The 72,089-nt window shown below is 44.4% G+C and overlaps 2 protein-coding genes and 1 non-coding gene across 5 annotated transcripts; 2 read left to right on the top strand and 1 right to left on the bottom strand.

Moving 5' to 3' along the window:
* Positions 1-35,274: 35,274 nt before the first annotated feature.
* On the top strand, positions 35,275-38,488 carry LOC125542557 (mitochondrial substrate carrier family protein B-like). 2 transcript variants are annotated; one of them, XM_048705637.1, is made up of 7 exons: positions 35,275-35,633; positions 36,345-36,514; positions 36,608-36,745; positions 37,431-37,532; positions 37,600-37,670; positions 37,766-37,833; positions 37,939-38,488. In XM_048705637.1, the coding sequence occupies exons 2-7, from the start codon at positions 36,347-36,349 to the stop codon at positions 38,184-38,186; spliced, it is 795 nt and encodes a 264-aa protein (XP_048561594.1). In that variant the 5' UTR covers positions 35,275-35,633; positions 36,345-36,346; the 3' UTR covers positions 38,187-38,488. The 2 variants fall into 2 exon arrangements, with proteins under 2 accessions (XP_048561594.1, XP_048561593.1); XM_048705636.1 differs by having other exon boundaries at positions 35,300-35,633; positions 36,338-36,514.
* A 1,445-nt stretch (positions 38,489-39,933) lies between these two features.
* On the top strand, positions 39,934-40,036 carry LOC125549808. Its single transcript, XR_007301520.1, has one exon. It is a non-coding gene; the product is annotated as a U6 spliceosomal RNA (small nuclear RNA).
* A 4,113-nt stretch (positions 40,037-44,149) lies between these two features.
* Positions 44,150-49,227, bottom strand: LOC125542556 (myosin-17-like). 2 transcript variants are annotated; one of them, XM_048705634.1, is made up of 20 exons: positions 48,969-49,227; positions 48,603-48,871; positions 48,331-48,514; positions 47,993-48,234; positions 47,793-47,912; positions 47,490-47,711; positions 47,208-47,347; positions 46,986-47,103; positions 46,831-46,908; positions 46,691-46,747; positions 46,432-46,593; positions 46,199-46,342; positions 45,901-46,104; positions 45,680-45,817; positions 45,524-45,594; positions 45,320-45,419; positions 45,127-45,240; positions 44,943-45,023; positions 44,750-44,844; positions 44,150-44,629 (listed from the first exon to the last, which is right to left on the bottom strand). In XM_048705634.1, exons 3-20 carry the CDS (start codon positions 48,431-48,433, stop codon positions 44,518-44,520), a joined length of 2,301 nt encoding a protein of 766 aa, XP_048561591.1. In that variant the 5' UTR covers positions 48,434-48,514; positions 48,603-48,871; positions 48,969-49,227; the 3' UTR covers positions 44,150-44,517. The 2 variants fall into 2 exon arrangements, with proteins under 2 accessions (XP_048561591.1, XP_048561592.1); XM_048705635.1 differs by having other exon boundaries at positions 48,603-48,754; positions 48,969-49,226.
* Between the last annotated feature and the right edge of the window lie 22,862 nt (positions 49,228-72,089).

Here is a 72,089-nt window from a genome sequence, read left to right as displayed (position 1 = left end):
TGACTAGCTCGTTGATCAACAGATAGTCATGGTTTCCTGGCTATAGACATGGGGATGTCATTGATAAAGGGATCACATCATTAGGAGAATGATGTGATGGACAAGACCCAATCCTAAGCTTAGCTCAAAGATCGTGTAGTTCGTTTGCTGTAGCTTTTCTGAATGTCAAGTATCATTTCCTTAGACCATGAGATTGTGCAACTCCCGGATACCGTAGGAGTGCTTTGGGTGTGCCAAACATCACAACATAACTGGGTGACTATAAAGGTACATTACAGGTGTCTCCGAAAGTGTTTGTTGGGTTGGCACGAATCGAGACTGGGATTTGTCACTCCGTATGACGGAGAGGTATCTCTGGGCCCACTCGGTAATGCATCATCATAATGAGGTCAAAGTGATCAAGTGGTTGATCACGGGATCATGCATTACGGTACAATTAAAGTGACTTGCCGGTAACAAGACTGAACAAGGTATTGGGATACCGACGATCGAGTCTCGGGCAAGTAACGTACCGATTGACAAAGGGAATTGTATACGGGGTTGCTTGAATCCTCGACATCGTGGTTCATCCGATGAGATCATCGAGGAGCATGTGGGAGCCAACATGGGTATCCAGATCCAGCAGTTGGTTATTGGCCGAAGAGCCGTCTCGGTCATGTCTACATGTCTCCCGAACCCGTAGGGTCTACACACTTAAGGTTCGGTGATGCTAGGGTTGTAGAGATATGAGTATGCAGTAATCCGAAAGTTGTTCGGAGTCCCGGATGAGATCCTGGACGTCACGAGGAGTTCTGGAACGGTCCGGAGGTGAAGAATTATATATAGGAAGTGTAGTTTCGGCCATCGGGAAAGATTCAGGGTCACCGGTATTGTACCGGGACCACCGGATGGGTCCCGGGGGTCCACCGGGTGGGGCCACCCATCCCGAAGGGCCCCATGGGCCGAAGTGGGGAGGGGAACCAGCCCATAGTGGGCTGGTGCGCCCCCCCCCCCCTTGGGCCCCCTGCGCCTAGGGTTGGAAACCCTAGGGTGGGGGGCGCCTCCACTTGCCTTGGGGGGCACTCCACCCCCTTGGCCGCCGCCCCCCTTGGGAGATCCCATCTCCAGGTCCGGTGCCCCCCCAAGGGGGCCTATATAAAGGGGGGAGGGCAGCCGTACCTCAAGTCTTGGCGCCTCCCTCTCCCCTGCTACACCTCTCCCTCTCGCAGAAGCTCGACGAAGCCCTGCTGCGATCATTGCTGCATCCACCACCACGCCGTCGTGCTGCTGGATCTTCATCAACCTCTCCTTCCCCCTTGCTGGATCAAGAAGGAGGAGACATCATCCGCTCCATACATGTGTTGAACGCGGAGGTGCCGTCCGTTCGGCACTTGGTCATCGGTGATTTGGATCATGGCGAGTATGACTCCATCATCCCCGTTCTCTTGAACGCTTCCGCTCGCGATCTACAAGGGTATGTAGATGCACTCTTCTCTCGTTGCTAGTTGACTCCATAGATTGATCTTGGTGAAACGTAGTAATTTTTTTTGTTTTCTGCAACGTTCCCCAACAGTGGTATCAGAGCTAGGTCTATGCGTAGTTCTCTTTGCACAAGTAGAACACAATTTGTTGTGGGCGTAGATGTTGTCAACTTTCTTGCCTCTACTAGTCTTATTTTGCTTCAGCGGTATTGTGGGATGAAGTGGCCCAGACCGACCTTACACGTACGCATACGTGAGACAGGTTCCACCGACTGACATGCACTAGTTGCATAAGGTGGCTAGCGGGTGTCTGTCTCTCCCACTTTAGTTGGAGCAGATTCGACGAAAAGGATCCTTATGAAGGGTAAATAGAAGTTGACAAATCACGTTGTGGCTTTTACGTAGGTAAGAAAACGTTCTTGCTAGAACCCTATTGCAGCCACGTAAAACTTGCAACAACAATTAGAGGACGTCTAACTTGTTTTTGCAGCAAGTGTCATGTGATGTGATATGGCCAAAGTTGTGATGAATGATATATGTGTGATGTATGAGATCATGTTCTTGTAATAGGAATCACGACTTGCATGTCGATGAGTATGACAGTCGGCAAGGGCCATAGGAGTTGTCTTTATTTTTGTATGACCTGCGTGTCATTGAGAAACACCATGTAAATTACTTTACTTTATTGCTAAACGTGTTAGCCATAGTAGTAGAAGTAATAGTTGGCGAGCAACTTCATGGAGACATGATGATGGAGATCATGATGATGGAGATCATGGTGTCATGCCGGTGACAAGATGATCATGGAGCCCCAAGATGGAGATCAAAGGAGCTATATGATATTGGCCATATCATGTCACTATTATTTGATTGCATGTGATGTTTATCATGTTTTTTCATCTTGTTTACTTAGAACGACGGTAGTAAATAAGACGATCCCTCATAATAATTTCAAGAAAGTGTTCCCCCTAACTATGCGCCGTTGCGACAGTTCGTTGTTTCGAAGCACCACATGATGATCGGGTGTGATAGATTCCAACGTTCACATACAATGGGTGTAAGATAGATTTACACATGCAAACACTTAGGTTGACTTGACGAGCCTAGCATGTACAGACATGGCCTCAGAACACAGAAGACCGAAAGGTCGAACATGAGTCGTATAGAAGATACAATCAACATGAAGATGTTCACCGATGTTGACTAGTCCATCTCACGTGATGATCGGACATGGCCTAGTTAACTCGGATCATGTTATACTTAGATGACTGGAGGGATGTCTATCTGAGTGGGAGTTCATTGAATAATTTGATTAGATGAACTAATTATCATGAACTTAGTTCTAAAATCTTTACAATATGTCTTGTAGATCAAATGGCCAACGTTGTCCTCAACTTCAACGCGTTCCTAGAGAAAACCAAGCTGAAAGACGATGGCAGCAACTATACGGACTGGGTCCGGAACCTGAGGATCATCCTCATAGCTGCCAAGAAAGATTATGTCCTAGAAGCACCGCTAGGTGACGCACCCGTCCCACAGAACCAAGACGTTATGAACGCTTGGCAGACACGTGCTGATGATTACTCCCTCGTTCAGTGCGGCATGCTTTACAGCTTAGAACCGGGGCTCCAAAAGCGTTTTGAGCGACACGGAGCATATGAGATGTTCGAAGAGCTGAAAATGGTTTTCCAAGCTCATGCCCGGGTCGAGAGATATGAAGTCTCCGACAAGTTCTTCAGCTTGTAAGATGGAGGAAAATAGTTCTGTCAGTGAGCACATACTCAAAATGTCTGGGTTGCATAACCGCTTGACTCAGCTGGAGTTAATCTCCCGGATGACGCGGTCATTGACAGAATCCTTCAGTCGCTTCCACCGAGCTACAAGAGCTTTGTGATGAACTTCAATATGCAGGGGATGGAAAAGACCATTCCTGAGGTATATTCAATGCTGAAATCAGCAGAGGTAGAATCAAAAAGGAACATCAAGTCACAAAGAAGGGACAGGGTAAAAGAACTCAAGAAGGACGGCAAGGGAGTTGCCACGCCCGGTAAGCAAGCTGCCGGGAAGAAGCCAAAGAATGGACCCAAGCCCGAGACTGAGTGCTTTTATTGCAAGGGAAGTGGTCACTGGAAGCGGAACTGCCCCAAATACTTAGCGGACAAGAAGGCCGGCATCACAAAAGGTATATGTGATATACATGTAATTGATGTGTACCTTACCAGTACTCGTAGTAGCTCCTGGGTATTTGATACCGGTGCGGTTTCTCACATTTGTAACTCAAAGCAGGAGCTGCGGAATAAGCGGAGACTGGCGAAGGACGAGGTGACGATGCGCGTCGGGAATGGTTCCAAGGTCGATGTGATCGCCGTCGGCACGCTACCTCTACATTTACCTACGGGATTAGTTTTAAACCTCAATAATTGTTATTTAGTGCCAGCTTTGAGCATGAACATTGTATCAGGATCTCGTTTAATTCGAGATGGCTACTCATTTAAATCCGAGAATAATGGTTGTTCTATTTATATGAGAGATATGTTTTATGGTCATGCTCCGATGGTGAATGGTTTATTCTTAATGAATCTCGAGCGTAATGCTACACATATTCATAGTGTGAATAACAAAAGATGTAAGGTTGATAATGATAGTCCCACATACTTGTGGCACTGTCGCCTTGGTCACATAGGTGTCAAATGCATGAAGAAGCTCCATCCAGATTGACTTTTAGAGTCTCTTGATTACGAATCATTTGACACGTGCGAACCATGCCTCATGGGTAAAATGACCAAGACTCCGTTCTCAGGAACAATGGAGCGAGCAACCAACTTATTGGAAATCATACATACTGATGTGTGCGGTCCAATGAGTGTTGAGGCTCGCGGTGGCTATCGTTATGTTCTCACCCTCACTGATGACTTGAGTAGATATGGGTATGTCTATTTAATGAAACACAAGTCTGAGACCTTTGAAAAGTTCAAGGAATTTCAGAGTGAGGTTGAGAATCAACGTGACAGGAAAATCAAGCTCTTGCGATCAGATCATGGGGGAGAATACTTGAGTCACGAATTTGGCACACACTTAAGAAAATGTGGAATAGTTTCACAACTCACGCCGCCTGGAACACCTCAGCGTAATGGTGTGTCCGAACGCCGTAATCGCACTCTATTAGATATGGTGCGATCTATGATGTCTCTTACCGATTTACCGCTATCATTTTGGGGCTATGCTTTAGAGACTGCCGCATTCACTTTAAATAGGGCTCCGTCGAAATCCGTTGAGAGGACACCGTATGAATTATGGTTTGGGAAGAAACCTAAGCTGTCGTTTCTAAAAGTTTGGGGATGCGACGCTTATGTCAAGAAACTTCAACCTGAAAAGCTCGAACCCAAGTCGGAAAAATGCGTCTTCATAGGATACCCTAAAGAAACTGTTGGGTATACCTTCTACCTCAGATCCGAAGGCAAAATCTTTGTTGCCAAGAATGGGTCCTTTCTAGAGAAGGAGTTTCTCTCGAAAGAAATAAGTGGGAGGAAGGTAGAACTTGATGAAGTATTACCTCTTGAACCGGTAAGTGGCGCAGCTCAAGAAAATGTTCCTGAGGTGCCTGCACCGACTAGAGAGGAAGTTGATGATGATGATCATGAAACTTCAGATCAAGTTGCTACTGAACTTCATAGGTCCACAAGGACACGTTCCACACCAGAGTGGTACGGTAACCCTGTCTTGGAAATCATGTTGTTAGACAACGGTGAACCTTCGAACTATGAAGAAGCAATGGCGGTCCCAGATTCCGACAAATGGCTGGAAGCCATGAAATCTGAGATAGGATCCATGTATGAAAACGAAGTATGGACTTTGACTGACTTGCCTGTTGATCGGCGAGCCATAGAAAATAAATGGATCTTTAAGAAGAAGACAGACGCGGATGGTAATGTGACCATCTATAAAGCTCGGCTTGTCGCTAAGGGTTATCGACAAGTTCAAGGGGTTGACTACGATGAGACTTTCTCACCCGTAGCGAAGCTGAAGTCCATCCGAATCATGTTAGCAATTGCCGCATTCTATGATTATGAGATATGGCAAATGGACGTCAAAACGGCATTCCTTAATGGTTTCCTTAAGGAAGAATTCTATATGATGCAGCCAGAAGGTTTTGTCGATCCTAAGAATGCTGACAAGGTGTGCAAGCTCCAACGCTCGATTTATGGGCTGGTGCAAGCATCTCGGAGTTGGAACATTCGCTTTGATGAGATGATCAAAGCGTTTGGGTGTATGCAGACTTATGGAGAAGCCTGCGTTTACAAGAAAGTGAGTGGGAGCTCTGTAGCATTTCTCATATTATATGTAGATGACATACTTTTGATGGGAAATGATATAGAACTTTTGGACAGCATTACGGCCTACTTGAATAAGAGTTTTTCAATGAAGGACCTTGGAGAAGCTGCTTATATATTAGGCATCAAGATCTATAGAGATAGATTAAGGCGCCTCATAGGTCTTTCACAAAGCACATACCTTGATAAGATATTGAAGAAGTTCAATATGGATCAATCTAAGAAGGGGTTCTTGCCTGTGTTGCAAGGTGTGAAATTGAGCTCAACTCAATGTCCGACCATGGCAGAAGATATAGAAGAGATGAGTGTCATCCCCTATGCCTCAGCCATAGGGTCTATTATGTATGCCATGCTGTGTACCAGACCTGATGTAAACCTTGCCATAAGTTTGGTGGGAAGGTACCAAAGCAATCCCAGCAAGGAACACTGGACAGCGGTCAAGAATATCCTGAAGTACCTAAAAAGGACTAAGGACATGTTTCTCGTTTATGGAGGTGACGAAGAGCTCGTCGTAAAGGGTTACGTCGACGCTAGCTTCGACACAGATCTGGATGACTCTAAGTCACAAACCGGATACGTGTATATGTTGAATGGTGGAGCAGTAAGCTGGTGCAGCTGCAAGCAGAGCGTCGTGGCGGGATCTACATGTGAAGCGGAGTACATGGCAGCCTTGGAGGCAGCGCATGAAGCAATTTGGGTGAAGGAGTTCATCACCGACCTAGGAGTCATACCCAATGCGTCGGGGTCGATCAAACTCTTCTGTGACAACACTGGAGCTATTGCACTTGCCAAGGAGCCCAGGTTTCACAAGAAGACCAGGCACATCAAGCGTCGCTTCAACTCTATTCGTGAAAATGTTCAAGATGGAGACATAGATATTTGTAAAGTACATACGGATCTGAATGTCGTAGATCCGTTGACTAAACCTCTTCCTAGAGCAAAACATGATCAACACCAGAATTCCATGGGTGTTCGATTCATCACAATGTAACTAGATGATTGACTCTAGTGCAAGTGGGAGACTATTGGAAATATGCCCTAGAGGCAATAATAAAATGATTATTATATTTCCTTGTTCATGATAATTTTCTATTATTCATGCTATAATTGTATTATCCAGAAATTGTAATACATGTGTGAATACATAGACCACAATGTGTCCCTAGTGAGCCTCTAGTTGACTAGCTCGTTGATCAACAGATAGTCATGGTTTCCTGGCTATAGACATGGGGATGTCATTGATAACGAGATCACATCATTAGGAGAATGATGTGATGGACAAGACCCAATCCTAAGCTTAGCTCAAAGATCGTGTAGTTCGTTTGTTGTAGCTTTTCTGAATGTCAAGTATCATTTCCTTATACCATGAGATTGTGCAACTCTCGGATACCGTAGGAGTGCTTTGGGTGTGCCAAACGTCACAACGTAACTGGGTGACTATAAAGGTACATTACAGGTGTCTCCGAAAGTGTCTGTTGGGTTGGCACGAATCGAGACTGGGATTTGTCACTCCGTATGACGGAGAGGTATCTCTGGGCCCACTCGGTAATGCATCATCATAATGAGCTCAAAGTGATCAAGTGGTTGATCACGGGATCATGCATTACGGTACGAGTAAAGTGACTTGCCGGTAACGAGACTGAACAAGGTATTGGGATACCGACGATCGAGTCTCGGGCAAGTAACGTACCGATTGACAAAGGGAATTGTATACGGGGTTGCTTGAATCCTCAACATCGTGGTTCATCCGATGAGATCATCGAGGAGCATGTGGGAGCCAACATGGGTATCCAGATCCCGCTGTTGGTTATTGGCCGGAGAGCCGTCTCGGTCATGTCTACGTGTCTCCCGAACCCGTAGGGTCTACACACTTAAGGTTCGGTGATGCTAGGGTTGTAGAGATATGAGTATGCAGTAATCCGAAAGTTGTTCGGAGTCCTGGATGAGATCCTGGACGTCACGAGGAGTTCTGGAATGGTCCGGAGGTGAAGAATTATATATAGGAAGTGTAGTTTCGGCCATCGGGAAAGATTCGGGGTCACCGGTATTGTACCGGGACCACCGGATGGGTCCCGGGGGTCCACCGGGTGGGGCCACCCATCCCGAAGGGCCCCATGGGCCGAAGTGGGGAGGGGAACCAGCCCATAGTGGGCTGGTGCGCCCCCCCCCTTGGGCCCCCCTGCGCCTAGGGTTGGAAACCCTAGGGTGGGGGGCGCCTCCACTTGCCTTGGGGGGCACTCCACCCCCTTGGCCGCCCCCCCCCCTTGGGAGATCCCATCTCCAGGGCCGGCGCCCCCCCCAGGGGGCCTATATAAGGGGGGAGGGAGGGCAGCCGTACCTCAAGTCTTGGCGCCTCCCTCTCCCCTGCTACACCTCTCCCTCTCGCAGAAGCTCGGTGAAGCCCTGCTGCGATCATTGCTGCATCCACCACCACGCCGTCGTGCTGCTGGATCTTCATCAACCTCTCCTTCCCCCTTGCTGGATCAAGAAGGAGGAGACGTCATCCGCTCCGTAAGTGTGTTGAACGCGGAGGTGCCGTCCGTTTGGCACTTGGTCATCGGTGATTTGGATCACGGTGAGTACGACTCCATCATCCCCGTTCTCTTGAACGCTTCCACTCGCGATCTACAAGGGTATGTAGATGCACTCTTCTCTCGTTGCTAGTTGACTCCATAGATTGATCTTGGTGAAACGTAGGAAATTTTTTTGTTTTCTGCAACGTTCCCCAACAGGTAGGAGTAGGACTCCTCCGGCGCGCCTCCTCCTAGGGCCGGCCGCACCCCCCCTTGCTCCTTTATATACAGGGGCAGGGGGCACCTCTAGACACACAAGTTGATCTTCAAGATCGTTCTCTTAGACGTGTGCGGTGTCCCCCTCCACCATAGTCATCGATAATATTGTAGTGGTGCTTAGGCGAAGCCCTGTGACAGTAGAACATCAAGATCGTCACCACGCCGTCGTGCTGACGGAACTCTTCCCCGACACTTTGCTGGATCGGAGTCCGGGGATCGTCATCGAGCTGAACATGTGCTAGAACTCGAAGGTGCCGTAGTTTCGGTGCTTGATCGGTCGGGCCGTGAAGACATACGAATACATCAACCGCGTTGTCATAACGCTTACGCTGTCGGTCTACGAGGGTACTGTTGGGGAACGTAGCAGAAATTCAAAATTTTCCTACGTGTCACCAAGATCTATCTATGGAGAGACCAGCAACGAGGGGAAGGAGAGTGCATCTACATACCCTTGTAGATCGCTAAGCGGAAGCGTTCAAGTGAACGGGGTTGATGGAGTCGTACTCGTCGTGATCCAAATCACCGATGATCCTAGTGCCGAACGGACGGCACCTCCGCGTTCAACACACGTACAGCCCGGTGACGTCTCCCATGCCTTGATCCAGCAAGGAGAGAGGGAGAGGTTGAGGAAGACTCCATCCAGCAGCAGCACAACGGCGTGGTGGTGATGGAGGAGCGTGGCAATCCTGCAGGGCTTCGCCAAGCACCACGGGAGAGGAGAAGGACTTGGGAGAAGGGGAGGGCTGCACCAGAGCATTGGTATGGCCGCCCTCCCACCCCCCACATATATATAGGGGCAAGGGAGAGGGGGGGAGGCGCAGTCTTGGCCCTTCCTCCAAGGAAGGGTGCGGCTAGGAGGAGTCCCTCCTCCCCAAGGCACCTCGGAGGTGCCTTCCCCCTTTAGGACTCTTCCTTTCCTTATCCTTTGGCGCATGGGCCTCTTGGGGCTGGTGCCCTTGGCCCATATAGGCCAAGGTGCACACCCCTACAGCCCATGTGGCCCCCCGGGGCAGGTGGCCCCACCCGGTGGACCCTCGGGACCCTTCCGGTGGTCCCGGTACAATACCAGTGACCCCGAAACTTGTCCGGTGACCAAAACAGGACTTCCCATATATAAATCTTTACCTCCGGACCATTCCGGAACTCCTCGTGACGTCCGGGATCTCATCCGGGACTCCGAACAACATTCGGTAACCACATACAAGCTTCCTTTATAACCCTAGCGTCATCGAACCTTAAGTGTGTAGACCCTACGGGTTCGGGAGACATGCAGACATGACCGAGACATTCTCCGGTCAATAACCAACAGCGGGATCTGGATACCCATGTTTGCTCCCACATGTTCCACGATGATCTCATCGGATGAACCACGATGTCAAGGACTTAATCAATCCCGTATACAATTCCCTTTGTCTATTGGTACGATACTTGCCCGAGATTCGATCGTCGGTATCCCGATACCTTGTTCAATCTCGTTACCGGCAAGTCTCTTTACTCGTTCCGTAACACATCATCCCGTGATCAACTCCTTGATCACATTGTGCACATTATGATGATGTCCTACCAAGTGGGCCCAGAGATACCTCTCCGTCACACGGAGTGACAAATCCCAGTCTCGATTCATGCCAACCCAACAGACACTTTCGGAGATACCCGTAGTGCACCTTTATAGTCACCCAGTTACGTTGTGACGTTTGGCACACCCAAAGTATTCCTACGGTATCCGGGAGTTGCACAATCTCATGGTCTAAGGAAATGATACTTGACATTAGAAAAGCTTTAGCATACGAACTACATGATCTAGTGCTAGGCTTAGGATTGGGTCTTGTCCATCACATCATTCTCCTAATGATGTGATACCGTTATCAATGACATCCAATGTCCATGGTCAGGAAACCGTAACCATCTATTGATCAACGAGCTAGTCAACTAGAGGCTTACTAGGGACATGGTGTTGTCTATGTATCCACACATGTATCTGAGTTTCCTATCAATACAATTATAGCATGGATAATAAACGATTATCATGAACAAGGAAATATAATAATAATCAATTTATTATTGCCTCTAGGGCATATTTCCAACAGGTACGTAGACAACACTCTCCCCTCTCATTGCTATGCATCACCATGATCTTGCGTGTGCGTAGGAAATTTTTTGAAATTACTGCGTTCCCCAACAAAACTACCATTCAGGATGAACAACAGCATCACGATAAGAGGTAGGCTCAATTACAACCAAAAGGCCATATCGGCTAGGAGAATAGTGGTCAGGAGGAGGGCAAGGTCGAGCCCGAAGACCATAAGTCGGCTGGGAGGAGGAAGATGGTGCACCAGAAGTAGATGGCACGTCAGTACATACACCCATAACACGTCGACGACGGGTATAATGAAAAGGAAAAGTGGTATGAGAGGGAACCATCGGAGGTGATGGAGATGGAGAAGACATCGGTGATGAAGGTGGAGTGTCATGCAATAAGGAAGGAGAAGATACGATAGGAGTAGGTGGTATCGGATCTGCAATAGTGGGACGAGAAGGAGGAGTAGGAATGTGAGGCAAAGAGCGAGGTGTATCAGTAAACGTGAGAAAAGCAATATCCTCTATTGAAAAGGTCGAAGAGGATGGTCACGGGTAGAATGGACAAGAATCATCAAAAGTCACATCCCTAGAAATACGCATCCGTCGACCGACAGGATCCCAACACCGATAACCTTTATGTTCATCACTATAGCCCACAAAAACACACTCGATAGACTGAGCGCTTAGTTTGGTGTGTTCTCGGGGGGGGGCAAGGAGAACATAACAAACACAACCAAACATCCGAAGAGCAGAATAATCAGGAGAATGGTCAGAAAGACGCTCTAGAGGAATACCTCCCTGTAGAGCAGATGAGGCTTGAATGTTTATGAGATATGTGGCAGTGGAGACAGCCTCAGCCCAGAAATGAGGCGGAAGAGAGGCGGCAATCATCATCGCACGAGCTGTCTCAAGAAGGTGACGATGCTTGCGCTCAGCCACGCCATTCTGAGCGTGAGCACCGGGACAAGAGAACTGAGCAAGAGTACCCTGCTCAGCAAGAAAACCACACAACATTTTGGAGATATACTCGCCAGTAGAATCAGCACGAAACACGCGAATAGGTGTAGAGAACTAAGTGTGGACCATGGCGGCAAAACACTTATAAATAGAGAGAACCTCGCTACGAGAAGACATGAAGTAAAGCCAAGTGTAGTGAGAGAAATCATCTATAAAATAATATAGTAGAAATGGCCCCCTTTGGAAGAGAAGGGAGCCGGACCCCCCACATCTGAATGTACTAAATCAAAATGGCGTTGAGACACTGACTCGCTAGTAGGATAAGGTAACTGAACTTGTTTACCAAGCCTACAACCCTGACATTGTAAGGAGACATCTCCTGAGACAGGCCCCAGAAGACCACGACAAACTAAAGACGATAGTCGAGAACCACAAAGGTGACCAAGTCGATGATGCCACTGCTGGAAGGAGCTGGTAACTGAAGCGACGAAGGCAGATGGACTGGCGAGTGTGGTGGTGGAGGAAGGAACATTAAGCCAGTCCAACTCCCAAAGCCCCTAAGAATCATGGCGGCGCGGGCCAGCCCCAACCAGAGCCTTCATGTGGCGATCCTGGATAGTGCAAGAATCAACGTCAAGAATGACGCAACAACCAGAATCAGTAAGCTGACCCGCAGAAAATAGGTTCATAGTAAGGCGAGGCACATGAGAAACATCTGGAACATAAAAGGAAGAAGTGGCAAGAGTGCCTCGACTCGCAACAGGAAGAGGAGTACCATCAGTTATAAGAACATTAATAGGAAAATCGAGAGATCTACGAGAGGGCAAGATAGAAGAATCGGAGGACATATGAAATGAAGCTCCAGAATCCAGAACCCATGGGGATGTACCTGACTGTGTAGACAGTGGTCGCTCAGCACTAGAAGCACCAGTCACAGAGCCTGCGGTACCCGTCGAAGAACCTAAAGAAGCAAGTAGACGCTTGAGCTTCATAATATCTTGCTCAGTCAAGGAGACAGTAGACGGCGCCGAGGAAGAAGCACGAGTCCCAGAAGAAGAATTGCGCTCCCTATTACGCATATCATGCTTCTTCTTGAAGCAGTTAGACTCGGGGTGACCATCCCTGTTGCAGTAGTCACAATGAGTACGAGGACGAGAGCGGCCTTCACGAGAGCAGGCCTCACTACCCGGAGGAGTGGGCAGTAGCGGGGGAGCACTGGAGCGAGAAGACACTTGAGGAGTAGCAGCTCGAGCAGCAAGCACAGAGGGAACCTGAAGCAAACCAGCACCACGGAGGCGAGTCTCCTCAGCACGAAGCTCAGAAAGCACCTCAGAAATAGGAACACGACCACGAGCAAACAACTGAGCACGTCGAGGCTCAAACTCCCCACGGAGCCGTGACAAGAACTCATAGACGCGCTGAAACTCCAAGACTGACCTCACAGTCTGGCAACACGGGCAAGTGCCACAAACAGTAGTGCGAAGGGAGTCAAGTTGGCGCCAGATAGCAGAACTCGGAGTGTAGAACTCATCAATAGTGGAGTCTCCCTGCTGAAGAGCATGCTCCTGACGGACCACAGACAAGTAGAGAGCATCTCCAGAGGGCTGATAGCGCTGACGAAGATGAGTCCACATCTCAAAGACAGTACCGAGGCCTATAAACTCAGAAGCAAACTGAGGAAAAACACTGGAAGTGAGAACATTTGCAGCACGAGCATCATCATCACACCACTGAGTGTAAGAAGCCAGATCATCACGATAAATAGAAAGAGCATTTGAATAATCCAAGACCTCCTGGTCATAAGCGGCATCTGCATCATCAGCAGCAACCCTGGCTGCAACCCTATCAGCATCAGAAGCATCTGTGTCAATAGCTGGTAGCGTCGGTGGTGGGGTAGGAGCCACAGGAGGCACTGGGCGCGGAGGACATGGGACCTCACCGGAAAGAACACCCCAGAGACGAATGCCACGCATGTGAATGCACATAAAGGCAACGATCTCAGCATAGTTAGCCCCACCGAATATCATCGGGCAGCGTGGGATGGCAACATAGCCAGATGACGCCAAAGACTTGGTGCTCCTTTTCTGTCTTGAGAATAGTAAAGGTAACCCAAGACTCAACTGGCCAAGATGAGAGCGGCGAGAACTAGCAGCAGATCGAGACAACCAGAGAAATCAGCCCAAAATAGTGGAAACCGACGTGCAACCAGTGGGCCAAAATGAAGCAGCAGCAGTCAGCCAGAGGCCCAGTTCCACTCATCCTCGTAAGAGCACCCAAACCCGAGGGTCGGTGCCCCTCGTCTTCTCACGAACCAGCCACAGAACGCGCGATGGCGGCGGCCGGCTGAGACAACCGGCGAAGAGATCGCGGGGTCGTGGCCGAGAGGAAGCAACGGCCGGCTGAGACATCGCGGGACCGTCGCGGGGCCGTGGCTGAGAGGAAGCGGAGGCCGGCTGAGACGTCACGGGGCCGTGGCCGGGAGGAAGCGGCGGCCGGCTGAGACGTCGCGGGGCGGCTGCCGTCGGAGAAATCCGTAGCCGCGGGTGCCACGTGAGGCCAAACCAGGCCAGGAGCCGGCGGCTGGCAGCGGGGTGTGCAGAGGACACCCAAGCAGGCCAGGGCCAGCCAAGACGAGGCGGGCGAGCCACCGCCCGATCTGGAGGCGGCCGGCGGCGGGAATCAGGTTAGTGGCGGCCGACGGATCGAATGGGATTAGGATCGGGGCGTTCTTAGTGGAGAAAATCAGGACGGCTCGATCTAGGCAGGGGAGTTATGGCGGCATGGGCATGTGCACAGGGGATTAGGAGCAGCAATCGGCTGGACAGAGACGAACAACGACGGGAATTTTGGATCGGGGAGAGCACGAGTACGCGTGCGAAAAAAAACCCTAAAGCTCTAATATCATGTTGGAAATATGCAGCTTATATTATTAGGAGGCCAATTCCAACATATATACACATACATGAGAATGCCAAAAGGCTTCAAGAGGATGCCAAGAGACTAGAATGTAAAAGGCCAAAAGACATCACTTAATATAACTCTAACAGTGCCCACATTGTCCCTACCAAATATTGGAAATAGTTAGCTTGCCAAAAAAAATTGCCACCTACTTCCTCACCCTCATTTGGCCAACTATCTGGCAAAAATATGTGAGTGGAAGGGGTGGACACCCATTGACAACTAAATTTTTGACAGCAAACCAAACAATGACCAATATTTCGATAGGCAGCCATTTGTTATGGCAGGGCTAGTATGGGAAGCAAACCAATCGGACCCATGTTTTAGCTCGATATTTCACGGCAAATTACTTTATTATTTCAGGGAGAATTCACATATTTTTGTCCGCCAAGAGGATTTATTTCTGATATTAACCTCACACTTAGAAATGAGAAGCTTCAACGTATTTACAATCTTGCATACATGTTGCAATTCTCTTGGTCTTGATATTTTGGGACGCAAAGCTCATAGCGGGTAGAGTCCCCACAGATATCGCCCGGTGCCGTTATCATAAGTATTGCTCACAGGCACTATGTTATTGGACGACCAGGCAAGCTGATAATTAATAATCTATCCATGAAACATCCAGGTTTGTGCATTGCAACTACAATAATTTGGTGAAATGTTGCTCCCAAGAAGGCATACATGACATGCATGCACTTAACCGCCTTGACTCAACTTGAAACAAGCTAATGTCATATTATTTTAACAGAGGAGCCACTTTAGTTTAGTGCAAATTGGCCTGTTTGTTCTTTTCTTAGTCCAAAGGTCGGCGCGACCCCATTTATCCCGCCATTGGAGGCCGCGTAAGAAACACTTATCCTGTGACCACTTGCTATGCTTTCTTCAGGCTTAACGTCCAGGTTCAGGTCATTCATGTAAAATATGGCCTGGAACAGCTCAATTACTGCTGATCATGGTGCTAGTTATTGTACTAGGACCAGAAGTTCTAAAGTCTGGGCAGTTTCCTGCAAACCACAAATGTGAAAACCGCGGCACCGCTACCTTCACAGCTCTCGCAATGGCAGGCATCAAGTGTTGGCGCTGTCCATCTACGGAAACCGCATGGAAATTTAGTTTGCAATTCAAAATCCCCCTTGCAGCCTTGAACCAGAAACACACTTCCTGAACGCTGTGATTAATTCGTTGGTCACCTTAGTTTAGTGCAAATTGGCTTGGCCCCAAACATGCAGCTCTTTTAATTAGTCCAAAGGTCGGCGCAACCCGCTTTTAACCGGCATTGGAGGCTATATAAGAAACACTTGTCCTCTCTAATTGATATATCTCCAGGATTCACGTCCAAGTTCAGGCCGCTTCAGTTGGAATTTTTGTGCTAGTTGCTGTAGTTCGACTAGTAGTTGTAAAGTTTGGCCAGTTGTTGCAAAGCCCAAGTATGAAACCTGCAAAATCAAGGGCCCTATACAGCTATGCTAACCTCTAAAATGGGGAGTATCTCACTAGAAAAAACAAATTGTAATAATGGAGTAGATGCAACTGGCAGAAGCAAAGCACAGCCATGTAAGGTCATGTTCGCCTTCTGGAGTGCGCCGCTTTGCTCGCCGTGTGGTCGTTGCGAGTCCACATCTGCTGCCGGCTGCCTCGGTGAGGCTGGTGGGAAGCTGCATGGGATTTTGGCGGCACCAATGACCCTATATCCAAAGAGAGCCTTACTCAGTGGTTAGGCATACGGTTGTGCAACCTAACGATTCGAGTTTAATTTCTAGAATTGACAGGTGATGCACAGTGGTTTTTCCCCGTTTATTGAGGATCAAGCTTGGCCCCTGGTTGGTGCAGAGGCCGGGAAGTGAAAATCTCTCCCATTTTTTGAGTTTTGGCCTGACGAGGACGTGTCGCGCCCTCCTCCCAAGTCACCCCCGTGCGGCGGCTGGGAGGCCCCCAGATCCCGTCGCCCCCCGACTCCTCCTCTCGCCCTCCTCCTCCCTCGCCGCCGCCCGAGGGCGCGACTAGGCAAAGCCTTGCCGTCGCCGGCGGCGGCGGGGACTACGTGCCCTCCTGCTCATGAGGAGCTGGCGCGGGTCGGCGCCTCCGGGCCGGAGCGTGACGTGTGGCCGGACGTCACGACGGGGGCTGGCGGCGTTCCGCGATCCCATTCCCCATGGCAAGCGACTTCAAGATCTGGGGCCCCACGGTCGTCAGGGACGGCGGCGGCATGACCAGATCGACGGTGGCGCGGCCGGATCTGGGCCCAGGCGTGAGCTTGGTCTCAGGGTCACGGTCGGCGCGAGATGGCGAGTGCGACACATTGGCTGCTGGACGGACCTGCGAGATTTCATCTTTGTCTAGTCCTTGACAACCAGGGCAACTCCGAGGGAAACCCTAGATCTCCATGGGATCGAACGATGGCGGTGCTTTTGCGCCGTAGTCCCTCTTCAGGGCATCGTTTTGGAATTTGCTATGGTCGAAGGAACCAGCGAGGCCGACGGCGTACACCCGATGGTTGCAGTTGCCGTCATCAGGCTCGGGATGCTCCGGGGGAAACCCTAGATCTGGGTCTCCCGGATCGAATGATGATGGCATTCTTAGTAGCGCTTTCCCTTATGGGGGCATTGTTTTGGAGCAAGTGATGGCTGGAGGTGACAAGAGGAGCAGTGCTTCATCACACACATTGATGGTGTTAGATCTCGATGGCATGGTGCTCTGGAGATTAGGCGTATGATGTGCGATGATGGACTTGCGCAGGAGGTCGACGCTGTCTGGCATCATGGTGGCGTCGGCGGCAGCTAGACCGGACAAGGTTCATGATGCAGTACAGCTTCAAAAATGGATTGATGGCAGGTGGCTGCGACGGCCTCCTACCCGGCAGGCGTCCTGGTTGAGGAGCACGCCAGACTGGTGGGTGCCCATACCCGGCAGGCATCCTGGTTGGGACCTCAGGTCTTAGATGTTAGGTTTGGTTGTGAGGTCTGTTTGGTACTAGGCTCAGACTATCAGCATCCCTTCATCAGTTGGATAGGAGTAGCAACACTCTTGTTACCTAGACGGTAACTTCTGTCTTACTATTGTATGACTTTGTAAGATCTTGTGTGAATAATTAATAAAATGATTGCATGCATCGTCCAGATACAGAGGCCGGAAATCCTCCTCTATTTCTAAAAAAAATGTGGTTCCTTTGGATGGTGGCGTTCACATCACACTCTATCTCCAGAGGCGTACCTTCCCATCCTGGAGATATGACTCGTGTTCGGCTTTCTTAAGGCTAGGGGGTATAGACGTGCCGAGTCGGATACTGGAGGCTGCAACACAGGTGACTTCAGTTAAGAGCATCTCCAACCGACGCCCTATATTAGTGTTACGTTCAAAAAATCGCAAGTTTAGCGTGCGCGGAGTCAAAAATAACACTCCAGCAAACGTTGCATAATAGAGCACACTGTAAAAAGTGTTCAACGTGCCAGAAGAAACTGGACTGAAAGCTGTATATTTGAGGCGTGAGCTCCGGCGCGCTGAACTTCCCACGCGCGCTGAAAAGTGTCTCGTGCGCCCTTGGCCTCCGTCGGCCTCCTCGCGTGCGCCAGCCACTAGCCTTCTCGCGTGTGCCCGCCACCAGCCTCCTCGCGTGCGCATGCCAGCCCGCCAGCCGGCCACGGGCGGCGGGTGCGGCCACGGCCACAGGCGGTGGGTGCGGCCACGGCCACGGGCGGCGGCGGGCAGGGGAGGAGCGCGGGCGGCGCCACGGCAGGGTGAGCAGGGGACAAGCAGGCCACAACGGCGCGAGCAGGGGAGGAGCGCGGCCACGGCGGGGCGGGCGCTGGCGCAGCCACGGCGGGGCGGGCTCTGGCGCGGCCATGGGGGCGGGCTCGGGCGCGGCCACGGCGGAGCGAGCGCTGGCGCGGCCATGGCGGGGCGGGCTCGGGCGCGGCCACGGCGGTGCGGGCGTTGGCGCGGGCGCGGCCATGGCAGGGCGGGCTCGGGCGTGGCCACGGCGGGGCGGGCGCTGGCGTGGCCAGCTCGGGCGCGGCCACGGCTGGGCGGGCGCGGGCGCGGCCACGGCGGGGCGGGCACGGGCGCGGCCACAGCGGGGCGGGCACGAGCGTGGCCATGACAGGGCGGGCTTGGGTGTGGCCACGGCGGGGCGAGCAGGTGAGGAGCGCGGCCACAGCCACGGCCACGGGCGGCGGGACGCAGGCGCGGCCACGGCTACGACGGTGAGCAGGCCACGGCCACGGCGGCGAGCAGGCCACGGGCCATGATCATGGCGGCGAGCATGCCACGGGCGGCGAGTTGGGCACGAGCGCGTGTGGTTAATTTTGGGCGTCTGTTGGAGATGTAGTGGGGCAGTATATTTTTGGGCGTCTGCTGAAGATGCTCGGTCATCCGGCGCGCTAAAACGCTATTTTGGCGCTGTAAAATTTTTTTAGCGCGCGGCTTCGTAGAGCGTCTGTTGGAGATGCTCTAAGGAGTGCTCGTCGACGACACCTAATACCAAGATCTTGAGCTGTGTGGTGAAAATCCTAGTTTTGACCTTAGGTAGTTGTACCTAGTAATGTGGTGTTTACACGCAGTTTTTTTTTTAGAGGAAGGCCTTCATGATTGCTTTATTAACTTATAATAAACTTACATCGTTTGCTAAAGCATTCAGAATGAAAAAGGGGGGAGTATCCGACCACACCATCGGTGGATTACCCCTCCTATAGCTAGCTAGCTCATGAGCAACCATGTTCGACTCTCTACTACAATGTTCGATAATGACCTTCTCGAAATCTGCAAGTAAATTACGACAGTCCTCAAGAATTGGCGCTGCCACCAAAGCATACCCTTCATTTAGCCTCAATGCATCCACGACGATCAAGCTATCAGATTGAATCACAATGCTGTCACACCCAAGGCCGCGTATGAACATAATTCCCTGGCGCATAGCCTCGGCCTCAGCTGCCACTGCATTCGCAACATGAACCATTTGAGTTGCTGCAGCTGCTATAAAGCCACCATTATGGTCTCTCACCACCATTCCGCAGGATCCCAAGTAATCACCTTCCATAAACGAGGCATCTACGTTCAGTACCTGCATACCTGACAGTGGCTTCTTCCAAGCATTCTGACGAGGCAATGGATTCGGTTTCCCCGCCCCTCGGACGAAATTCAGAGATAAGGCCTGGATTGCCATAGCCGTGCGGACTGGGCTCTGAACTTGTTCACCTCTTGCCAGCTCCCTTCGCTGCCACCAAAGGTACCAGCTGGTAGAAGCTATTACTTCGGGTATATCAATTACCTCCATATACCTTCGTTGAAACCTGTCATCGCATAAGAGAGACTCCAATATTGTCGCACCTGATCTGTCAATTTGGATCACCTCATCTATCACAGTTTTCAGGCCCAACTCAGACCATATCGATCTAGCCCGGGGGCAAGTGAAGAGCGCATGTTTTATGTCCTCCGCCCCTTGCTGGCAAATTGGGCACTGCCCACTTGTAGGTATATGTCTGTTAGCAAGTGTACACTTAAAGGGAATGGTGTTGTGCAGGCAACGCCAAACGAAGATTTTAACTTTCCCTGGCAGCTTTAACTTCCACAGCCTCTTCCAAACCGGATGATCAGGTGTGCTCGACTGTCTAGCCTCACCACCAACTTTCATACCATATTGATCTTCCCATTCTCTGTAATAGCCAGAACGAACGCTGTATATTCCATTTTTTGTGAAATGCCATGCTACAGCGTCATCCAAGACATGATGGGATAGGGGAATCTGTAATATACGATCTGCATCTATTCTCCATAAGTTGTCCCTGATAATCTGCTCGTCCCAATCACCTGATATAGGGTCTATTAGGTCACTCACATGTGTTAATAGGCAATTACCTCGTCGTGTCAATACCTTCCTTGTTGGGCTGTTTGGTATCCAACTATCCTCCCAGATATCAATCTTTGTGCCGTCCCCAACTCTCCAAATGCTTCCTTTCTTAAACTTTTGTATGCCTGCAAATATGCTCTGCCATACAAAAGAAGAACCCTTCTTTAACGTGCAGTTTAGGATATCGCCCGTGGGATAGTATCGAGCACGCAACACTCGTGCACAGAGCGAGTCATAGTTCTCAATCAACCTCCAGAATTGTTTTGCTAGAAGTGCAAGGTTGAAAGCATGGATATCTCTGAACCCCAATCCCCCTTTTTCTTTCGGGACACACATCTTCCACCAAGCGACCCAATGCATTTTGCGCTGATCGTCCTCATCACCCCACCAGTAATGCGACATTGCATCAGTGATCCCTTTGCAAATTTTCTTCGGGAATTTGAAAACACTCATCGCATACGTAGGGATGGCTTGGGCCACCGCTTTAATTAACGCCTCCTTGCCTCCAAAGGATAGGGTACGCTCCTTCCATCCATTTATAAGTTTCTGGATTCTCTCAATCAGGTGCAGAAAGCAATCAGTTCGGTCCACACCTATCATAGACGGCAGCCCCAGATATTTATCCGATAGTGCTTCAGTCATAATATCTAGGACTTGACATATCTCAGCTTTGACATCTACATCTGTATTGGGACTGAAAAAGATTGAGGATTTAGCCACACTGACCATTTGACCTGAAGCTGAACAATAATCATCCAAAATACTCCTGAGTGAATGTGCATTTGCAGAATCAGCTCTCATCAAGATTAATGAGTCGTCCGTGAAAAGCAAGTGTGAAATTTTAGGGGAGTCTCTACAGACCTGGACCCCCACTAGCCTGCCTTGTTCTTCTTCATGCTCAATTAACGCTGACAAGCCTTCTGCGCATAGCAAAAAGAGGTAGGGGGATATGGGATCCCCCTGCCTGAGTCCTCTGGACGGTTTGAAAGGAGCAGTTTCGTTCGAATTAAATCTCACCGTGTACTCAACAGAAGTCACACATGCCATGATCAGGTCAATCCACCTTTCTGCAAATCCAAGTTTTCCCAGAATAGCTTTCAGAAACACCCATTCTACTCGATCATAGGCCTTGTGCATATCTAATTTGACAGCGCACGTGCCATTTTTCCCTTGCTTCCTCTTCTTCATTGTGTGGGTGCATTCATACGCCACAATAACATTGTCAGTGATGATCCTCCCTGGCACAAATGCACTCTGTGTCTCGCTGATAATGTCAGGTAAGAAAACTTTTAATCTTGCAGCCAAGAGTTTAGATATCACCTTATATACCACATTGCAGAGGCTTATGGGCCTGTATTGCGAGATCTTCTCTGCATTCTCCACTTTGGGTATGAGCACAATAGTAGTTGAGTTCCAACCTTCCGGTATAACTCCACTATTCACTGCGTTTAAAACTTCAGCCACTAATTCATCTCCTAACAGAGGCCAGAACTTCTTATAAAATATTGCATGCAATCCATCTGGACCGGGCGCTTTAAGATCGCCGATACTAAACAGTGCCTTTTTCACCTCCTCGGCCGTATACGGTGCAAGCAATGCTACATTCATATAATCCGAAACTCTAGTTTTAACTTTATTCAAAACATCCATGTTTGGGTGTACAACTTCAGAAGTAAACAGGGACTGGAAATAATCAGAGATTAGGTTTCCCATGGATATTACATCTTCCTTCCACACACCATCATCTCCAAGAAGTTTCCGGATCTGGTTCCTCCTTCTTCTGGCCGTCGCGAAGTTGTTAAAGAAACTTGTGTTTCGATCTCCATACTTCAGCCAATTGGTACGACTCCGCTGCACCCAATATATTTCCTCCTTCTCTAGAGTTTCTTCAATGAGGATAAGAATCTCTCGTTGCCGATCTGCCGCCTCGTCAGTAAGGGGCCCCGACCGCAAACTTTCAAGCTCCGCCTTAAGTTTCTTCAGACGGCGTTGCGGCGCACGCAGCACCGTCCGGTCCCATGAGTGCAGCTCCTTGTGTACTGCTGCTGTTCGCGCCGCGAACGAGTCCTGCTCACTCGTGTTTTCCCACGCATCCGTGACCCGCTGCGCAACATCATTTTCCTGCAACCACGGGTTCCATCAGTAGAGTGTTGGACATCATTACTATCCCCTTCCAAGTCCAGGACCAAAGGGCGATGGTCAGATTTAGAGTGTTCAGCATTGGTGATATTTGCATTCGGGAATAGTGCATGGAAATCTCCATTACATATACCTCTATCCAATCTTTCTCTCAGTCTCCTCCTTCTCCATGTAAACATTTCGCCCTTAAATCCCATGTCATCTAGCTGGCAATCCACCAGCGCGTCTCTGAAATTCTACATCATTTGGGTTGGTCTTGGAGCCCCGCCTTCTTTCTCATGGGAATATAGGATTTCATTAAAATCACCAATGACCACCCATGCGCCATTCATCTGCGGCCTTAGAGATCTCAGGTACTCCCAAGATAGGTGTTTATCCTCCCACTTGGGCTCACCATAGAACCCAGTCAATCTCCACATAGCTTCTCCAGGGCCATCTATAGCCACATCAATGTAGTTTTTCTGTACACTCAGGGCTTGTAGCACAACCGGGCTGCGCCAAGTTAACAACAGCCCCCCACTAGCACCGTCACTTTCATAAACTTCCATTTTATCCATCCGCAGTTTCCTCATTAGTTTTGCTGCCTTTGCTTTATTCAGATGTGTCTCAGACAGGAAGATCACATCCGGGCCCCATTGCTTCTGAATGTCCAGAAGCGCTCGAACTGCCGTGGGGCTGGCCATCCCACGGCAGTTCCAACAGAGTGTTTTCATTGTACCCGGCGATCCCCTTCGCGAGGGGTCGCCGATCCCATTTCAGTATCCTTATTTCCTTCCGTTAAGGTCATAGTTTCCCCTTCCGCAGTTCTCTGTCTCTTCGGATCATGTACCTTCTGTGGTGTAGTCATCAAGGTCTTGTCCACCTGTACACTCGGTGTTCCTTCTATTTGCAGCACTCGCTCAGCCACAACACCTGTCGAGGAAGATGGCCCCTCATTATGTTTTATGAAGGTGCCATCCGGTCCAACAAGTCTTTTCTTTGTTGTTGGCATTGGCATGCCCTGACACATACCTCTGCCAAGGTACATCTCCCTTCCTTCTTCTGGGTTTGGGTCACCAGGGTTTCCTCTTCCCCTACCCACTCCCCCTCCTCTCCATGCCATACCGCCTCGGCCGAAATCCCCTCGGCCTCCACCACCAGACTGAGACTCAAACTTTGCCAGGAGCCATTCCCCCCACTCGCATTCTTCATCCGCATGTATTCCATCTCCACATCCAGTCACCACATGACCCATCATACCACAGAAATAACAGAAGTCAGGCAATTTTTCGTACTCAACTGGATATTTCTTCAGTTCCTTCAGAGTCAGAGGTACAAAGCGGACCAGAGGTGTATCGAGCATTACAAATACCCTCGCCCGCAGATACTTCGTGGGGTTTAAGCGGTCCTCGTTAACCACAACTTTGATCGGTGGGACTCCGACCTTTCTAGCTATCTTTTCAGCTACTTCTCTCTTCTTCATTAGCCCATCGGGGATCCCGATAATCCTTGACCAGACCGGGATCCTATCTAGTTTATAATCATTGACGTTTGTGATACCGTCATACTCCTCCATAACCACTGCATACTCCCTGAACAGCCACGGGCCACCATTCATGACCCGATTCCAATCTCCCAAACACATAAACTGCGCCAAGAAGAGGTTAGGATTCATGGTTTTGAAAGTCACACCCTGCGCCGGGGTCCATGCGTTTCTCATCGTCTTAAACAGGGCTACATGGCTAAAGGGTTTTTGAGTATGAACCCTAAAAATCGCTATCCACCTTGTCTCCTTGATTAGGTCTTCAACTTCCCCGGAGAGATCTAGCTCTTCCTCTTCCTCACCATGTAGCTTCAGACCTTCAAATCTGTCCTCCAAATTCGCCTTATGATCGGGTATGTTCTCGCCTCCATCGCCGCCGCCGCCAGCCCTAGGAGGTCCCGCGCCGGGCGGCTGGTCTCCTCTCTCATCGGACATGCCGGCGTTCCCTGGGACGCCTGAGATCGATGGGATCACGCAAGGATCACTCGGCGAGCAATCTTGCGTGAGAATTTCGTACGGGGTGGTTGGATCTGTGGGAACCCTAGCGAGTCGCCAGGGGAACAGGGGAACCCTAACTTGCGCCAGGGGAAGTACGCAGTTTTTTTAGTTGAAGGCTTTGCTTGGAACTTAATTACGTGACTTGTTCTTCGAGGTGAAAACCCTTTCATGGTTAGATACAGTGACGACAACAGATGTTGATGCTTGACGTTGTGTGTCATTGATCACTTTTGCGGTCCTTTTTCTATTAAGGATAGTGGTAGATGCTTATGCTGCTTGTTGTGTGCCATCAACCATTTCCGTAAGACATTTTGGTGCCATGCCCTTTTATTTTATTGTTCCCTTTTCTCGTAATGGTATGGTTGCGTGCATCTTTAATGTCTTGATTGGTTTTTGACTATATGTTATTGCAAAGGTCGGGTATAATTGGTATTAAGGTTTTGGTTATCGAATGAGGCAATTTTACCGAGGGGGACTGGTAAATGTGGTTACCACGGTTACTGAGAAATACCGAGAATATTTCAAACAGAATTTATGGTTGAATTTTGAATTCAAATAAGTGAATGAATGAACATTCAAACCAGAGACCTCTCAAAAGAGAAATTAGGTTGCTACCAACACGTCAGAACCAACTTTCATGCTATTAATTAGATCCTACGTACTTTGTTATAAATCAAGCGTTTAAATTCAAAAAATTCAAAAAAAATTTGCTTGGTACGAGGATTTACCGAGGGGCACGGAAATGCGCGGTAACCATGAGAAATCTCAAAATTTCGACCGGCAACCAAAACCTTGATTGGTATCAGCTTGGTATAGCGTCGTAGGGACTTGCAAATACTGAAACACCATGGATCGGTTAGGAATGACAGGTTACTGCCTTAATCCATCGTGTGATCATATCCAAAGACGACCATTCTTTTGCCATGCATTTGTAGTTAAATAATTAAGCCTACCTAACCATCAGGTGCGGATTTCTTTCATAAACTGCGAACTTAGCACAGCTTAGTTGGTCAGGTTTCTTGAGGTGGAACCTGCACATCCATGTTTAAGTCCTACACATGGCATGAGTGTTCGTATTTTCTTTGATTTATTTAAGTATTAATGGGTTTATTTTTTTAGTGGTAACCAATGTTGATAAGACGCCTATGATAACTTCAACAATTCTCAAATTTTGTTGCCTTAGTCTGTCGGAAATACTCATAGAGATAGGATTTGTGAGTATCTGCGTCTATAGTCTATACTGTGTTTTGCAAAAAGAATTATTTCTGAAAACTTTTGCAGAAACTGCACAAGACAACCCATTTAGTTGTCCTTGGTCTTTAACTGTAGCGTAGCCAACTTCCTCCCAGCTTTCTAGGCGATTGTCCCCAGCTGGAGCGTCATCGAATCTGCTGCATCCTGGAGGGTGCTGCATGTGCCTCCACACTCCCTGCTACAATGTATCGTCGGGTTTTTATACGTGCATGTAGGCAAAGATGTAAGGATCATGTGAGAGAGTAATCTGTCGTTTTGTGCCATTTGGCCATGACGTATCCTTCCTATATAAGCATGGCAATGCAACAGAAGAGGCAGAACCACTCAGTATATCAGCAGTGGGTGACCTAGCTAGCTCAACCATCACCCTCTTGCTCAGCCAGGATGAACAAGGTGAAGGGCCATGGTGGCAAGCACAAGGGGGCAGGATCAGGAGGAGGAGGGATCAGAAGGAAGCTGAGGCGACACGCGGCCAGGCTATACATCATCCGGCAATGCGTCGTCATGCTCCTCTGCTACCATGACTGACGTGTGACCCTATGTGGGTGTTGTGTTCTTCTTTTGTTCTACAAGTAGTTTGTAGTTGTAGCTTTATTGTGTATATGTTAGATGGAGGGATGTTGAAGTTTGTGTGGTGTGGTGTGGTTCTCTGAAGTCCTACAACGGAAAGGATGTGCATGTATCTCTTCTGAGATGTTAGGCCTTGGCATCTTTGTTAAGAATTTGTTCCATCAGAACAGGAAGATCTCAAGAAAAAAGAAAATATTATTTGCCTCTTGGCATCATCCCATTTTATGATATGTACTTTTGAAGCAGAATTGCGAGTCTCTGACTAGTTGCTGATGCATATATGCGCCATTTTGGAATGTTCTTTTTTTCATTCGATTTGATCTGCTGTTGGAACAACATTGCATCCAAGGACATCTCAAAGGCGTGCATTTTGGGAATGACTTTGCTGTGATATCAAGGTGGAACTGGCAAGAGTAGTCTGTAAGTTCAAAAAAACAATTATGGCGCCCATAGCTTTACTCAGAAAATTGGCACCTTGTTGCATGTGTAAGCTGAGTATTTCGCGGAAAATTTACTCTTTGAGTTCAATATTTCAGGGCCAATTCTCATATACAAAATTTACACTGTAATTGTTTCGGCAAAAAAGCTTTATTTCTGATAGTAAACTCACACATAGAAACAGAAAGTTAATTTTATCTTTTGCACAAGTTGGAGACACGCTGAGCGACTGTGTATGAAGAAAATAGCGCGCTATACAAAATAGGGGCGCCCCTGAAAATGTGCTATTAGCGAGACATTGTACACTGATCAATTTAGTGAGACAATTCTCTACCCGCTATAGCATGCTATTAGCGGCGCTATAGCGCGAACAAATCTTGAATTTATAGGCAGGGCCGGCCTTAGCATCTCGGAGGCCCTAGTGCGAACATGGTACAATGGGCCTTACGGTCACACCTTACGTCTCCATGTTCGCTGCTGCACATCGCAGCCGCAAGTTCGTTCAAACTATCCATATGACACAACAGTAACTTTAAACAAATATTTTATGATCTATCTAGAAGTGGCAATTTGAAATTTGAACAAAAACACAAACACCTTCCCTACAAGAACAGTAGAGAAATGTCACAAGATAAACCCCAGCAACATCTAATCGTCATGTGGTAATGTGGTGATGGTCGATCATCTTTAACATGAAACAATTACTTGTGTGAGAATTTCATGCAAGAGAATCGTCATATAATTCGCAATAAGCAAGAAAAGACAGACAATCCATAGGATGAACAATTTAGCTATGGACCGGTGCTAGTGTCAACGCCTTAGCGGCAAGCCAAATGTGGTTCATCTTCAGCTCGTCGCCGGTGCCAAGGAGGTCACCACCAGGGCCTTGTCGCCTTGGGTACTTACGAAAGAACCTATCTACTAGTAGTACAAAACTCACTGGCAAAGAAATTAAGGAGATGATACAGCTAAAAATCCATTCATGAGCGTCGCTTGGGTCCCGGCCCCCTGGGGACTTGGTGCAATTATTTGGGAGAGGAAGAAGATTGGACGGGAAGAAGAACGAACCGGCGGCGCTGTCTCACACAAAACGAAGCAATTAGGATTTAATCTCATGGCTGGCTCCACCATCCTTAATGGGTTGCGAGTGCTACCTTCCTCAGTTTTTTCCCTTCAAATGTATCAATACATGTGCACAGAGAGGGTGGGCCCCTGGACATGCTGGGCCCTAGGCGGCTGCACTCCTCGCCATGGCTTAGGGCCGGCCCTGTTTATAGGCGAAAGCTAAATCAAACCCCGAACTCTCAATCCCTGAAATCGGCACCCCAAACTCTCTAATCCCGGTCTATTTTAAACCTTGAGAGGACTTCCCCGGTATTTGCTGAATTGGGCCGGCCTAGTAGCGCAGTCGCTCATGCGCACGCACTAATTTGTTTTTTCTTAGTGTTTTTCTTTTACATTTTCTTTCCTTTTTTTCATTTTTACACATGTGTAATTTTTCTCAGTACCCAATATACATTTTTAACGCACACATCAAATATTTGATAAAATTTTGATATTTTCAAATACATTATGGAGATTTCTAAATTAAATGTTTTCAAAACTTTTTTGAGTACATGGTAATATTTTTCCAAATACCTGTTTTACATTTTCTTATTGACAATAAACATTTTATAAAACTACACGAACACTCTTTTACATGGTTCAACATTTTAAAATTTGCATGCACTTCTTTCAAAACACATGTCACGTATATTCTGTTAAGGTTATGATACATTTTTTTTACAACACGTAAACATTTTTTTACATTGTAAAAAAAGTGTCCGCACCTTAAAATTTTGTTCAGGTTTCAGAAAAAAAATATGTTTCAAAAAGTGTTTGCACTTTAAAATTTTGTTCAGGTTTAAGAAAATGTTTATGTTTCAAAATGTGTTCTCTTTTTGAAAGTTGTTGGTTTTTTAAAAGTATTCAAATTTTTCAAAAACGCACTTTATAACGTTCGAAGATTTCAGAAATAAATATGTGTTCAATACTTGTTTGCCCCTAAAAAAGTTTTCAAAGTTTGACACTTTGGTTTCTAATTAAATATTTCCGGCCTCTTATTACGTAAGTCATAGTCGCCTGCTGTAGTGGCTAGCGAAATCAGGTCAACCCTGCCAGGTCCAAAGTTCGACTCCACAGCATGTTTTTCTCTTTCGGATTTATTACGTCGCACGTTAAGAAAAAGAAAGGACGAAGTTTTATGGCGCGTGATAAGAAAAAAACACTCACTTTATGTCTGGTGGGCTGGCCCAGTCGAGTCCGCAGCCAACAATCCGAGACATTTTTCAAAAACATTATTTACGAGATAATTTATGAAATTCCAAAAAATATATTCAAAAAATGCGACACAATTCTGAAAATCCGAAAGAAAATTCATAGCATGTGAAAAGCTGTTGTAATTCTGAACATTTTTTGACAAATGTGATTTTCTTAAATAGCGAACAGTTTTTTAAAATGCGAACAAAATTTCAGAATTCCAAATATTTTTCAGAAAACACAAAGTGAATTGAATTCTTGCCAAAAATATAAAACAGGAACATTGTTTTAACTTCTGAAAAAATTTAGAAATGTGCGAACATTTTTTAAACTTCATGAATTCTTGTTGTGTTATAGTGGGCCGGCCCAAATTCTGGTCCGTTAGAGTAGCTGGTCATCCCGGCCGGGATTGTTTTATTCCCGGTGTGCCAAACAGGTCTAGGGTCTAAAATAGACTGGGATTGCAAGTTCAGAGTGTCAATTTCCGGGATTCAAATTTCAGGGTTTGATTTAGCTTTTGTCTACAAGTTCAAGGTTTATTTTGGATTTTTTCCTTTTTTCAGTGACACAGCTCTTTGCTGATGGGATCCCCTAAAGAAAACTCCTTGCTCATGGGACTACTGGCATTGTAGGAGCATAATATAAATCAGTCTGTCGAGGAAATATATCCAACTTTACATTTTGGGTAAACCGAGCAGAACTGGACCACAGAAATGAGAAGCTTCAAGGTACGTGCAGTATTATTTTCAAAAATGCACTGAATAGCCTTGACTCAACCTGAAACAAGCTTAATGACATGCTTTGTTTAACCGTGGAACCACTTTAGTTTAGTGCAAATTGGCTCCGTTGTTCTTTTACTAGTCCAAAGGCCGGTGAGACCCCGTTTAACCCGCCATTGGAGGCTGCGTAAGAAACGCTTATCCTGTGACCACTTGCTGTGCTTTCTTCAGGCTTAGTCCAAGTTCAGGCCATCCATGTAAATTATTGCCTGCAACAGCTCAATTACTGTTAATCATGGTGCTACTTGCTCTACTTGGACAAGCAGCTCTGAAGTCTGGGCGGTTTGCTGCAAACCACACATGTGAAACTGCGGGCGCTCTGCCTTCGCAGCTCCCGAAGCGGCAGGCACCAAGCGTCGAATGGAAATTCGGTTTACGGAATGGGCCAGACAGAAACATGCAATGAGGTATATATCTGCATGGACTGCACTAACCCGCCGATCTAGTATTGTGGTTTTCTGGTCTCCGGACCATGGACCAGTAGCACAAGATGAACATGGTTAGTTGGCTGTAACGATCGTCCGACAGACTCGCGACAAATGCTGTAGAATACAGGTGAAATGACTTGTTTGCAAGATATATATGATGCTATGATGAACATGATGTTGCACACATGACATCTCACAGTATCAAATTCTTTGACTAAAGCCCGTTTATGACACCTCTCCTACTCCATCCACTTATGGCCATCTGCAAGAGACAAGTTCAGATATATAGTTTAGAAGTGCATTAATTGTCCGTATCTCCAAGGATGTTTGCATTTTCAGAAATGACCAAAACTGCTAATCCCTGTTACCCTGCAAAGATCATTTCGCAGAAATTTCTCTTGCACAGAATGGATGCCTCGAACTGAAACAAGCCTGCAGTGCTAATTGGCCTAACCCCAAACGTGTTGTTCTTTTTATTAGTCCAAAGGTCGGCCCAACCCGCGTTTAACAGGCCATTGGTCTTGGTCCTGCCCTAATTGTTGCACTGCCTCGAGGATTATTTTTTTTAGATCACCAGAGTTATTACATGGAGGCCAGCCTCTACCTGCCAATCTGTCAGCAGTCCAGTCTCCAGGATTCACGTCCAAGTTCAGGCCACCGTTGTAATCTATAGCTTGTGTGGACAACTTTTTTTTAGGGGATCTTGGGTGGACAACATAGGTGGCAATATTTTGTGCTAGTTGTTGTACTTTGATCAGTAGTTCTGAAGTTTGGGCAGTTGTTACAAAGCACAGCTCTGAAACAAGAGCGCATTTTCTACTCTCGGGTGTACTACACCCGCCTTTACAAAGCCCCGAAAACAATATCAAATGTGATCCAAAACATCTGAAATTTTGCGGCATGAAACACGATCAAATGTTTGACGTTGTTGCAAAATTTCATCCACAAATAACATTAGCTCTCTACAATAAAAATAGATATAAAGATAAAGCACATTTTCAAAATTAAATAATAAAAAGGAAAAGAAAAAACAAACAAACGAAAAATGAAAAACAGGGGCACCCTGCTCCGTACATGGACCGGCCCAAATGCGCGCACGTTTGGCCGTCTTGTGTCGGCCAACGCGCAAAATAGGGGCGGGTCCTATTCCGTGTGCGAGTCAAACGTGCAAAATAGGGGAGAGCGACTGAACTTGCACCCCCCGCCCGTTTAGTCTATTTCTGGTTTTTTCTGTCTGTCTTCTTTCATCTTTTTCTCTTTCTTTGGTTTCCTTTTTCTTTTTATTTGCTATTTTTTATTTATCATTTTCTTTCTCTGAATATCACAATTTTTTTAAAAATTATAAACTTGTTAAAAATTTCAAAAGCTTATTTGAAATCGAGATCAACTTTCAAAATTGTAAAGAAAATTTAAAATTTATGAACATTTCTAAAATTTGGTAACAATTTTTTAAATCAGTGAACCTTTTTCTAATCCATGAACATTTTTGAAAAGTTGTGTATATTTTTCAAACACATGAACATCTTATGAAATACATGAACATTTTTCAAAATTCATGAGCATTTTATAAGTCAGGAACATATTTTTTAAATTCGGGAACATTTTCAAGCTCGTGATTTTTTAAAAAACAGATTTAATATTTTTTGGACTTCACAAACATTTTCTGAATTCATGAGCATTTTTTGAAAGTCGTGAACATTATTTTAATTTTATTAAAGATTTCTTAAATTTGCAGGTTTTTAAAATCCATGAACATATTTGTAGTATTCATGAACATTTTTTTTGCGAGACATGAACATTGTTATTGAATTCATGAGCATTTTTTGAAAATGTTTCCAAAATTACAAACATTTTTTAATGCATGAACATTTTGTTTTTCAGAAATGGAAAACTAAAATCCAGAATTTGCAAATATTCTAGTTTTTGAACATTTTAAAAAATCAGAACTATTTTGAAAGCCTGAATGTTTTTTTAAGTAAATAAAAAGGGAGGAAACTTAAAACAATAAATGTAATGAAAAAGAAAGAGGCATTGGCCTCCTCAATGGGCAGGCCCAAAGTGTGTGGGTGGGTGCGCATTTGCTCGTTTCCCCCTGCACAGGTCGCGGAATAGCAGCACTCCAAAATAGGAGATCCCATCGAGTTCATCATTCAAAGGTGTCATCCCCCGACAACGGTGAACTTGGTGTATGTTGAAGCTTTTGATAAGGCCGAATCGCAAGGTGATATGGGTCCTTGATTATTCATCAAAAAAATACTTCGGGAAAGAGAGGATTTCGAGATCCAATAAAATCCCCATGTTATTTGTTTTCTCGTTTATTTCTCTCTTTTAGATCTTCGTCGTCTCTCATAAAATACTAGTTAATGTGCAAAAGGAAGGTAAGATCATTTTACCAGACCATTTCTATGATCAGCTTCAGGATGCGAAGGGAAAAACATTTCGATCAAAGTCGAATTTATGTTATGGTTGTACTTCCCTTAGTCATTGCTTTCTCGGCCAGAAACAAATAACTAGTTTGGAAAGGAAACAATGGGTCAAATTCTGAGTATAGCGATGCTGGGAGAGATAGTAACCATTCAATAGTTTGATCAACCTTAATTCCTAGAAAATAACTGAGATAAAAAATCAATCTGACATCTTGAATTGTTCACTCAACTTTTTCTTAACAAAAGCAATGTACTTCTGATCATCTCGATCGACATATCATCAATATAGAGAAGAAGCAAGGTACAACCGCGGCCAGATGTATGAGTGAAAAGTGCAGGGTCATGCTCACGAGAAACCAACAGCTTGAATCACAAAGCTGAACTGCTCAAACCAAGCATGAGGCGGGGTAGTATGTTAGTCCTTAACGGACACGTCCAATTGAAATATGGGTCTCTGATGTAAAATGCTAGGACCCGAGTTATAATTTTCTCTCTCTATTGGATTCTTGTGTAAAAACATTTCGACACGTTATATCTAATGCGTCATTATGGGTCCTTTGGGGCCCTTCCTTTACTAGAAAACAAGCCATCAATATTTTCAGTTTTACAATATTTCATTTTACCAAAGTACTTCCTCCGTTCACAAATAAGATGTTCCATTTTTTTCTAAATGAGATGTATATAGACACATCTATTGTGTTTGTTCACCCATGTATGACCATATGTAATCTATATTGAAATATTCAAAGTATCTTATATTTGTGGACGTAGGGAATATGAAGTGTCTAGCGTAGAAATTGCAAAAAGTCCCTAAGATTTTTGGTAAGAACCAAGAATAATAATAATATTTTAGATTGTTTTTTAGCAAAACAAACATAAATAGAGTTCAGCAAAAAGGAGGAGATCATCCCCTCTACGGCGTTGGGAAGGCGGTCATCAAGCATTTGAGTATTTGCAAAAAACATTGGGGTTTTATATGCTAAGATTATTTTCTCTTTATAAGGACAATCTATATGGGGCGTGTTGCGTGTCGGTCGGAGGATCTTTATAAAGGTCCATCCACTCGGCAACGGCTAGTGTTGCAAAACCCTTTGCAACAAAGGATGTGTTGCAGAATAATTTTTTCGCTTTCACCTTTTGGCAATATAGTTGATGTTGCGGAAAACTTTTGCAACATGAATAATTTTGCAAATTTTTTTGTAATGAAATAAGATGTTGAACCGCAGTCGTTGTCTTAGCAAAACAAGAGTCTTGTTGCAAACCTTCTTTGCAACAGATACCTTGTTGCAAAAACCATATCGTGTGGATAAGGATAGTCTGGAAAGTGTGACTGGTCTACAACGTGTGTGGGCCACAACCACGTGTCATCTGTGAGAGGCGCTGGATAAAACCAGTGAGATCGATTGTTGAAGCAAACCTTTCCCTATCTTCATTCCTTTTTAATAGCATAATGTATGTGCACACTTTTCTGGAAGCTTTAAAGCTTGTTTGTCCAGATGTTGCTGCCTTAAAGTAGTTCTTGTAAATTGTTTTCTTGTGGTCTTGTTCTCTGTGTTGCTATGAGCCAAAAAAGCTGAGGAGTTATCACCGGTTTAGGAGATCATCAAAAGATGATGGTATTTTGCAGTCGTTGCATTGTTCACGTTTGAAAAGAGAGCGAAAATATATAATGAAAGATCATGTTGCTGTCACTCAAGAGTCTTGAGCGATCATAATAGGTCCATTGCAAGATTTATAGTGAGATAATATTTTGAATTTGAAATGTATTAGAATGTGCATCAGTAAGTTCTTTTGGATGGTATGAGTACATTGAATGCACACTATCATGGATTAGGTAGGAGGACAACATCTATCTCCGTGTTGAAATTGCAATTTATTTGCCCTCATTGCTATAACATATCACTTGAAGAATTGGTTCAGTAAAAATACTAAAATCAATATCATAATTTTGAGTTAAAACTGCAAACTTGCATTTATAATTTGTCGTTCTCACATTCGGGCAGCGATTTGTTTATCTGGGATGTTTCACACCTTGTAAAAGTAACCTTTATTAATTTATGTCTACTACTAGTCCCACATGTGGGTAAAAAAATATTTATTTTTTTGCGTGGTCCCATATAACTCACCACCATAAATAAGTAGGAAAGATACATGAGGGCAACAGGCAAGGTCAAAAAATACCCGAAGGCGTGAATCAACAACGTAGTTTGATGATTAAGAGGACAGTGGTATTCTCAGCCCATCAAAATTTAAGTTCTGATGCTCGTATTTATTTTAAATTTATTTCAGAATTTTTGATAATGCACAGAGGAGACATTTCTATCGACTACAAGATGTCTATAAACGCTTGCATCTGTACCTGTTAAAAAAAACCGGAGACCAAAATACAAGGAAAAGAAAGAGCCCTGGCCCCGGCCCCAAGAAACGAAAGAAAATCTCGCAAGGAAAAACTATGGCCAGCGCCTAGCTGGAGTACTAAAAAAACAATAAACGTGAGGAGGCGGAACGGGCTACGCAGCACGCACGCAGCGTCGCCGCTTTCGAACTCCGGGCGCGGACGCAAGCACGCACGCACGCGTCCGTCCGCCATCCACACCGCACCGCCCCCCGCGAGCGACCCAACCCTAGCCGCAATCCCCACCCGCCGTCCCACCCTCCCCTCCCCGCCCGCCGATGCAGACCGAGGCGCGGGTGGGCGGCGTGGCCCTCGACGGCCGCGGCGCCGTCTCGGCCTCCCCCCGCCAGGAGCAGCAGCAGCGCCACATCGGCACCGCCGCGCACCTCGCCGCCGGGGGCTTCGCCGGCGTCGTCAGCAAGACCTGCACCGCGCCCCTCGCCCGCCTCACCATCCTCTTCCAGGTACAATTCCTCCCGGCCCCCTCTTTTGGCTCCGGCCTTCTCGTGTGCACGGACGGATTGGGAGCTCGGAGGGGACAGGGGAGGGTAGTATCTTGCTTCCGCGCCTGCGAATTTGTGGCCCGAGGCGGGATTTTAGAGCATACGATGCACCGGCGAGGACTAATTAAAGCAATCCTTTTGATTTTGCGAGATTCTTTGTCCAGGACATGATTTGACCTTAAAAGGAATCCCCTTTAAATGTGCCCTGACCTCTGATAAGGAATTGGGAGCTAAAAAGGCATGGGGGTAGCAATTAATGTGGTTATATGTGAGCGTGAAGAGGCTTCTGGCTTCACATGTAGGCTCTTGAAAGGAATTGGATGCTGATAATCTCAACTTAGTTCCCTGAGTGCGATTTATAGATTCTTCCCTCCTTTTAACTGATTGGTCGAAACTGTACATCCCTGGTCGACAGTCATGAACTATTATTGTTGTTGTAATTTACAACACTGCACATATAGTGTCCAATCACTGTCTGAAGTTCAACCTTTGGCTGTGAATTTGTTGTACTTTATGCTGTTCATATCATATCTACAAAATCGCAATCTCTTGAAATGGTTCCTGAATGCGAACCCAGTGATATAATTTTTTGTGTCACACAAGACATGACCCATATGTTGATGATAAAGTTTGTTATACGAGCTTGTGACATACTGATCCGACAGGTGGCAGGTATGCATTCAGATGCTGCAGCTCTAAGGAAGTGTAGTATATGGCACGAGGCTTCGCGGATTGTTCGAGAAGAAGGATTTGGGGCATTTTGGAAAGGCAATCTTGTCACCATTGTACATCGATTACCTTATTCCGCCATGAGCTTCTATTCTTATGAGCGATACAAAAAGGTCAGCACTAAGTTTCAGTATGTTAACTTGTAAGATTGTTCATGACTTTATGCTTTTTGTTATAGTTTGATGAGTTTTGAATAACGATTGCAGCTTCTCGGAATGGTGCCTGGCCTGGATGACCCAAATTATGTTAGTGTCGTACGTTTACTTGGTGGTGGTCTAGCGGGAGTGACAGCTGCATCTGTAACTTACCCGTTGGATGTTGTTCGAACTCGTTTGGCAACACAGGTATATTTTTCTTCTTTTTGTGAATAATACTTAACCAATCTAACTTCCAGTTACTCCCTCTGTTCCAAAATAGTATAAAGTTGAGTCATCTATTTTGGAACGGAGGGAGTAGAACTTAGGACATCCTTAGATTCAACTTTCACGCAATGCAGCTTTATAGACCAAAGGAACATGATTTAGCAAGCTAAGTAATTAATTTGTTTTGTGCTTTCTAATTTCCAGAAGGACAGGCCTGGCGCAGTGGTGAAGTATTCCCCACTTGTGCCAAGAGGTCCTGGGTTCGACGCGGCCTCTCTGCATTGCACTGTGCAGGTGTAAGGCTTGCCTCGTATAATCCTTCCCCAGACCCCACCTGGTGTGGGAGCTTCTAGCACTGGGTCTGTCCTTTTTTGTCCTTCCTAATTTTCCGCAGAAACCACTAGGTATTACAAGGGCATCTTTCATACAATGTCTGCAATTTGTAGAGAAGAGAGTGGCAGAGTATTGTATAAAGGCCTTGGGCCTTATATTCAACTTAACCAATGATGTTTGTCTTCTTTTTCTGAATAACACTGAACCAATCAACCAATCTAACTTCCAGTTAGAACTTACAACATCCTTAGGTTCAACTTTCATGCAATGCAGCTTTACAGACCAACGGAACATCATTTGGTAAGCTAACTTTGCCCTGTCTAATTTTCTGCAGAAAACCACCAGGTATTACAAGGGCATCTTTCATACGTTGTCCACAATTTGTAGAGAAGAGAGTGGGAGAGGATTGTATAAAGGCCTTGGGGCCACGTTATTGGTAAGCCACATGCTTCTACTGAGAATGGTTTTTGAGTTGACTTGCCAGTAACTTTTACGAGTTACAGGGAGTTGGACCGGGTATAGCAATCAGCTTTTATGTATATGAATCCTTGAGGTCTCATTGGCAAATGGAAAGGTGAACATCATTATTTAGCTTTGCTGAATATTCCCTTGGCTTCCATTTCTATTATGTCGGATTCGATCTGATGGCTGTGGGCTTATATGCATCAGGCCGAATGATTCCAATGCCGTTGTGAGCTTGTTTTCTGGGAGTCTATCTGGTATTGCAGCGTCAACAGGTAAGTGGCCTTTGATACCTAATCACCTTAATTGTTCTATATCTTACATGACTCAAATCATGTATTTCCAATCTCTGTTGGTAAATGGTACATTCAATATTGCAGCTACATTTCCTCTTGATCTTGTAAAGCGACGTATGCAACTACATGGGGCGGCTGGGGCATCACAAATCGAAAAATCAAGCATAACTGGAACCATCCGCCAAATCCTTCAAAAGGAAGGTCCTCGTGGCTTCTACCGAGGCATAGTCCCGGAGTACCTGAAGGTTGTTCCTAGCGTTGGAATCGCCTTCATGACCTATGAGGTATTGAAAAGCATGCTCTCCAGCATTGATGGGGATGATGAGAACTAAGGTCGCAAAGCAGTTGCGTTGCCTTTTTTTTGCCGCCCTAGGCAGTTTTGTAGGTGTTGGTAGGATAAAGCAAGCTTTACCTGAGGTTATGTCGTACCATATAGGCTAATTAAAGAGCAAACAATTGAATCTGTTTTCCTGTGAGTGTTATGCTCTGATTCGTCATGCAATGTAATGCCATTTGCAAGGAGAAAACTCCAAAGGTTTAATGGATTCTGTGTAATTTCAACTGCGGCATTATGTTTTCGTGGAAGCAGCAAATGTGGCTGCAGTTGTATAAAGAGGTAACATTTGACAGTCAACTTGCAGCTGTAACATGGTATATGTCTGTTCGTCAGTTCAGACTAAAATAAAAGTGCTACAAAGATAGAAAGAACATAATGATGGGGTATACATATTAATCTCATCAATCGTAACTTGACTGATTTGCCGAAACAGATTGTGTGCAGCTCAAGAATGCAACAACTACTGAAGATTTTGATTTTTCAGCATTAGGGGCTATTTTCAAAGATATTAAAGTACAACTACGTGTAGGTTTTGCTGATGTATCTGTGGTATCTTGTCCTAGGACTTGTAATGGAGTTGCACACATGTTAGCTGCGTATGGTGCTAACCTGGGAGCTAGTTTGTGTGAGATCTGGCTTGGACATGTTCCAAACTTTGTAGAAGATGCTGTTGCTGGCGATTGCCCAGCCCTGTTATGTAATGGAATGCATTGTGTTCCTTCAAAAAAAAAAAGTGCCATCACTTGTCCACCTTCAGGTGTTAGAGCAAACAGGATTCATACACAATGATGTACCTGCAGCGTCACGTTCCAGAACCTTCAGCCAAAACTCGACTGATTCACAGCCAAAATCATCCGTCAGTCGACCCTTGTTCCAGAACCTTCTACATGCAGCTAGAGTATGATTTTGTTTGCCATAATGTTTGCTGACAAGACTCTAAAACGTTCAAAAGAGATATCAACCGCAGTCAGTACCCAGCCAACAAACACGGCAAATATCACTGTTCCAACCGGCAATCTGGAACCCATGGCTGCTGCTGCTTCTTCTTCCTCCTCCTCCTCCTCCTCGTCTTACCTTGAGTTATTGGGGAACCCTTCTATCCCTTGCTGCAATTCATCACATTTGTCCTCAGTCCACCGGGACTGCCCATGCCTGTCCTTCGATATACATTTAACTTGTCAAAGGGAGAGAGCCTCAACCAGAGGTCTAGAATTTCTAGAACGCACGATTGCATGCATTTGTTGCGTAGAAATTCATCATGTGATTTTTGCACAAAATTCAAATACTAATGGAGGTAGTGCACAGTTAATTAAGAAGAGGCATTTGTATCACCACTAGCAGTTCATTGGAAGCCCAATAGAAGTAATATCATGAATTCATAATGCAAGCGACATTCTATTTGCGGCTGCAGTAATGTGCTTTTTTTTTTTTGGTTGAGAAACCTGCCACTACTTTTTTTTTCTTTGAGCGTAACCTGCCACTACTAGCATAGGGCCTGGTCTGATTTGTTTTTTTGAGAACTGGGTCTGGTGTGATATGTATAAGCCAGTTCGCTTCCAAGTTGGGCCGTCAGAGGAAGAACCACCCTGCACGCAAGTCGCGGCCCACTGGCCCATTTGTGCCACAGCGCGGTTCCTGCGGCTCGCGGGAGAGGGAGACAGCAGCGAACTCCAGATTAGTACCACATCGCCTAGCGACAGAGCTTCATACCGGTTTATAAGCGCAGCTCTTTCATCCCTCTCGTCCCTTCGGGGACATCCGATAAAATTGGAACGATACAGAGAAGATTAGCATGGCCCCTGCGCAAGGATGACACGCACAAATCGAGAAATGGTCCAAATTTTTTTGAGATTTTGCGCGCCGGTTCCTGAGTTCCTTACAGATAAGCCCCTGAGAACTTTTTGGTTATGCGGTTGTGCCCTTTTCTTTGTATGAGCGGGACATTCCACTCTTTTCTTCTCCTTTCTGTCCAGGCCCCTGGCGTTGATTAGTTGCCCATTAAACCTTTTTTTTTTAATTTCGGTGCCTGACTTCCTGTTGGGTGATATTTCACATACGCCCCTGGTCTGTGTTGATTTCTTTTCCCTCAAAAAAGTCCTGCTATATTTGTTGTGCTTTCTCCCTATTTGTTCTTTTACTGATACTCCCCCTTGCCTTTTCTTAAACCAGTTCAGCATAGATTTTCATCTTTCCCTATCTTCGGGTGGCTGTGCGGAGCACATTAATAATTACTAAGAGCTGCACGTCCTATGACAGATGACACAAGTATCGCTATTCTTCATGAGCATTGCTATAGAGTCGACATTTTTTGACACGATACTGAGCCGGCGTTTCCATCAGACTGCTTGTAAGGTTGATGCTAGGCTATCTCACGATGCAGAGTTTGTGTCGGCTGCACATCAGGCATATAATGCCATGTGCGTATCAATTTCGATTCATCATCTGCATTACTGTTGCACCACTGCCACAACTCTTCTCTGGCCAACCCAATGAGTACTTGTGAGTTCCCTGTTATCATGATCGCTCATCCTTTTTTGTTTTTGTTTTTTGCGAGTGGATCCTGACCACATATCTATGCGCTGGCAGGTTCTACATCGATCACAACCCAATTTTGCGACGCAGTCTCTCGTATAATTTCCGACGAACGCTCGCGTATATGAACAAAAAAATTGTCTTGTTATACTTTGGCAAGATGCGCACGTACAAAATCACAAGCGGACCACTTGATTTTTTTCTATTAACCATGTATCAGAAATCTTATTAATTCTTACACTAGTCAGTCTTCATTAAACCGTGCCTAATTTTAACATCTCGTTTGTCCACAAGGTAGTGTAAATCAAGAATTTGGGTTGACCCGAAATACCCATCGGGCAAATCAGGCCACTGACTATTCTTTGTATGGGTCGACCAGTGGCCTCTTAAATTGGCCACGGGGGCCGAGTCCAAGGCTAGGTCTGGGTCGGCCGTTCCCATCCTGAGCGTCAAGTCACATATGCTCAAACGGCAAGGAAAAAACCCCGGTTGTAATGGAAAAACTAGCATTACCACTTCAATACCTTGACCACAACACACATGGCAATGTACACATATGCAACACAGCAAGGTATGCTTGGCTTGCAAGCATCAAGCTCCTCAACGACCATCAAAACCCAAAATCTCTTTCCTTGTTTTCCTGGATGTATATATAGTTATCATATACACCTACTTTTGTACAAGTCGGCACATGCAAATGCCAAAATTAGTATGATAGACAAACATTGCACTAGTGTAAAGAAAATATGCACAAATTTTTGTTGGGGGGGGGGGGGGGGGGGGGGGGGGGGCACTGCTCATGGCTGCTACTGCAGATTACCTTGAGAGTTATTGGGGAGCCCCTCTATCCCCGATCGGATGTGATGTTTTTTTAGCTCAAGCTCAACCCAAAATATTGAGAAGAAAATATGAATTCTTTTTGTGACAATTTTTGCCAAATGTTTTGAGTGCTTGCGAAATTACATCAATGAATCGAATTGGTGGAAATCGTGGCAAAAAAATCGATGCTAAAAAATGCTATTTTTTAAAGCGTTTTGGTGTGTTGATTTATTTTCCACGACGAAACTTTGCAACCACCGAAAACATTTGTCAATTGTTGCCACAAAATAAATTCAGATTTTTTCTTTCAAATTTTTAGATTTTACTGTTCATCACGAGCTCATTTGAATTCGTGGGCAGAAGAGGACTTTCATGATGGTTCAGAGTGCATGGTTTACGTAAGCATTTAGGATTTTTTTTTTGAAACTATGATGATTTTTATAGCAAATTCGGAAACTATACACCCTAATGGAGAAAAATCAAAAGTATCACCCCGTCGGCCTCTTGTTGGCCGAAAAGGGACTTTTCGGCCTCCTGTTGGCCGAAGAGTGACTTTTCGGCCAATAGTTGGCAAAAAAGGACTTTTCGGCCAACAGTTGGCCAAAGAGTCCCTCTTCGGCCAACACCAGCTCTACTTTTTAGAAAATTCATATCAAATAGGATTTTTAGTATTTTAATTTGATTCTTTTTGCATTAGATTAGAATTTTACGAAGTTTCTGTAGATATCAAGTTTGACTAGATTTGTAAGTTTGAATTTGAATTTTCATGAATTTTCTCAAATCACTAGATTGCCTATAATTTGAGCTAGGAGTACTCTTTTTAGATGATTCTTTTTGCTACTGGTTCTTTGTGACTTTGTTTATCAGTAGTAATTAATTGGTGAATTTTAGGATTATTTAAAATTAGGTTTTTACGTCATTCCCTCCCTTCATTTTCTCCCGCCATTTTATTTCTCGCCATTATCTCCCTTCATTTTCTTTCCCGCCATTCTCTCCTGCCATCTTCTTTCCCGCCATCTTCTTTCTCGCCATCTTCACTTCTCAACTTATAAAACGAGCCTCATGGTGTCCGCGATCGTAGATAACATCGTCTGACACGGTCTGTGTCTCCTACGTCGGTGCTGCTGGTGGAGTGTGAAACACTGTCTGAGAGAAGTCATAAGTGTTTGCAGCTTCGTCATCATCATCGGAGAGTGTTTCACACTTATGACTTCTCTCACACAGTGTTTCACACTCCACATGAAGGCATCATCGTCATCCTCCGTCGATGCAGCACTCCTTAGTGTGGCGGGAGAGAATGGCGGGAAATAAAATGGCGGCAAAGAAAATGAAGGGAAAAAGATTGCGGGAAAGTATTTTTTTGTCATGTATAAAACAACAATGGTTGTACAGGATTTACAAGGCACTTTTAAATATAAACTCCTATGAAGCTCAAAACAAGTTTTTTAGTAGGATAAAAGAAATAAAATACAATAAAATACTACAAATAAAATAGCTACTGATAACTAAACAGAAACAAAAAGAATAAGTCAAAAAACTAAAGAAAAAATTTAAAGCAATTAAAATTAAAAGAAATAGCATAAAACCTAACAAACACTAAAACAGAACTGTTTTCATAAAAACCTAATTTTAAATAATTATAAAATTCGCCAATTAATTACTACTGATAAACAAATTCACAAAGAAGCAGTAGCAAAAAGAATCATCTTAAAAAATATTCCTAATTCAAATTATAGGCAATCTAGTTATTTGAGCAAATTCATGAAAAAATTAAATTCAAACTTTCAAATCTATTCAAACATGATATCTATAGAAACTTCATAAAATTTCTAATCTAATGCAAAAAGAATCAAATTAAAATACTAAAAATCCTATTTAATATGAATTTTTTGAAACAGTAGAGCAGGTGTTGGCCGAAAAGTACTTTTTGGCCCTTTTTGGCCAATGGTTGGCCGAAGGCCGACGGGGTGATACTTTTGATTTTTCTCCATTAGGGTGTATAGTTTCCGAATTTGCTATAAAAATCATCATAGTTTCAAAAAAAAATCAGCATTTAGGGCCTCACTTTTGCTAGGTGCGATTGTAGATGCTCTTATCATGTACAGTGCACAACTCAAAAAAGAAGAAGAGGCATTTGCATCATAGCTAGCACGCCATGAACTTGATGAAGCTCTTTTTTTTTTGGAGAAACTTGATGAAGCTCAGTTGCAGTAACACCATGAATTCATAAGATCAATATCCTCTATTTTTTTTAGCTTATTATATGCGGCTATGCCCTTTTCTTACTGTTTGCTTCTCTTTTCCATCCAAGCCCCTAGCATTGATTACTGGTCCTGCTTAACCTTTTTATCTTCCAAAATGATAAGTTCCACACGTAGGGTGCGTGGCACTCCGGCCCTGATGTTTTTCGATGGCCCTTCTGTGTCACACGTCTGTTCCATGTTATCATTATGGCCACTCATCCTTTTTTTTCCTTTCTTTGTGGGGGTTCATGACCACCTATCTATGCGATGAGACATCGATCACATTGTCAGGGTTAGGAAGCAATGATAGTGTCAGCCTCAAGTGACACATGCTCAAACGGCGAGGGAAGAAAAAATGCGGTCGTGATGGAAAAGCATCACCATTTCAATACCCTGACCACTGTATATATACATATGCAGCACAGAAGGGTTATGCTTGGCTTGGAAGCATCAACCTCCTCAACCATCATCAAAACCCCAAATCTCTTCCCTTGTTTTCCTGGATGTACATATATAGTTACATTACATATACAGCTCACTTTTGTACAAGTCGGTCGGCACACGCAAACGCAACCAAGAACCACTCAAAATCCAAGACAAGGAAAACAAAAACCCAAAAACCAGCCAGAAAAGGGAAAGGAAACTGATTTTTATGTACCCGAAAAACCAAGCCAAAACTGTGGTATGTATGTGTATATATCACGCGCTATGTTTGTACATCACCAGAACCGTTCAGGCTTTGAACGGGGAGCCACTCTTCTCCTGGATCAGCGGCGGCAGATCCATGTCTGCTATGTCCACGTGCACCATCAGCCTGGCGATGTCGTCCACGGAGAACGGTATGCTGCATCAAGAGATGAACGGCGATTTTTCGGAACGAATGAGGAAAGCAGATTCTAGCATCCCAAACAGGGCCAGTGAAGTGAACAGAAAAGAAGGGGGAGGCTGGTGCTTTGCTTGGAACCTGAAATCATCGTCCAGGAGGAAAGAGTTGATGTCGTCTTGCACCGATGGGCTGCTTGATCCTCCGATCATCTTGGCTCGCATGCTCGCAACGACCTGCGGTATCAACGGATCATTATTATCCACTCCGGGAAATGGTAAGAGATGCAACCTGCATATTCGTGCGAAGATCGTGTGTGTTGGGAGTGGCCTACATCTGATGGGATGCCCAAGGTTCCGAACTTGTCGTCGCAGTACATCGTGCTGATCCGGTACAGTTGCTGCATGCTGAGTGCCTATTCGCAGGACAGAGACGTAGTATCCAAGAAAGTTAATGACATGAGAAGGATGATTATGATTGTTAAGAAAACAGTAAGGATCACTAAGGTCCAGACTTACCGGGCAGAAATCATCGGTGATCTCTTTGAGAGACTTGTTGTGCTTCTCTTCGAGTATTAAGAGCGTGACCGCCTGCCGAATATGCTTCAGTTCATCCCAGGATGAACCTGCATACTGTTTTACAGATGAAGGTTGATTACCAACTGCTTCCTGTGAGATCTCTAGTGAAACAATGGGGGAGAAATGTTGTCACCTCTTCCGTTAGCCAATGGCACCAATGCTCCAGCTCATCCAAGCCTGCTTTGACATACTCCCCATTACTGAAAGAGCAGCACTCACGCCGAAGCAGGAGACTGTAATTGATCCAAAAATATATCATTTCAGTTCATCTGTCCATGGCACTAGTTTTGCCTATACATGAATGAATGAAGAGTAGCAGTACATATGCTGCATGTACCTGTTAAATAGTTGCACATTGATGAATGAAAATACTTGGGTGAACAACTTGCAGATCAGGAATGGAGGCACCTGCAAATGCGTTTCCGCAGAAGAATGCGAAATGAGACGTGTTTCGAATAGCAACGGTAGCCAGTGATATAGCTCTGGTGCGTACGTAATTTGATTTTAAAACGTTGAGGGAATTCGTCAGGATCTTGATAATGCTCTGCCAATGTGCCATGGAGGCTTGTTGGGCCATGTCTGTTCCTTGAGGGCCTGTTCCTCTGGGGCTGACGATGAATGTTCTCGGTGCCTAGAGAAGGTATTTAATTTCATCACTCAGTCTTTGATCTTCCATCAAATGCTAATGAGAATTAGCAGACGTGCAGTGCATACCTGAATACACAGCCCAAGCAGAGACGACAGCTCCTTCTTGAGGTCGTGCCTGATCACTCCATAGACCTTCTCCAACAATGCCGTGAGCTGTTGCTTGAAAGCAAGAGCTGGATACTTGGCTTCAACCTGGGAAATGTCAGTCAGCGCACCGACCAACCGCCCATCGGAAACTGAACGCTCAGGATGACCAGGAGCTTGGTTTTCCTGGAATTTTTCAACCCGATACTGAGTACATAATTCCAAGTTCATTGATAACATAAACTAATGATGAAGCTGAGAAGTTCTGCAACATGATTACCTTTGGTGAGTTGAGGGACGATGGTCTTCGCCTCTGACGCGCCAAAGCAGCTGAACCACTGGTTTTCAGTGTCCTTTGGAGAAGCAGCAGCAGTGTGCACGAATTGGATAGCCAATATGCTAATTTTTCATTGCTGTCTCGCGCCTTGCAGGAGAAGACAAAACATCATGTCTCCATATTTCTTATGTCCATAAGAAGTGCCAGTTATGTGTACCATTGTAAATGTCACATACCTCAATTGCAGCACTTATCTTCTGAATAATGCGGTCAAAAACAGTGGTTCTGTCCTCTTCAAATGATCTCCAGTGGACCAAACAGCGGTAGATGAGGTACGCAGCGATAGGCCTTCCGGTTGAGAATCCCAGATCTTCAGATATGCACTTGATCAGCAGCTCCTAGATTTTCAGGAGCATTAGAAACGTCGCAAAGGCGCATCACATGAATTGTGATGGTGTTCCAAGCTTATCCAAGAGTTCGGAACCTGAATCCTACCTGCTGCTGTTTCTCAGCTTCAGCATCATTTGAGCCAGGCAGTTCAGCATTGTCATCCTAGTTAAGAGATCCCACAGGGTCAAATTAGCATCGCGTCCCACTAAAAATATTGATCAACCTAACTGTAGGACCATACATACGTCATGAATATCGCCGTTCCTGTCCACTATCACAGGCTTAACGGCACCATTTGTTGTTTTCTCATTCAATGGAGTTGCCTGTCAACATGCAACAACATGTTTTAGTAATATTGATGATCATGATTATAGATGGAATGCTTTTTGATCATGCGTACCTGAAGATCATGTGCTCTGTGGTTTTCGCTAGATGGTGACTTGACAGAAGGGATGGATGCAACAGCCTGTCTAAGCATTCTGTTTTCCGCTTCGAGGTCGGAAGCTTTCTCCTCCATCCTGCTCAACGACCGTGCAAAATATCCGAATTCATGATCGTTAAACTCGCAAGAAAGCCAGCATGCATTGTGCAGCACGGTAAATATGCAAACAAAAATTGCAACCTTTTGACGGAATCTTGCAGCGTTTTGTTCTTAATCTCCTGAACTCCAAGCAACCTAGCCAGTTTTTCATTTCTCAGTTCAGCCTTTGCCAGGGCCTTCTTGGCGTCAATGGTGGCCTGCATTTCTGCTCCCAGCAACCCCTGCAGCACACATAAAAAATTAAAAGAGCAAGAGCACGTTAGTCTCTGCATTTATCTGAACTAGCCACAGATCAGAGATTCATATGACTGAACCATAGCACATTGTACAATCTCTGGATGGAGCATTGGCATGAGAGATCACCTTGAGTCGGTCAACTTCGGCGTTCCACGAGTTAACCTTGTCAGCATCCTCCACCCATACCACAGTCTCCTTGATCACCGGAGGCGCCTCCGCTATCGCCTTGACCGCCGCCTCTCGCTCGGCGATGACCCTCACCTCCGCGTCCTCGACGGCCTGCTGCAGCACATCCACCATCTCATGCAGCCTGCAGATCTCATCCAGCCTCTCCCTCTCGACGTTGGCCTGTACATTTCAGCAAATTCAGATGACCAACCAACCACTCAAGCGACAGGAGTGGAAGATGAAGAGGGGTCAGGGTATGACCAGTCTGAGCTTGCCGAGCTGCCTCCTCGCAATGCTCTGCCTCCAAGCGCACTGGCAGATCACCGAGGCCCTCTTCATGGCCAGGTAGCTCCACAGCGCCCTGCGCGCGCGCCATTGCGCCTTTTACAAAATGTTCATTGTCAGAGAACTGCGACACACACCAGTACAACAACTGCAGTTGACTGCATCATGTTAGTCACCTGGATGTACACGGCTGCTCTGGTCCGCCGCCGGAGGAGGAGGTCGCGGCGAGCCGCCATGGCCCGGAACGCGGCCTGCACGGTGACGGCGGCGGCGGCGCGCCGCTGCAGCCGCGACTTGTGCCATGACAGGTAGGAGCGGCGCAGGTTCTTCTGGACCAGGAAGGCCAAGAGGAGCAGCAGCGCCGGGCGCCCCGCCACCTGCCACCTTGCCAACCAGCTATGCCTCTGAACAAAAGCCTCTGCGAAACACAGACCAAGGATCGAAACGGGTCACGAGCGAGCTCGATCGACGGCGGACACCGATCAAGAACGGCCGGAGATCGATGATGACTCACTGAAGAGAAGCTGCAGCCAGGCGATGAGACGCCGCGCCGGGCTGTCCTGCGCGCGCGCTGGACCGGTGACCGCGGCCAGCTCCCTCCTCCGATCTCCATCCATGATCGATCTCGATGAGGTTCCTTCTTCTTCTTCTTCTTCTCAAGAAGTTGCGGGCAGATCATGGACACATGGGTGTGAGATCTGGGTGGTCAACAGACAGAGTTACACGATCGACGAGCAGGTGGGTGAGCATGAAAAGATGATCGGTGATGCCTGCCTGCTGGCTTACCAGCGTGTGAGATGAGATGAGATGCGGGCCTCGATCTCATGAGCAGAGATCGCACCGTCTTGCAGCAGCCGGCAGCTTCATCCTGCCAGCCTCTCCCATCTTAGGATGGCTACTTTCCCTTCCCTTCGCTTGCCCTGACTTCCTCTTCTTTACTATGGAACAATGACGTGCCACCTCAAAACATTTCTTTATTAAGGGAGAAAGGGGCAGAGAAGATCTCTGCTTCCAGACTGTCCAAGGAGCGTCAGGGACGCGAGGAGCTGCTGGGTCTGGACAAATTCAGAATTCGTACCGAAAATCTAGTCAAGTTCTTCGATTTAGATTCGTCAGATTCAGAGCAGCCATGGGGGATCAGGGGATGGGTACCTCTCTCGGAAGAAGGCGACGGGCTCAGCGGCTATGGGCGGACGTCAGGGCGGTCCGGCGGTGGCTCCGGGCGGCCAAGCGGGGCCGGCGAGGCGACGCCGCGACGGCTGGGCTGGCGGCGGATCGAAATGGGAGCAGTCGCAGGTCGGCCAGGGGGCTCGGCCAGCTCGGGAGAGGCACTAGTGGGTTGACCCCTGTGCGTCGGGGACAAGCTAGCAGAGGAGCAGCGCAGGAATGTTGCTGGCAAGTGGCAACCACCCCAGAACATTATTTACAAGGAAGAAAAAGGGAGAAAAGGGGTGAAGAAAATGTCATGGACATCCACATTGCCATGGGAGAGCTTCAGACTTGAGTGGTGCGCGTCGACAGCGAAATCCACATTCTGATTATTTTATTTAGCATACGTACATGGAAGCAGAGACTTCTTGCCTCAAAGAACCATACGTAGGGTAGGAATTTGGCAAAGTTTCGGCATCCGGTGTGCCGCTCACTGGCCTCGCAAAAATGCTAGACGTACGGGAAGCTTTTACAAGAGTTAACGGACTAACCCTCTCCCCTCACTAATCTCTCTCCCCCCCCCCCCCCCCCCCCCCCCCCCTCTGATTTTCAGGGTGAGGCCCGCTTCATCTTAACAACCAATCAACACACCCCACCTCAGCATAGCCTGTAAAGGTCCTGTAAAACCCCTGTAGATGTAGCATTGCTGCTGGCCTCGATCTGGTGTGCTGCCACCGCCGCGCTGCGCTACGGGGAGGCTACGACGAAAATCGTGGAGCCCGGGAGGCAGGAGTGGAGGTGGTGGGGATTAAAGACCGGGCGCGGCGTTTTGGCTATCGGTTGCATATGTACTCGAGGTGAATAGTAAATTTGTATAAATAATAAAAAGAATTAAGAATTCTGATTATTTTTTTGTGATACTAGATGCTTATGTACGTGAAGTGCGTGCCAAATTACATGGAGTTTGTACATTTCAGTAGCTCTCAGTAAGAAAGACAAATTTTGAGGTTGTAAGAAAGGTTACCGTTCACGTATTGTTATGACCGATTTTGTCTTTTTTGCCATGAGCTCCCAGATGTCCGAACGAGCTGAAAATTTGGCACTAACATCACGCATTAGAACATCTTCCACCTAAAAAAGTTTAAGATTTTTTTTAGTTTCTTTTTGAACTTACTGTTCACCGGGTGCAGATGAGCATGGACACTGAATTGATCTCATCTTATTTTTTTCAAACGGAGTATCAATCGCTATTTAAGACGATGAGTGTGCAATTGAAGCGGGTGGCCAGGGAGATTTTTACCCAACATGAGTGGCAGCAAAATCTCCGGATCGAGGCACCATCTTCTTCAAACATAGGCATGGTGTCGGTCCTATATGACTCTATCGTTGCCTATATGTCTTTTTTGTCAGGATTTTGGCGTTTGGCTGTGTGCATCTTAGTTATGTAGAGACCAGGCGTTACTTATCATGTTTTAAATAAGTTTAATGCTACATTTTGAGTTGATAAAAGTGCCTTTTTAGTAAAAAATATATGAAGGAATTGGTTTGGACCATAGTCTAAATGAGAATATAGACTATCCGATATAGATGCTCTTAGAGCATCTACAGTCAGACTCCTCAAATTGCCCCGGCGGACACAAGACCACTGATCGGACAAAAGAGAGAATGGAAAAAGTTGACCCAGCCAGACCCCTTAAAGCCTCCTTGAATGCCCGGGCTGTCTGACATTTCTCATATTGTCCTCATGTATGAGATGAGTTATGAGGAATGCCCTGGCGTGTCCGGTCAGTGATTTTGCATCCACCACATTACACTTGGCCCACCACATAGCATCTTTTTTCTTTTCTTATTATTTCTGAAAAATAAATAAACTGATGTGGATTTACCGTGCTTGTCAACTAAACTTAGTACTATTTTTTCATGAAAATCGTTCAAATTTTCCACTGTCAAAAAGACTGCGTCAAATTTGTAATGGAGTCCTAAAATACATGCGAGACTATAACAGTCTATGTATAGACAATCTGCTAAAAAAACTACTTGTGTATGTGAGGAAATCTTTTTAAACCATTGTGTATATGGAAATTTAGACAACGAGTGAACGAGGTGTACACATTCTGTTGAAGAATGCTGTAATAATAAATACTACATTGGATCGAATAATGCATCTCAACTAGACCGATTTATTAAGGCACGTTAGGTAGGTAGAAGTGACCCTCACATCTCATCATGCAGCTGGAATGAATGCTTCGGGCATTTTATTATTATTTTATACAGAGAAAGCACATTTTATTTTCTTCTTCGTACTACAAAAGAAAATGTTTAGTCTGTCTGTCACAGAATTCGAGCTGTGGGCAGCTAAAACCAACGTAGTTGGTACATTCTGTAAAGTGGAAAGAGGAACCGGGTAGTAGGGTCACAGCCAGGCAGGCGATGGAGATGCAGCAGCACGGCTGGCTTCCATGAAAAAGAAAAAGAAGAAGATGCAGTATACGTGTAGAACAGGGAGCAACTAGAATAAAACCTGAGCTTCAGATGCAAAAATAAAAAAATGAAAATCTGGACCGTCAGATGGAAAATGAATGACACATATTTCGAGGACTAGTTCTGTACCCACTGTTACATGATTCTGTGCAAAGAAGTCCTCTGTTTTTGATTAATTTGCTTCATGTACATGGAGCATGTGCTAGTGCCTTCTTCGAGCATCCTTTCTTCTTTCTCCTACCGACGGGCGACGGTCTTGATCCGACGAAGCAAGGAGACTACACCCACTGGTGGTGCTCCCTGCCTCCTCACCCTTCTACGATCTAGCAACAGCTTGACCACATCACATGGTAGACTGCGACGTGCGCAGCTTCCCCGCCTTCTATGAGGTGCTTGACTTCGAACGCGTGGGTGGCCCCAACTACTCCGGCTCCAAAGTCACCTGGCATTGCCTCCCGGCAGCCCAGCATCGCGCTCCACATCATCATCTTGGACTTGGCTGCGGTGACACGGTCTCCATAGCAAGGCAGCAGGATCCCCACTCACGCAACGGCCCATGAGGCACAAACTCGACCTTCTCCATGTAGGACTACAACGGCTTCATGATCGGACCGTGCCCGACCATTCTCCACACACCTAGTTCCACCATCATTGATGCCGGGGAAGAAAACTCCAGTCTTCAGGTATGCTTGTCTATGAGGTTTCTCCCAACTTTCAAGTTAATTCTCTAGCATAATATGATCTTTTGTCTAGCTTCTACTTCAACATTCCATATCATAAAATGTTAACATTCCGTAAAGTGAAAAGAGGAACCGAGCAGTAGTTGGTGTGGAGGAATTATTTGTCGCTTGGCTCCCCCCACCCCCTCCAAATTGGTCATGGTTGCTCTACTCGCTATAAGCAAGCACAAGGGAAGCAATCATATTCTAAAAGCAACTATAGTAGAGTCATCAGATTAAGGGCCTGTTTGGTTCCAAATAAGTCACCAACTTATAAGTCGAAAAGTGAAAAAATGACTTATTTTGCCAAACAGACCCAACTTATAAGTCACCCCAACTTATAAGTCATAAATTGCTCCATCCCAACTTAAAATCTATAAGCACCTCCTTTTGCGTGAGTCCCACCACCTTTACATAAAAAACAAGGTGGGAGGCTGGCTTCCATGAAAAAGAAGAAGAAGATGCAATATACGCGTAGAATAGGGAGCAACTAGAATAAAACCTGAGCTTCAGATGCAAAAATAGAAAAATGGAAATATGGACCGCCAGATGGAAAATGAATGACACATATTTCGAGGACTAGTTCTGTACCCACTGTTACATGATTCTGTGCAAAGAAGTCCTTTGTTTTTGATTAATTTGCTTCATGTACGTGGAGCATGTGCTAGTGCCTCCTTCAAGCATCCTTTCTTCTTTCTCCTACCGACGGGTGGCGGTCTTGATCCGACGAAGCAAGGCGACTACACCCACTGGTGGTGCTCCCTGTCTCCTCACCCTTCTACGATCTAGCAACAACTTGACCACATCACATGGTAGACAGCGACGTGCGCGGATTCCCCACCTTCTATGAGGTGCTTGACTTCGAACGCGTGGGTGCCCCCAACTACTCCCGGTAGCCCAGCATCGCGCTCCACATCATCATCTCGGACTTGGCTGCGGCCGACACGGTCTCCATAGCAAGGCAGCAGGAATCCTGATACGTCTTCATCGTATCTACTTTTCCAAATGCTTTTGTCCTTATTTTGGACTCTAACTTGCATGATTTGAATGGAACTAACCCGGATTGACGCTGTTTTCAGCAGAATTGTCATGGTGTTATTTTTGTGCAGAAATAAAAGTTCTCAGAATGACCTGAAAATCAATAAAGAATATTTTTGGAATATATAAAAAATACTGGCGAAAAAACAAGGCCGGGGGGCCCACACCCTGTCCACGAGGGTGGGGGCGTGTCTAGGCGCGCCCCTGCCTCATGGGCCCCCTGACGCTCCACCGACCTCAACTCCAATTCCATATATTCACGTTCCGAGAGAAAAAAAATCAGGAAGAAGGATTCATCGTGTTTTACTATACGGAGCCGCCACCAAGCCCTAATCTCTCTCGGGAGGGCTGATCTGGAGTCCGTTCGGGGCTCTGGAAAGGAGAATCCGTCGCCATCGTCATCATCAACCTTCCTCCGTCACCAATTTCATGATGCTCACCTCCGTGCATGAGTAATTCCATCGTATGCTTGCTGGACGATGATGGGTTGGATGCGATCTATCATGTAATCGAGTTAGTTTTGTTAGGGTTTGATCCCTAGTATCCATTATGTTCTGAGATTGATGCTGCTATGACTTTTCTATACTTAATGCTTGTCACTAGGGTCCGAGTGCCATGATTTCAGATCTGAACCTATTATGTTTTCATGAATATATGTGATTTTTGATCCTATCTTGCAAGTCAATAGTCACCTATTATGTGTTATGATCCGTTAACCCCAAAGTGACAATAATCGGGGATACTTACCGGTGATGACTATAGTTTGAGGAGTTCTTGTATTCACTAAGTGTTAATGCTTTGTTCCGGTACTCTATTAAAAGGAGGCCTTAGTATCCCTTAGTTTCCAATAGGAACCCGCTGCCATGGGAGGGTACGACAAAATATGTCATGCAAGTTCTTTTCCATAAGCACGAATGACTATATTCGGAATACATGCCAACATTACATTGATGAGCTGGAGCTAGTTCCGTGTCACCCTATGTTATAACTGTTGCATGAGGAACTGCATCCGACATAATTATCCATCACTGATCCAATGCCTACGAGCTTTTCATATATTGATCTCTGCTTAGTTACTTTTTCGCTTCCACTGTTACAATCACTACAAAATCAATATTATTACTTTTGCCACCATTATGTTACTTCCATATTACTTTGCTACTAAATACTTTGCTGCAGATATTAAGTCTTTCAGGTGCGGTTGAATTAACAACTCAACTGTTAATACTTGAGAATATTCTTTGGCTCCCCTTGTGTCGAATCAATAAATTTGGGTTGAATACTCTACCCTCGAAAACTGTTGCGATCCCATATACTTGTGGGTTATCAAGACTATTTTCTGGCACCGTTGCCGGGGAGCATTTCTCTATTCTTTGAGTCACTTGGGATTTATATCTGCTGATCACTATGAGGATCTTGAAAGGTGAAAGAATCAAGATTTTTCCCTCAACTACGAGGGGAGGTAAGGAACTGCCATCTAGCTCTGCACTTGATTCACCTTCTGTTTTGAGTAAACTTGCGACACTTACTCCTGCTATTCATTCTGATATGTCGCGTGTTATTGATGACACCACTTCTGCTTTGCATGATACTTATGATGAAACTACTTGTATGCTTGATAATGCTGTGCCACTAGGTGAATTTCTTGATGAAAAACTTGCTAGGGTTAGAGAGAATGAAATTATTGAAACTGATAATATTGATGAAAGTGATGATGAAGATTCTCCCCCTAGATATGAATTGCCTGTTGTGCCTGAAGGCTATGTTATGGATGAAGAAACTGCTAGAGACTTTCTTGCTTGTAATGATAGATATGATCTTAAGAAATTATTAGCTAAGCTGAAAGAAAAATCTTTGAATGCTAGAATGAAACATGACCCTGCTTTTGCTACTTCACCTATCTTTATTACTGATGAGGATTATGATTTCTCTGTCGATCCTGAGTTAATTACTTTGGTTGAATCTGATTCTTTTTATGGCTATGAATCTGAAACTGTTGTGGCACATCTTACTAAATTAAATGATATAGCCACCCTGTTCACTAATGATGAGAAAACTCGCTATTACTTTATCCTTAAGTTATTTTTGTTCTCATTAAAGGGTGATGCTAAAACATGGTTTAATTCTCTTGATCCTGGTTGTGTGCATAGTCCCCAGGATATGATTTATTACTTCTCTGCTAAAAATTTCCCCGCTCATAAGAAACAAGCTGCCTTAAGGGAAATATATAATTTTGTGCAAATTGAAGAAGAGAGTCTCCCACAAGCTTGGGGGAGGCTTCTCCGATTACTTAATGCTTTGCCTGATCATCCTCTCAAGAAAAATGAAATACTTGATATCTTTTATAATGGACTAACTGATGCTTTCAGAGACTACCTGGATAGTTGTGCTAGTTGTGTTTTCAGGGAAAGAACTATTGATCAAGCTGAATTGCTATTGAATAATATGTTGACTAATGAAAATAATTGGACACTTCCTGAACCAACTCCTAAGCCAACTCCGAAGAAAAGGGGTATTCTATTTCTCAGTCCTGAATATATGCAAGAAGCAAAGAAATGTATGAAAGAAAAAGGTATTAAAGCTGAAGATGTTAAGAATTTACCACCTATTGAAGAGATACATGGTCTTGATAACCCGACATAGGTAGTAAAGGTAAATTCTCTCTATAGATTTGATGAAGGTGATATTCCTCGTTATAAGTCTGCTAGCCAATGCTTGGATGAGTTTGATAATTTTATTGTTAAACAAGAAAACTTCAATGCTTATGTTGGTAGACAATTGAAACGCAATGGCTATATGATTGAACACTTGAGTGATAATATGTCTAGAGTTAAAGATGAACTTAAACTTATTAGTAAACATGCTTCTATTGGTTACCACTCAAGTAGAACAAGTACTTAAGGCTCAGAATGATTTGCTCAATGAATTAAATAATAAGAAAAATGATAATGCTGTTAGAGTTATGACTAGAGGGGGTAAATGACTCAGGAACCTTTGTATCCTGAGGGCCGTCCTAAGAGAATTGAGCAAGATTCTCAGAGAACTAATGTTGATGCACCTAATTCTTCTAAAAGGAAAAAAAGAAAAATGATATGACTTTGCATGCTTCTAGTGAACCTGTTGTAGACACACCTGAGAATCCCAGTGATATTTCTATTTCTGATGCTGAAACACAATATGTTAATGAACATGAACCTAGTGATAATGTTAATGATGATGTTCATGTTGATGCTCAACCTAGAAATAACAATGATGTAGAGATTGAACCTGCTGTTGATCTTGATAACCCACAATCAAAGAATCAACATTATGATAAGAGAGACTTCGTTGCTAGGAAGCACGGTAAAGAAAGAGAACCATGGGTTCAGAAACCCATGCCTTTTCCTCCTAAACCATCCAAGAAAAAGGATGATGAAGATTTTGAGCGATTTGCTGAAATGATTAGACCTATCTTTCTGCGTATGCATTTGACTGATATGCTTAAAATTAACCCTTATGCTAAGTACATGAAAGATATTGTTACTAATAAAAGAAAGATACCAGAAGCTGAAATTTCTACCATGCTTGCTAATTACACTTTTAAAGGTGAAATACCAAAGAAACAAGGAGATCCAGGAGTACCAACTATACCATGCTCCATTAAAAGAAACTATGTTAAAACTGCTTTATGTGATGTTGGAGCCGGTGTTAGTGTTATGCCTCTCTCTTTATATCGTAGACTTGATTTGAATAACTTGACACCTACTGAAATATCTTTGCAAATGGCTGATAAATCAACTGCTATACCTGTCGGTATTTGTGAGGATGTGCCTGTTGTGGTTGCAAACGTTACTATTTTAACGGACTTTGTTATTCTTGATATTCCCGAGGACGATAGTATGTCGATTATCCTTGAAAGACCCTTCTTGAATACTGCAGGGGCTGTTATTGATTGCAACAAAGGCAAAGTCACTTTTCATGTTAATGGTAATGAGCATACGATACACTTTCCGAGGAAACAACCACAAGTCCATAGTATCAATTCTATTGGAAAAATTTCAACGATTATTATAGGAGGTTTTGAATTTCCTCTTCCTACCGTCAAGAAGAAATATGATATTCTTATTGAAGGAAATATGCCCTAGAGGCAATAATAAAGTTATTATTTATTTCCTTATATCATGATAAAAGTTTATTATTCATGCTAGAATTGTATTAACCGAAAACATAATACATGTGTGAATACATAGACAAACAGAGTGTCACTAGTATGCCTCTACTTGACTAGCTCGTTAATCAAAGATGGTTATGTTTCCTAACCATGGACAAAGAGTTGTCATTTGATTAACGGGATCACATCATTAGTTGAATGATCTGATTGACATGACCCATTCCATTAGCTTAGCACCCGATCGTTTAGTATGTTGCTATTGCTTTCTTCATGACTTATACATGTTCCTATGACTATGAGATTATGTAACTCCCGTGTGCCGGAGGAACACTTTGTGTGCTACCAAACGTCACAATGTAACTGGGTGATTATAAAGGTGCTCTACAGGTGTCTCCAAAGGTACATGTTGGGTTGACGTATTTCTAGATTAGGATTTGTCACTTCGATTGTCGGAGAGGTATCTCTGGGCCCTCTCGGTAATGCACATCACTTAAGCCTTGCAAGCATTTCAACTAATGAGTTAGTTGCGGGATGATGTATTGCGGAACGAGTAAAGAGACTTGCCGGTAACGAGATTGAACTAGGTATTGGATACCGACGATCGAATCTCGGGCAATTAACATACCAATGACAAAGGGAACAACGTATGTTGTTATGCGGTCTGACCGATAAAAGATCTTCGTAGAATATGTAGGAACCAATATGGGCATCCAGGTCCCGCTATTGGTTATTCACTGGAGACGTGTCTCGGTCATGTCTACATTGTTCTCGAACCCGTAGGGTCCGCACGCTTAAGGTTACGATGACAGTTATGTTATGAGTTTATGCATTTTGATGTACCGAAGTTTGTTCGGAGTCCCGGATGTGATCACGGACATGACGAGGAGTCTCGAAATGGTCGAGACATAAAGATTGATATATTGGAAGCCTATATTTGGATATCGGAAGTGTTCTGGGTGAAATCAGGATTTTACCGGAGTACCGGGAGGTTACTGGAACCCCCCGGGAGGTACATGGGCCTTAATGGGCTTTAGTGGAAGAAGAGGAGAGGCGGCCAGGGCTGGGCCGTGCGCCCCTCCCCCCTAGTCTGAATAGGACAAGGAGAGAGGGGGACGGCGCCCCCTTCCTTCTCTCTCTCTCTCTTTTCCCACCTCGCGAATCCTATTCCAACTAGGATTGGGGGAGAAGTCCTACTCCCGGAGGGAGTAGGACTCCTCCTGGCGCGCCCTATGATGGCCGGCCGGCCTCCCCCTCTTGAACCTTTATATACGGAGGCAGGGGCACCCCTAGAGACACAAGTTGATCCACGTGATCATATTCTTAGCCGTGTGCGGTGCCCCCTTCCACCATAGTCCTCGATAATATTGTAGCGGTGCTTAGGCGAAGCCCTGCGACGGTAGTACATCAAGATCGTCACCACGCTGTCGTGCTGACGGAACTCTTCCCCGACACTTTGCTGGATCGGAGTCCGGGGATCGTCATCGAGCTGAAAGTGTGCTACAACTCGGAGGTGCCGTAGTTTCGGTGCTTGATCGGTCGGGCCGTGGAGACGCACGACTACATCAACCAAACGCTTCCGTTGTCGATCTACAAGGGTACGTAGATCACACTCTCCCCTCTCGTTGCTATGCATCACCATGATCTTGCGTGTGCGTATGAATTTTTTTGAAATTACTACGTTCCCCAACACTTATTGTTGGGGATGTGCATATCCCCGTTGAGGTAACGTAGTGTTATTCGAAAATTCTCTGGTTTCATGCGATTCGGAATGAGTTTGTTAACAAGACTTGATCAACCTTGTTAGTGGATTCCTTTTGATGAGCATGAGATGGATGAAGTTAGAAAGCACAACCTTCTGTACCCTCTTTTTACTTTCTGTTATTTATATTAAATAAATTAAAAATAGTATTTTCTGTCTATTTTCTAAATTATCCTTGCAATAAAAAATACCCCAAAAATAAAAGTTCTCCAAATGCCCTGAAAATTTAATATGATTTTTTTCAGAATATTTGAGAATTATTGGCACTGAGAACACACCAGGGGAACCCATCATGTGCCCACGAGGGTGGAGGGCGCGCCCACCCCCTGGGCGTGCCCCCTGCCTCGTGGACCCCACGTTGGTCCCCTCCACTTATTCTTGCACCCACACAATTCGTCTTCCTCCAGAAAAAATCATCCACCAGCTCAAACCCGTGTTTTAGCTCATTTTGCTGCCATTTTCGATCTCCTTGCTCAAAGCTCCATTCACAAAACTGCTTTGGGGGATTTTTCTTCGGTATGTGACTCCTCCAATGGTCCAATTAGTTTTTGTTCTAGTGCTTTATTTATTGCAAATTTTTGCTGCTTAGGTGACCCTGTTCTTGAGCTTGCATGTCAAATTTATGTGGTCAAAAGTAGTTTTAATGCATGATATGTCCTCTAGACACTTGTAGGAGTAGTTGCTATCAATTTTGTTGAGTTTGGTTCACTTTTATTTTAAGTTACTAAAAATTTCAGAAATTTTCAGAAAAAGATGAAGAGATTTTTGAGGGGCTCATCGAGCCGAAGCTCGAAGGATACGCAAAGTGAAGAAAATAAGAAGCCCAAGTATAATCTCCCTCGTACTGCGGAGGTTCAGCTGTGTGAATGGCCTTGTGATGAGTTCTTGAGAGAAGCCGGGATTTATGAAGATTTTTATTATTTGGCTGAGAATGCAGGCCTCACCGACTTCCTCCACGACTAGCATGAACAGTATCTCCTACTCACCAATATTTTTGTGCAAAATTTTCATTTCCATGCTAGGAGATCGCCACCTTTGGTGGAATTCTATTTATATGATGAGCATAAGGAGATGTCACTTTATGATTTTTGTCGGGTTTGTAGGATACCCTTTGAGGGCAGCATAGAGGAACCACATTGTAATGATGTGGAAGGCTTCATTGATATGATTGCTGTAGGGGAAACGAGGAAGGTTTCCGATGCAAGAATTACTAGCATACATTTTCCTGTCCTACGTTATTTCGCAATATTTGCTAGTAGATGCTTAATTGGTCGCGGGAACTATGGAAATCTTAGTGCCCTTGATATTCTTATTTTGCGCCATGCTTTGTTTCGCGATACCACTTTTAGTTTATGCGCTATTGTTGCTAAACGGTTAAATCTGAACCGTACAAAGGGTCCCGTCTTGGGAGGCATCTTCGCCTCGCACCTTGTTGCACACTTTAACATACCTATTATGCATTATGAGAAAAAGAAAAAGTTGCCGCCTCATGTTTTTCTAGATTATAAGAGCATGGTAGCACATGATTTTATTGTTAAGAATAAAAATAAGATGCTTAACTATAGATTGATATTTGATAAGAGTTACTTTGAGACTATTACCTTGCCTGCTCCCTCTTTGTTCAACATATTTTCAGGCACGTACCTTGTTTTGTCGGAGGCCGTTCAGGCATACTAGAGCCTGACATCAGCTCCAGAGCCAGAACCACTATCTGATCCTCACCGCCAGTCTGTTTATCACTGGGATCCGGAGGAGATCGCTAATGCTACGTCTTGAGTTTGCGTTGGTTTTCCCCGAAGAGGAAGGGATGATGTAGCAGAGTAGCGTAAGTATTTCCCTCAGTTTTTGAGAACCAAGGTATCAATCCAGTAGGAGGCCACGCTCAAGTCCCTCGTACCTGCACAAAGCGATAGCTACTCGCAACCAACGTGATTAGGGGTTGTCAATCCCTTCACGGTCACTTACGAGAGTGAGATCTGATAGATATAATATTTTTGGTATTTTTGGTATAAAGATGCAAAGTAAAAAGTAAAAGCAAAGTAAAAGCAAAGCAAGATTAAAGTGATGGAGATTGATATGATGAGAATAGACCCGGGGGCCATAGGTTTCACTAGTGGCTTATCTCAAGAGCATAAGTATTCTACGGTGGGTGAACAAATTACTGTTGAGCAATTGACAGAATTGAGCATAGTTATGAGAATATCTAGGCATGATCATGTATATAGGCATCACGTCCGTGACAAGTAGACCGAAACGATTCTGCATGTACTACTATTACTCCACTCATCGACCGCTATCCAGCATACATCTAGAGTATTAAGTTAAAAACAGAGTAACGCCTTAAGCAAGATGACATGATGTAGAGAGATAAATTCATGCAATATGAAATAAACCCCATATTGTTATCCTCGATGGCAACAACGCAATACGTGCCTTGTTGCCCCTTCTGTCACTGGGAAAGGACACCGCAAGATCGAACCCAAAGCTAAGCACTTCTCCCATGGCAAGAACTACCAATCTAGTTGGCCAAACCAAACGGATAATTCGAAGAGACTTGCAAAGATAACCAATCATACATAAAAGAATTCAGAGAAGATTCAAATATTATTCATAGATAGACTTGATCATAAACCCACAATTCATCGGTCTCAACAAACACACCGCAAAAAGAAGAAGATTACATCGAATAGATCTCCACAAGAGAGGGGGAGAACTTTGTATTGAGATCCAAAAAGAGAGAAGAAGCCATCTAGCTACTAATTATGGACCCGAAGGTCCAAGGTAAACTACTCACACTTCATGGAGAGGCTATGATGATGTAGAAGCCCTCCATGATGACGGCCCTCTTCCGACGGAGCTCCGGAACATGCCCCAAGATGGGATCTCGTGGATACAGAAAGTTGCGGCGGTGGAATTAGGTTTTTGCCTCCTCTTCTGATCGTTTGGGGGTACGTAGGTATATATAGGAGGAAGGAGTACATCGGAGGAGCACCGAGGGGCCCACGAGGCAGGGGGCGCGCCCTAGGGGGGGGCGCCCCCACCCTCGTGACCGCCTCTTTGACTCCTTGGAGTAGGGTCCAAGTCTCCTGGATCACGTTCGGTGAGAAAATCACATTCCCGAAGATTTTATTCCGTTTGGACTCCGTTTGATATTCCGTTTCTTCAAAACACTAAAATAGGCAAAAAACAGCAATTCTGGGCTGGGCCTCCGGTTAATAGGTTAGTCCCAAAAATAATATAAAAGTGGAAAATAGAGCCCAATATAGTCCAAAACAGTAGATAATATAGCATGGAGCAATCAAAAATTATAGATACGTTGGAGACGTATCAGGCATCCCCAAGCTTAATTCCTGCTCGTCCTCGAGTAGGTAAATGATAAAAAGAGAATTTTTGATGCGGAGTGCTACTTGGCATAATTTCAATGCAAATCTCCTGAATTGTGATATGAATATTCAGATTCGAAAGATTCAAGACAAAAGTTTATATTGACATAAAAATAATAATACTTCAAGCATACTAACAAAGCAATCATGTCTTCTCAAAATAACATGGCCAAAGAAAGTTATCCCTACAAAATCATATAGTCTGGCTATGCTCTATCTTCATCACACAAAGTATTTAAATCATGCACAACCCCGATGACAAGCCAAGCAATTGTTTCATACTCTAACTTTTTCAAAACTTTTTCAATCTTCACGCAATACATGAGCGTGAGTCATGGATATAGCACTATAGGTGGAATAGAATGGTGGTTGTGGAGAAGACAAAAAGAGGGGAAGATAGTCTCACATCAACTAGGCGTATCAACGGGCTATGGAGATGCCCATCAATAGATATCAATGTGAGTGAGTAGGGATTGCCATGCAACGGATGCACTAGAGCTATAAGTATATGAAATCTCAAAAAGAAACTAAGTGGGTGTGCATCCAACTTGCTTGCTCATGAAGACCTAGGGCAATTTGAGGAAGCCCGTCATTGGAATATACAAGCCAAGTTCTATAATGTAAAATTCCCACTAGTATATGAAAGTGATAACATGAGAGACTCTCTACTATGAAGATCATGGTGCTACTTTGAAGCACAAGTGTGGTAAGAGGATAGTAACATTGTCCCTTCTCTCTTTTTCTCTCATTTTTATTTATTTATTTATTTTTATTTGGGCCCTTTCTTTTTATGGCCTCTTTTCTTTCTCTTTTTATTTGGGCTTCTTTGGCCTCTTTTATTTATTTTTCGTCCGGAGTCTCATCCCGACTTATGGGGGAATCATAGTCTCCATCATTCTTTCCTCACTTGGGACAATGCTCTAATAATGATGATCATCACACTTTTATTTTTCTTACAACTCAGCAATTACAACTCGATACTTAGAACAAAATATGACTCTATATGAATGCCTCCGGCGGTGTACAGGGATATGCAATATGACAATGATGAATGTGTCATGATGAACTAGATGGTGGAAATTTGCATGGCAATATATCTCGGAATGGCTATGGAAATGCCATAATAGGTAGGTATGGTGGCTGTTTTGAGGAAGGTATATGGTAGGTGTATGATACCGGTGAAAAGTGCGCGGTATTAGAGAGGCTAGCAAAGGTGGAAGGGTGAGAGTGCGTATGATCCATGGACTCAACATTAGTCATAAAGAACTCATATACTTATTGCAAAAATCTAGAAGTTATCAAAGAAAAGTATTACGCGCATGCTCCTAGGGGGATAGATTGGTAGGAAAAGACCATCGCTCGTCCCCGACCGCCACTCATAAGGAAGATAATCAATAAATAAATCATGCTCCGACTTCATCACATAACGGTTCACCATACGTGCATGCTACGGGAATCACAAACTTTAACACAAGTATTCTTTAAATTCACAACTACTCAACTAGCATGACTTTAATATTATCACCTCCATATCTCAATACAATTATCATGCTTCAATCTTTTCTTAGTATTCAACACACTCAAAAGAAAGTTTCACAGATCTTGAATACCAAGCATATTATTATTAAGCAAATTACCATGCTGTTAAGAGACTCTCAAAATAATTTAAGTGAAGCATGAGAGATCAATAGTTTCTTTAAAACAAATCCACCACCATGCTCTAAAAGATCTAAGTGAAGCACATAGAGCAAAATTATAACGCTCAAAAGGTATAAGTGAAGCACATAGAGCAAAACTACTTAGCTCAAAAGATATAAGTGAAGCACATAGAGTATTCTATCAAATTTTAATTCATGTATGGCTCTCTCAAAAGGTGTGTACAGAAAGGATGATTGTGGCATACTAAGACACAAAGACACAAATAATACAAGACGCTCCAAGCAAAACACATATAATGTTGGTGAATAAAAATATAGCTCCAAGTAAATTACCGATGGAGGTGGACGAAAGAGGGGATGCCTCCCGGGGCATCCCCAAGCTTTGACTTTTTGGTGTCCTTGGATTATATTGGGGGTGCCATGGGCATCCCCAAGCTTAGGCTCTTTCCACTCCTTGTTCCATGATCCATCAAAAGAATTCACCCAAAACTTGAAAACTTCACAACACAAAACTCAAAATAGAAAACTCGTGAGCTCCGTTAGCGAAAGAAAACAAAACACCACTTAAAGGTACTGTAATGAACTCATTCTTTATTTATATTGGTGTTAAACCTACTGTATTCCAACTTCTCTATGGATTATAAACTATTTTACTAACCATAGATTCATCAAAATAAGCAAACAACACACGAAAAACAGAATCTGTCAAAAACAGAACAGTCTGTAGTAATCTGTAGCTAGCGCAAGATCTGGAACCCCAAAAATTCTAAAATAAATTTCTGGACGTGATGAATTTATCTATTAATCATCTTCAAAAATAATTAACTAAATATCACTCTTCAAATAAAAATGACATCAGTTCTCGTGAGTGCTAATGTTTCTGTTTTTTACAGCAAGTTCAACAAGACTTTCCCCAAGTCTTCCCAACGGTTCTACTTGGCACAAACACTAATTAAACACAAAAAACACAACCAAAACAGAGGCTAAATAATTTATTTATTACTAAACATGATCAAAAAGCAAGGAATAAAAATAAAATTGGGTTGCCTCCCAACAAGCGCTATCGTTTAACGCCCCTAGCTAGGCATAAAAGCGAGGATAGATCTAGTTATTGCCATCTTTGGTAGGCAATCCATAAGTGGCTCTCATGATAGTTTCATATGGCAATTTTATTTTATTTCTTGGAAAGTGTTCCATGCCCTTTTTTAATGGAAATTGAAATCTAATATTCCCTTCCTTCATATCAATAATCGCACCAACCGTTCTAAGGACAGGTCTACCAAGAATTATAGGGCAAGAAGGATTGCAATCTATGTCAAGAACAATGAAATCTACGAGCACATAATTCCTATTTGCAATAATAAGAACATAATTAATCCTTCCCATAGGTTTCTTAATAGTGGAATCCGCAAGATGCAAGTTTAGAGAGCAATCATCAAAATTACGGAAATCTAGTAAATCACACAAAGTCTTGGGAATAGTAGAGACACTAGCACCCAAATCACACAAAGCATAAAACTCATGATCTTTCATTTTAATTTTAATAGTTGGTTCCCACTCATCATAGAGTTTTCTAGGGATAGAAACTTTCAACTCAAGTTTTTCTTCATAAGATTGCATCAAGGCATCAACAGTATGTTCGGTAAAGGCTTTATTTTGACTATAAGCATGTGGAGAATTTAGCACGGATTGCAACAAGGAAATACAATCAATTAAAGAACAACTTTCATAATTAAATTCCTTGGAATCCAATATAGTGGGTTTAGCAACATCTAGATTTTTATTTCTTTCAATCCCACTTTCATCAATTTCATCATTAAGATCTAAATACTCCGAATTTTTAGAATGCCTTTTAGGTAAAGGAAGATCATATTCAGTTTCGTCAAGATTAATATTGCAAAACAAAGATTTAATAGGGGACACATCAATAACTTTTAGATCTTCATCTTGATTTTCATAGGAATTGGAAGAACACGCTTTAATAAAGGCATCTTTGGAAGCACGCATCCTGGCGGTTCTTTCCTTGCACTCATCAATGGAAATTCTCATGGATTTGAGAGACTCATTGATATCATGCTTAGGAGGAATAGATCTAATCTTTAAAGAGTAAATCTCAAGAGAAATTATATCAACTTTCTAGTCAAATCATCAACTTTAAGCAATTTCTCTTCAAGCAAAGCATTAAAATTATTTTGTGAATCATAAACTCTTTAACACTATTCTCAAATTCAGAGGGCATCTTATTATAATTTCCATAAGAGTTGTTGTAGGAATTCCCATAATTATTAGAAGGATTACTAGGATATGGCCTAGGATTAAAATTCCCTCTATAAGCGTTGTTACCAAAATTATTCCTACCAAAATAATTCACATCCATAGATTCATTGTTATTCTCAATCAAAGTGGACAAAGGCATATCATTAGGATCAGAAGAAACACTCTTAGTAGCAAATAATTTCATAAGTTCATCCATCTTTCCACTCAAAACATTGATTTCTTCTATCGCATGCACTTTTTTATTAGAAGATCTTTCAGTATGCCATTGAGAATAATTAACCATAATATTATCTAGGAGTTTAGTAGCATCTCCTAAAGTGATTTCCATAAAAGTGCCTCCCGCGGCCGAATCTAAAAGATTTCCAGAAGCAAAATTCAATCCGGCATAAAATTTTTGTATAATCATCCACAAATTCAAACCATGAGTAGGGCAATTACGTATCATTAATTTCATTCTCTCCCAAGCTTTAGCACGATCTTTAAGCGAAAAAGGAAATTGCTTCAATTTAACGACATCATTATCGACATCTTTTTTCTTTTGCATATCACATAAATCAACGAAGCTATTCAGATGAGTAGCGGCATCTTCGCTAGGAAGGCCAGCGAATTGATCTTTCATAACAAGATTCAACAAAGCAGCATTAATTTCACAAGATTCAGTATTAGCAAGAGGAGCAATCGGAGTGCTAAGGAAATCATTATTATTGGTATTGGTGAAGTCACACAATTTGGTAGTATCTTGAGCCGTCGTGACAAACAAGCAAACTAGCACATGAGCAGACAAAAGCAAACGGGCAAAAGAAGCAAATAGAGAGGGAGGATAGAGAGAGAGAGGGCGAATAAAACGGCAAGGGTGAAGTGGGGGAGAGGAAAACGAAGGCAAATGGCAAATAATGTAATGCGAGAGATAGGGATTGTGATGGGTACTTGGTATGTTGACTTTTTGCGTAGACTCCCCGGCAACGGCGCCAGAAATCCTTCTTGCAATGTCTTGAGCTTGCGTTGGTTTTCCCCAAAGAGGAAGGGATGATGCAGCAGAGTAGCGTCAGTATTTCCCTCAGTTTTTGAGAACCAAGGTATCAATCCAGTAGGAGGCCACGCTCAAGTCCCTCGTACCTGCACAAAGCGATAGCCTACTCGCAACCAACGCGATTAGGGGTTGTCAATCCCTTCACGGTCACTTACGAGAGTGAGATCTGATAGAGATATAATATTTTTGGTATTTTTGATATAAAGATGCAAAGTAAAAAAGTAAAGGCAAAGTAAAAAAGCAAAGCAATATTAAAGTGATGGAAATTGATATGATGAGAATAGACCTGGGGGCCATAGGTTTCACTAGTGGCTTCTCTCAAGAGCATAAGTATTCTACGGTGGGTGAACAAATTACTGTTGAGCAATTGACAGAATTGAGCATAGTTATGAGAATATCTAGGCATGATCATGTATATAGGCATCACGTCCGTGACAAGTAGACCGAAACGATTCTGCATCTACTACTATTACTCCACTCATCCACCGGTATCCAGCATGCATCTAGGGTATTAAGTTCAAAACAGAGTAATGCCTTAAGCAAGATGACATGATGTAGAGAGATAAATTCATGCAATATGAAATAAACCCCATCTTGTTATCCTCGATGGCAACGATGCAATACGTGCCTTGCTGCCCCTTCTGTCACTGGGTAAGGACACCGCAAGATCGAACCCAAAGCTAAGCACTTCTCCCATGGCAAGAACTACCAATCTAGTTGGCCAAACCAAACGGATAATTCGAAGAGACTTGCAAAGATAACCAATCATACATAAAAGAATTCAGAGAAGATTCAAATATTATTCATAGATAGACTTGATCATAAACCCACAATTCATCGGTCTCAACAAACACACCGAAAAAAGAGGATTACATCGAATAGATCTCCACAAGAGAGGGGGAGAATTTTGTATTGAGATCCAAAAAGAGAGAAGAAGCCATCTAGCTACTAACTATGGACCCGAAGGTCTGAGGTAAACTACTCACACTTCATCGGAGAGGCTATGATGATGTAGAAGCCCTCCGTGATGACGGCCCTCTTCCGGCGGAGCTCCGGAACAGGCCCCAAGATGGGATCTCGTGGATACAGAAAGTTGCGGCGGTGGAATTAGGTTTTGGCTCCTCTTCTGATCGTTTAGGGGTACGTAGGTATATATAGGAGGAAGGAGTACGTCGGAGGAGCACCGAGGGGCCCACGAGGCAGGGGGCGCGCCCTAGGGGGGCGCCCCCCACCCTCGTGACCGCCTCTTTGACTCCTTGGAGTAGGGTCCAAGTCTCCTGGATCACGTTCAGTGAGAAAATCACGTTCCCGAAGATTTTATTCCGTTTGGACTCCATTTGATATTCCGTTTCTTCGAAACACTGAAATAGGCAAAAAACAGCAATTCTGGGCCGGGCCTCCGGTTAATAGGTTAGTCCCAAAAATAATATAAAAGTGGAAAATAAAGCCCAATATAGTCCAAAACAGTAGATAATATAGCATGGAGCAATCAAAAATTATAGATACGTTGGAGACGTATCAGCCAACCAATGGCAACCCAAGGACCCTCCTCAGTACACCGGAGAAGGCAGCTTTGATCCGTGGGCATAGACCAACTTAGGCCAAAAGCCTAAACTTGGGGGAGTACGTATTTCTCACCGACATTACATTCATGTTCACACACTCATGCCAGTTGTCGGTGCTCATACTTCTTCATTGTATCATCCATGCTAGTTTATTTTCTTTTCTGGCATTCTTCTTGTGTGTTTGAAAAACCTTAAGAAAAAACAAAAAAAATTAGTTGTAGCTTTTAGCTAGTTTACTTTCCATGCTTGTAGTAGTAGTAATTAAAAAGAAAACCCAAAAAGATTTCTCGTTCTTCTTTTGCTTGTTGGGAGCTTTCCTGTGTAAATAGTTTTGTTTCTTTTTTTGGGGGGTCGAGAGGAGAAGACCATAATGAAAATGTTGAGTGGCTCTCATATGCATTATTGTTGATCTAACAAAGAGCCCATATTACCTTGTCTTCTCCCATGTATTGAATGCTTGCAGATTTTAGCTTAGTCCAATGCACGTGCACTATTATTATTATTATTATTATCCACACCATTCGATCGTGCAAGTGAAAGGCAATAATGACGATATATGATGAACTAATTGAGATGAGAAAAACAAGTATGAACTCGACCTTTCTTGTTTTTGTAAAATATGATTAGTTCATCGTTCCTGATTCATCCTATTATGAATGAAATATGTTTGCAATGACAATTAGAGATTATAGTTTCCCATGCCATGCTTAATTTGCTAGGAGTTTATAATGGTTTACCTTGCGTGCCAACATGCTATTAAAATGGTGGTGATATGGTATGATAGGGTGGTATCCTCCTTTGAACGATTCGAGTGGCTTGACTTGGCACATGTTCACGCATGTAGTTGAAACAAAATCAACATAGCCTTCACGATATTTATGTTCATGGTGAATTATATCCTACTCATGCTTGCATTCAGTGTTGATTAATTTTAATGCATGCTCATGACTGTTGTCGCTCTCTAGCTGGTCGCTTCCCAGTCTCTTTCTAGCTTTTACTTGTACTAAGCGGGAATACTGCTTGTGCATCCAACTCCATAAACCCCAAAAGTTATTCCATATGAGTCCACAATACCTTCCTATATGCGGTATCTACCTGCCGTTCCAAGTAAATTTGTATGTGCCAAACTCTAAACTTTCAAATAAAAATTCTGTTTTGTATGCTCGAATAGCTCATGTATCAACTAGGGCTGTCTGTATCTTCCATGCTAGGCGGGTTATTCTCAAAAGGAGTGGACTCCGCTCCTCACTCACGAGAAAATGACTGGTCACCGGGATGCCCAGTCCCATGCTCAAACCAAATCAAAATAATTGCAAACAAAACTCTCCCAGGATTGTTGTTACTTGGAGGCACCCGTTGTTTCGGGCAAGCCATGGATTGATGCTTGATGGTGGTGGGGGAGTATAAACTTTACCATTCTGCTTGGGAACCGCCTATAATGTGTGTAGCATGGAAGATATCAAGATTTCTCGGTCGTTATGTTGACAATGAAAGTATACCACTCAAAATATTATTTATCTCTATTTCAAAATCGAGCTTTGGCACCTCTACAAATCCCTGCTTCCCTCTGCGAAGGGCTTATCCATTTACTTTTATGTTGAGTCATCATCCTCTTATTAAAAAGCACCAGTTGGAGAGCACCACTATCATTTGCATGTATTATTATTAGTTTACATTGAGTATGACTGTGACTGGATCTCTTTTACCATGAATTACAATTTTCAGTCAGCCATTGATCTTCAGGGGTGCTCTGCATTCATGTTTTGCGGTCTCAGAAAGGGCTAGCGAGATACCATCTTGTTATGTCATATTATGATCGTTTTGAGAAAGTGTTGTCATCCGAGATTTATTATTATTGCTCGCTAGTTGATTATGCCATTCATATGAGTAAACATGAGACCTAAATGTTATTATGAATATGGTTAGTTCATAATCTTTGTTGAAAACTTGAATGCTGGCTTTACATATTTGCAACAACAAAAGAAAATAGAGTTTGTAAAAGTTTCTCTTTATCACTTTCAGTTTATCAACTGAATTGCTTGAGGACAAGCAAAGGTTTAAGCTTGGGGGAGTTGATACGTCTCCATCGTATCTACTTTTCCAAACACTTTTGCTCTTGTTTTGGACTCTAACTTGCATGATTTGAATGGAACTAACCCGAATTGATGCTGTTTTCAGCAGAATTGCCATGGTGTTATTTTTGTGCAGAAATAAAAGTTCTCGGAATGACCTGAAAATCAACGGAGAATATTTTTGGAATATATAAAAAATACTGGCGAAAGAATCAAGGCCAGGGGCCCATGCCCTGTCCACGAGGGTGGGGGGCACGCCTACCCCTGGGTGCGCCCCTGCCTCGCGGGCCCCCTGACGCTCCACCGACCTCAACTCCAACTCCATATATTCACGTTCGGGGAGAAAAAATTAGGGAGAAGGATTCATCACGTTTTACGATACGGAGCCACCACCAAGCCCTAATCTTTCTCGGGAGGGCTGATCTGGAGTCCGTTCGGGGCTCCGAAGAGGGGAATCCGTCGCCATCGTCATCATCAACCTTCCTACATCACCAATTTTATGATGCTCACCGCCGTGCGTGAGTAATTCATCGTATGCTTGCTGGACGGTGATGGGTTGGATGAGATTTATCATGTAATCGAGTTAGTTTTGTTAGGGTTTGATCCCTAGTATCCATTATGTTCTGAGATTGATGTTGCTATGACTTTTCTATGCTTAATGCTTGTCACTAGGGTCCGAGTGCCATGATTTCAGATCTGAACCTATTATGTTTTCATGAATATATGTGAGTTCTTGATCCTATCTTGCAAGTCAATAGTCACCTATTATGTGTTATGATCCGTTAACCCCGAAGTGACAATAATCGGGATACTTACTGGTGATGACTATAGTTTGAGGAGTTCATGTATTCACTAAGTGTTAATGCTTTGTTCCGGTACTCTATTAAAAGGAGGCCTTAATATCCCTTAGTTTCCAATAGGACCTCGCTGCCACGGGAGGGCAGGACAAAAGATGTCATGCAAGTTCTTTTCTATAAGCACGTATGACTATA

Source organism: Triticum urartu, chromosome 3 (assembly GCF_003073215.2).
Source record: "Triticum urartu cultivar G1812 chromosome 3, Tu2.1, whole genome shotgun sequence".
Classification (NCBI taxonomy): domain Eukaryota; kingdom Viridiplantae; phylum Streptophyta; class Magnoliopsida; order Poales; family Poaceae; genus Triticum; species Triticum urartu.
This window is presented reverse-complemented; position numbering and strand designations above follow the sequence as displayed.

Excerpts from the sequence above, each read along its gene's own strand:
- LOC125542557 (XM_048705636.1), top strand. The coding sequence starts at position 35,448 with ATGCAGACCGAGGCGCGGGTGGGCGGCGTGGCCCTCGACGGCCGCGGC. Across the intron at positions 36,515-36,607 it reads CTTATGAGCGATACAAAAAG|CTTCTCGGAATGGTGCCTGG; the intron begins GTCAGCACTAAG and ends TAACGATTGCAG. Across the intron at positions 36,746-37,430 it reads GAACTCGTTTGGCAACACAG|AAAACCACCAGGTATTACAA; the intron begins GTATATTTTTCT and ends AATTTTCTGCAG.
- LOC125542556 (XM_048705634.1), bottom strand. The coding sequence starts at position 48,433 with ATGGATGGAGATCGGAGGAGGGAGCTGGCCGCGGTCACCGGTCCAGCG. Across the intron at positions 46,909-46,985 it reads ACAGAGCACATGATCTTCAG|GCAACTCCATTGAATGAGAA; the intron begins GTACGCATGATC and ends GCATGTTGACAG. Across the intron at positions 46,343-46,431 it reads AGATAAGTGCTGCAATTGAG|GCGCGAGACAGCAATGAAAA; the intron begins GTATGTGACATT and ends TTCTCCTGCAAG.